General features: G+C 44.6%; 2 protein-coding genes across 2 annotated transcripts; one reads left to right on the forward strand and one right to left on the reverse strand.

Annotated features, from left to right (window-relative positions):
• Positions 1–25,157: 25,157 nt before the first annotated feature.
• Positions 25,158–26,337, reverse strand: LOC103186040 (achaete-scute homolog 1-like). Its single transcript, XM_007904846.2, has 2 exons — positions 25,619–26,337; positions 25,158–25,178 (listed from the first exon to the last, which is right to left on the reverse strand). Exon 1 carries the CDS (start codon positions 26,335–26,337, stop codon positions 25,624–25,626), a length of 714 nt encoding a protein of 237 aa, XP_007903037.2. The 3' UTR covers positions 25,158–25,178; positions 25,619–25,623.
• A 21,921-nt stretch (positions 26,338–48,258) lies between these two features.
• Positions 48,259–54,731, forward strand: LOC103186001 (interferon-induced transmembrane protein 3). Its single transcript, XM_042341556.1, has 2 exons — positions 48,259–48,672; positions 53,041–54,731. The coding sequence occupies exons 1-2, from the start codon at positions 48,259–48,261 to the stop codon at positions 53,182–53,184; spliced, it is 558 nt and encodes a 185-aa protein (XP_042197490.1). The 3' UTR covers positions 53,185–54,731.
• Positions 54,732–72,089: the final 17,358 nt, after the last annotated feature.

Below are 72,089 nucleotides of genomic sequence, written 5' to 3' on the forward strand. Positions count from 1 at the left end.
GCACCAAAGAAACAAACACAGAATCGCGTCTAATATTAATAAAGGTAACAAGGCCACTCGGGTGATAAAAAACGCTAAGACTTTAAGGTGACGTAGGATCTTTTTTTAAAAAAGTTAGCCAGTTATCTGCGGAAACCCATCACCGACGTGTAACCACGCAGAGTTCCACATAGGTGTGCCACCTATCCATTTCCCCACATCTGGAATGGAATGTACACTCTCTTGCCTTGGAGGGCTACACCCTGTTTACCCAATTCCAGAGAGTATTGGGGTGCAGGTTGCTGAGAGCTGAGGTTTGAGTGAACTTCAGAGGGTGAGTTGGAAGTTAACAGCTTGGAGTGGGGCTGAGGAGGTCAACCAGCTAAAAAAAAAGCATAGCTTGTCCATTGAGAGCACTGCGCGTCAAGTTAGGACCACCCTACGCACTCGAATGTCTTAAAACCCTTCCCACGATAGGACTCGACGATCAACTGAGCAACAACTTTAACCACACGTTAGCCTCCAAAGTTTATTCCTCACTCGCATTGCTCAGAACAACAACCCCACCACACGTACACGTACACTATCACGTCAACAGCCAATAGCCCACAACCCCCCCAAAAAAGAGACAATTTTGCAATACAAAAATTCCAGAAGTGAAAGTGTTAAACATGTGTGTGTATGTGGGGTGGGGGGGGGGGGGGGTTGTTGTGGACAAAGGGCAATCAGACATGGAGTGTGGTCAGCACGAGAGGCCGACACACCCAGTTTTTATCACCTGTACAAGATGTTAAGCTCTTGCCTGCGGGCAGAGAAAAACAATACGAAGTATGTAACGCTGCTCCATCTGAAATGCCTGCCTCAAGGCCGTGCTGCGGGGGACTCGGGTTTCAACACCGTGTCGTTTTAGTACATCAACACTAGACACACTGACCAAACTGGCTGCTTGGCTGTGACTGGCAGGTAATCCCAAAGTGACTGACTGCCGGCTCAGGCCATTCTCCTGCTTTCCAGCCTCGCTCCAAACCCGCTGAAGTGCTTTGGGATGTCCAGAAGACGTGGTAACCCGCTATATCAAATGCGAGGATCATCATTATTATTATTAACCAGTCAGTTCTGCTCGTTCGCCCGTCCACTCAGCGATAACGGCATCGCTCGTTATAAATAAAATAAGTAAAAGCAACTTTCCTTACTCCACACGCCTCTGTTTACCTAGCAGTAAGTAGGAACCCGGTTGTTAGTCGATTGGCACTTTCCATTACTGTTTGTGGGACACTGCTGTGCACAAATGGCTGCTGCATTTCACCCACAAAATACACAGTCAATTACATTTACAGTATATTCTCTGAAGCGCTTTGAGGCGTCTCAATGACATGACAAGGCGCTACATCAAATGCAAGGATTATAATAATCCTGTGCATTTGACGTAGCACTTGTTTCCTCAAGAGGACCATCTCGAAGTGTTTCACAAAGTGTAGCGGCTGTGTATTTTGTACGCGAAAGCGGCAGCCAGTTGGCGCACAGCAATGTCCAGCGAACAGCCATAAAGTGAATGACCGAATTTTATTTGGGTGGGGATTGTTGGCTAGGACACCAGGAGAGAGAACCTCCCTTCTCTTTTCAAATAGCCCTGCGGGATCCTTGATGTCCACCTGAACAGGCAAAGACGGGAGGAAAATATTACAAATTTCCCTGCCTCTTATTGTCCCACAGAAAGAGAGAGAGAGAGAGAGAGAGAGAGAGAGAGAGAGCATGAAGCAAAGTGGGACTTGCCTCAATTAGTCATTTTATTAAAAGCTCTTTCTGCCGTTTCTTGCTCAATGCTGTGCGAGGGCAATTATCCCATTAAAAAAAATTATATTATAATACAATAATCCTTGCGCTTGATATAGCTTCCAGACGCTTCGAAGCGCTTCACAGAACATACTGTAAAGTGAATTGAACTGTTACATTTTATGGGCGAATGCTTCATTGAAGTTTACAAAGCGCCACCCCTTCCGACGGTCTCTTGCCCCGCTTTCGCTGTGCGTCAGCCACGTTGTAAAGCGTAAAACTGCGGTGGTGCGGGGTGAGGTGGGGTGGGGGTGAGAGGAGCAGGGACATCACTGCTTGCCGTGGCAACTTAAGGACGATGGAATTTTCTGGAAAATTAATGACACCTTCGAAGCAGGTGCTCCTGTCACAATGTCTTGTCTATTGTTTGCAGAACACTCCTTCTGGATTATCTGTGTTGAAATCTTAAAGTTATGTTAGCATTCTTCGCTAACTATTAGTGCCCTGGGGAGCAAAGGAGATACTGACTGCCACATACAGATAGTATTTTTAAAAAAGAAAAAAAAAACACAACAAGGCTTGAATCGCTTCTAAGTGCAGAGAAACAATTTCCGAGATGAGTGAGTGACAGGGAGATTTCTCAAAGCAGATAGCGTGTTGAAATCGCTGTAAGAATGGACTGTTGGATTGCACCCCTTTTTAGTCCAATTACAGCAGTTTAAGTACTGTCGGGACTGTTGCTCAACTTCTTTGAACCATTTCAACGATGCAGTGATTTCCCTCCGTCCCTCCTTCCCTCGCTCGCTCTGTGGGTGGGTGTCTGGTCCAGGTTAGGACTTTTACTGTAATAAGTGGCTCCAGACAATGACAGCATTCATTACACTATGGAAAGCCCTGGGCTTGTCCAGCAGTAACCTAATACTATTCCCCAGGTCTCTCTCTCTCTCTGCTCCCGGCCACATTTACAATACATACATCTGACACAACGCCTTTCTCAATCAGAAGGATGTCTCAAAGCGCTTTGCAGGAATTACCGTGGTGTGTAAGTGGCTGTGTTTTGTAGGCAAACGTGGCAGACAATTTACACACGACAGTGTCCGGCAAACAGCCCTGAAGTGAATGATCGATTTTATCTCAGGGATTGTTGGCCCAAAACACTGGGAGGAACTATGCCGCACGACATTAACATCTACATGAACAGAGGAGACCTCGGTTTAGAGTCTCACCCGAATGACGGCATTTCTGACAATGCAACCCTCCTCCAGCACTGCGATGGAGGGTCAGGCTAGACTGTGCGAGCTCAAAGTCACAAAGGCATTTGCCCTTTCCAACCCAGAGCCAATAATAGCACCCCCTGCTGTCACCCTAACTCGAACAGGTATCAACTAACTCAGCACAGACCAACATTAGACCTGGGACTTTCCAACAATTGCCTGCACTTAAAGGTTTCAATCCCTTTCCCTTGGCTGAGGCTGCGGATAGTGGTCAAGAATCCCAGCTGACACAATATGTGTTACATCTACGCAAACACAGCTGAACAGCTTGCTTAACAAGTCCTCGGAGAGCACCATAATTACATACACTTCCAGTGTGGTTTTAACCATAATGAAAACCACACGACAGCAGAGCTATTCCACTGAAGTTTTTTTAAACCCAACCAAGGAAATAGCTTTGCTTCCACGGAGTTTCTGCACAGAGAATCCACCGCGTTAACTTGGCACCTAGCGCTTTCGATGTTTATGCTGTGCATTGACTGGGTCTCACGGAAACATGAACCAGAAAGCCACGTGGCGAGAAATCTATGTTAAAATAATTACTTTAAAACACAGCAAAAAGGCAAAAAAGGACTGAAGCCAGAAACGCAGCAAAGCGCCGACACAATGCTATTCCATCCATCGGGTGAGATGTTAAACCCAGGACCCATCTGAGGCAGATAAACAAGATCCAGTGGCAGTACTCTACTCTAAAAGAGAAGGGAATTTCTTCCAGTGTGCTGGTTGGCTGTCAGAATCATTGCTTCTTGGCACTGAGCAGCATTGAAAATAAGGAGGCGTATATAATAATAATAATAATAATAATCCTTGCATTTGATAGAGCACCTATCACATTGTTGACACATCTCAAAGCTCTTCACAGAATATATTGTAAAGTGAATTGACTGTGTACTTTATGGGCGAAACGTGACTGTCAATTGCACACAGCAGTATCCCACAAACACTAATGGAATAAGCAAACACATTTTTCTTTTTTTAATATAAATTTTGAGGGATTATTAGCCCGGGGTGGATCCGCCATTCAACTCACACCCATGTTCCTACTTAGCGTCAGGTAAACAGAATGTTTTGCTACGATCTTCTTTCCTGAACTAGTCATGGGTTACAATGGATTTACAACAGTTGCCGGGCATGAAGAACGCAGAGCATGATGCTCTTTGAGGAAGGATCAACAAATCTTATCGCTTTCCTTTTTGTGAATGACGTCAGACTTTTGATGCTCTTACTTATTCCGAGGTCAAAGCAGCTCACTGCTTTCCTGAAATATTTCTTAGGACCTTTCACCGGTTCAGACGAATCGATCATTTGATTTTGAGCCCTGTTTCTGCTTTTGGAGTTGCGTCTAGAAATATAGAGACCGGAGTAGGCGATTCAGCCCTCGACCCTGTTCCACCATTCTATTCGATCATGGCTGATCTGTACCTCAAGTCCAGTTACCCATTCTTGCCCCATATCCCTTAAAATCCTGACTTAAGAAATATCTATTTACCCCCGTCTTGAAATGTGAACGGATCCAGCATCCGCAGCCTTTTGGGGGAGAGAGTTCCAGATTTCCACAACCCAATGGGTTAAAAACTGCCTTCTAATTTCACTTCTAATGCTTCCTAATTTCACTCCTAATTTCATTTCACCCAGGGAATACTGTACAAAAGAATATTTTAAGACACTCCAAGGGAATCTTAATAGTGGCTGTCTGCTCCAGCAGCTTAGCACCGCTCTGTGATAATACTGCACTCGCAGACCTGTTGTAAGCAAGGCATTGCTCCAGCAGAGGCCAGACCACAGGTCAGCCAACCGGGAGACCCTAGCCTGTTCTTCACCATGTCCAAATGTCCTGCCAATAATTGGATTAAGAAAGTAACCGGGAGGTCACAAGCCAAAGGACTTAAACTCCGAAAATCAATCAAATAAATAAATGCATTATTCCTTCTAAAATAGGCCTGTATTCTCAACTCGCGTTTCCTTCCCTTATTTGTCCGTCCGTCCAAGTTGATTTGACATTGAAACTTTATGAATAAAGTGCTTAATAAAAAATATCAAGGTTTGATATGCACAAAAGACCTTCGACAAGGTGCAATAGTGAAAGGTTAGTGTGCAGCTCAGTGTCTGTGCCAGCAAGTTTTATATATATTTATATATTATTATATATAAAAACTTTATAAAATGTTTCGTCAAAAAATGGCTGGTTTTGTGCATTCACTCCCTTAATCCTTGCCTGAAAGGCTGGCTGGGCAAGCCAGCGCTTGCTAAAGATATAAAAAACATTTCCCTTCCATAGCTGAAGCCTGGCCGTATTTACATAAACTCCAGAGAGACAAAACAGCGCAGCCCGGAGCGATGGGTTCTACCCACTTATTAAATAGGATAACCTGACACATAGCTGAGCACAGCATTCAGTGCACTGGCACTTGAAGTGAAGGAATGCGCCATACAGCCACACCAACCCACAGCCCGAAAGGAAAATAATGGTCTCAGGAATTGTTCAACTGCTTCAAGCCAAAGCAAGCAAGTCTGGGCAGGGATTGTGAAATAACCTGCTACGGTTTAAGTGATCTGATAAGGAGAGGGAGGTGAGGGAGGGGTGGGGGTGGGAGGGGGGAAAGTTAAACCATAACAAAACAATAGTGATTGTAGTTTTTTTTGGGAAAAATACCAGAAAGCAGTCATTGTTTTACATTAGGTGACCGTAAGCACGATCAAAAAGGAAGGTCTTTAGGCGGGATTTGGAAGCGGGGAGGGAGGGGGGCAAGGAGGAGGGATTGAGAGAGGGAGTTCCAGAGCTTCAAGGCGTAGTTCTGGAACCTTTGACTCACTCAGAGGCGAGAGTGTTACCAACTGAGCCACAGACTGGCATGTCTGCATTCTTATAATGTGCTTGGGATCAATAAAGCCAGTCTGTCGATTTAATCTGCATGACGGACTGTGTAAATTATTATTAGGCAATAGTCCCCACTAAATTTAATACCCAACTAATCTTAAAGTGAACATTAAAGAAAAGTAGCCGTCAACAAGCAGAATTTGCATTTATATAGCCCCCTTCACACGGAGTGGCGTCTCAGAATGCCTAACGATGACGTGGTTTGACGCTGGGTTGGGGGAGAGCGGAGGCAACCGTAGGAGTGGTCAAAGAGGAAAGTCTTCAGGTTAGATCTGAAGACAGGCAAAGATGACAGGCGGAGGGACAGGCAAGAGCCATCAAGTACAAATTACGTTGGAATTCCAAAATACCTGTAACTGCAAAGACTTACCGGTTGGCCTCAAGGTTGACATCTCAAGTGCTTAACGATCTTTTAAAGGAAACTGTAGCTTGGCAGCGTCTCAAGGGGCCACACTGGCAATTGTTGCCATCTCAGTTCGGGTGCACGAACGGAAATGCTGGGAGGGTTAGGTCATCTGCTCTTGACATGATATCAAACTGAGGAGGGAATAACAATAGGTCATTCAGCCCATCTGTAATGACTATTCAACTTTCTTTATTAAAGACGCACTGTATCTATAATACAGCCTCGGAATTGGACCAGAACTGTGACTTCTCTTTGAGAAAATACTCAGTCCCTAGTTAATATTGTTAATATTGTCCATGCAGGGATATAATTTGCGACACCATCCAATCCAACTGTTACACAGGCATCATATGATCCTAACCTATTGCAGATTCTACCCAGTGCAGTTAATACCCACAGGGAAAAGCTCCTTGGAGATTCTCTCTGCCCCAAAAGGTCAAATAAAGCAAAAGGTTGGAGTGAGCAGAGGAGTGGGGTACAATCAGATCAGAGAGAGGTGCTGGAGCATGAAGGGATTCATCGGCGAGGGTGAGGATCTTGAAATTGATCTGTTCGGAAATCAGGAGACAAATCCATACAGAGGCCTAAAATTCCACTCAGTCTTAGCTTGCAAGACCATTGTGGAGTGCTGCAACATAGTGGTTAGCGTGCTCGGGTCACATGCAAGAGGACCCGGGTTCGATTCCCGGGCAGGGGAATTCAGGGACTCGGACGTTCAGTGTGCCTTGTGTATGGTTTTGATAACTCTAACTTTCTGGGGAATCTGACATCTTTGGAAAGAGGATGTGTTACTCATTATAATTTCCTAACAGCTATTTCCCAGTTTAAGCCACAACTTAATTTAGAGCAATGGCGGGGCGGGGGGAAAGGAACACTAACCCTATGTTATTGTCAAATTACACGCTGCAAGAAATTAATGCCGGCTCTTTATTTCATTCTCTGTCAAAACTAAATTTAAAAAAGCCCTGTGCCAGATGCACTTTGCAACCTACACAGACTGTCCTACACACTCGAGAAATGGAACTGGTGACAAGATTCTGCATTGCATTAAGAGAATTCCTCACGTCCTTTTGCCCCTCATGGAGCCAAAGTGAAAATAACGTAGAAAATTCGCCATTCACTTTATCCTCTTCCCCCCATCCCAACAATTCTTTTTAAATTGGATGTCAGCTGCTTCCCCCCCCAACCACCCCCACCAACACACACACATACATAAAGTAGACATCTCCATTAAAGCCAATGACAAACTGCTTCTGCATTGCATTGAAACAAAAAGGTGCACTAGCTGCTTTCAGCCTTTTTAAGCTTTGAGTGTTAAATAATGAAAAGCTTTGTAGTGTTAAATGCAGCAAAAAGAGATACACTTCAATGAATAAACCTATTGGAAGACACACTGCCATCTGATTTCTTTTTACAGACACACACACACGCGCAGGGACAAACACACACACAAATAATGCTGGCATCTTTTGCAAGAAACTATAAACTCACACACCTACAAGTAATGATGAACAGTGGACCTCCAGCTAATCTAATCTAAAGAGAGCGCGTGGCAAGCAGGTTTTAGTGCACATGCAATTGCACAGGCATTTTTTTTGGTGACAGGTGCATCCAGGTTTCTGAGAAACGAAATGAGCACAAAGTTAGAACCTCACGATAGTTAATAACTTAGGGTTCTAAGGGAAATTCATTTTTTCCCCTCCCTTTCATCCGAAACGCGTGAAAAAGCACACGCACTCACGCACGTCATCCCACGCAAAGGACCCCTTGTAAGACACGTGTACTTCAACCCAGTACAATGAGTTGTTTCGGCAGCAGCCATAAACCGGGAATGCTTGCCTTTAAACTGCGGAGAGGAGATTAACAAATATCTGAATTAAATCCACGCTCGCGCAACTCATTCTGAATTCTGCCCAAATCGCCCTTTTGTCTATCACAGCCTAAAGTAGTGTCAATCATGCCCCCGCGTTTTTGTTCAGCGGGAGCGTTTGTTATTAATTTGCTCTCTCGTATTATGAGGGGACCACATCTCAATGCTTTTTTTTTAAAAAAAAGGGAATAGAGACTCAAGTTAGCAGTCAGTGAGGATTGCACTCTGGATCAGCATCAAAGTGGTCAAAATGTCCAATCAGATTTGTGTTACTGGCATTACATGATGAATATGGTTCATACGACACACAAAAGGTCTTTGTGTCCCCTTGAGCTGGGACTATTCAAAGACTGCAACAGGCAGCCAGAGTGGAAGTAAATGGAACTGGCCTTGCAATGCATCCAAAATTCTACAGCACAATGGATCATGCAAATGTATTATCCCCCTGCAGTACTGATCTAGTACCCTGTTAGGTCGTCTGAAGTTTAAAGTCTATTCAAGGAAGAAGTGAAGTGTCAGTCAGGAGTGTAGCGCTTGCTGCATTCAGCTTAGAAGCAGTGGGGATTACTTTTTTTTATTATTATTCTGTACTTCTCAGAGAGACATAGAAGACTAACTTCTCTTTGTTACGAAGCACGCCTGCTTTCGGGGGAAAAACTTTCATTCACCCAACGTAACAAAGCTCTCCGCCCTCCCAAAAACATCCCGCAAAGCGTCGCAAGAAACAATAATTTCACACAGTTCAATATAAAGTTTCGTTTTTACTAAAATTTGGCCTTGAAGTATTGAGGCATGAAGAGTATTTTTCCAAGAGGGAAAAAAATCCCCTTTCACTTTTTATTCCACCACACATCTCCGCATTAATTGTGTGAGCATAGTCAGACAAAAAGCTGGGATCTTAACTCTAATGTGTGTAAAAGATGGTTAAAGAGAAAACCAAATCAAAAGCTGATTTTTTTTTCTGGTTGAAAATGGAAAAAATAAATGTTGTTTTAAAAATAAATTCATCAATACCGAATAAAGTTGTTCGAGACATTTACAGTGAATTGATTGACACCGCAAAACCAGCTTAAAAACCCTTAAACAAAGTTAAAACGATGAGCATTGAAAACCCCACAACGTTTCGCAAACTCTTCACAACTTTGAAAAAAGTTCACGAACGTTTTGCTGCTCTCTGTCGAGTATAAAAATGTGTGTGAAGTCAATACTCAAATGCAAAAGAAAAATGCATTAAAGTTCCTATCATTATTATTTTCTTTCCGGTTGCTCAATATTCTTCTCCCCTTCTCTCCTGAAGGTGCCCAAATCTTGCCCAACTCAGGGGATGGTTGAAGGACACACCAACTTTCAGCCTTTTTAATTTCAGTTTTCAGCAGAGAAAAATATCACGACATCGGACTTTACGCAGGTAAAAATCCTCAAGAATGCCTCGTCAGAGATTGAGTGTGTTTAAAAATTGTGGTCCATTTCTTCAGAAGTTTAATTCTTAAATGAAACCGCTGAAGAAATTCCATGCGTCGATGCGACACACTGCGATAATCTCTGAAGCCTAAAACACCAAACAGTGAACTTTCACTTTCCATCTAAATTACCCAAATCGATGGTGAAGAGTGTTCTGTACTGACTTCTAATTCCTTTCAAAAAAATAATATTAGTCACTCAATCCAAGACTGTTTGTGGGACACTGTTGTGTGCAATTGGCTGCCGTGTTTCAGCCACAAAATACAGTCACTGCACTTTACAATATGTTCTGTGAAGCGCTTTGAGACGTCTCAACGATGTGATAAGGCGCTGTATCAAATGCAAGGATTATTATTATACATCTCTCCTTCTAGTTCAGTGCTCCCCGAGCACTGTATTGGAATGTCAGCTAAGGCTGTGAGCATAAAGTCCCAATGTGGAGCTTGAACCCACAATTTTCTGATTCAGTGGCAAGAGAGCGCTATAGACTGAGCCAGGCTGACAGAGGTTTTTAAACACAGCAGGCAATTGGAGAAGCCTTTCAATAAGGCAAGATTTTTCTTGGAATTGATTGGGAAATGTAGCTGCACTGATCAAAAGATCGATTGCCTTCTGTCAAAAAAGGTCTCACGGACCAAAGTCGCTCTGGCAACGTCATTGCAACTGGGTCATAGTCACGGAACTGGGATGAATCTGATCAATAATATAAATCGGACTCACATAAAATGCTCAGAGACAGGTTGATGTTGACTGGCATTTATGATCACGGAGAGTGACATGCATTGCAAACACATTGAAATGTTTACTTATATATATTATATACATACATATATATAAAATATAGAAAAAAGAGCAGCACCCTTTAAACTGCATGACACTTCTGGTGAGAAATTGATGGTGGATCTCACAGACGGCAACATGTCACTTTATTGTAATACAAGGATATACAAGGCCTTTTCATCTGCAAAATGCTCTTACTGGACAGGGGAACAGAAAACTACAGACAGATAGATATACTGTGTATGTGAGAGAGAGAGAGACCAACAGAGAGGTAAATAACTTCATACAAACAGTTCAAAGAAAAGGAGACTAAATTAAACCAGGGAAGTACTGTATGGTGCTTGGGGAAATGCTGATGCCTTATAATAAAAATCTTTACATTTGGTCCAGCACCTTTCAGCATCAGGAAGACATCTCAAAGCGCTTCACAGGGTTTACTGTAAAGTGTAGTGACTGTGTATTCTGCAGGTGAATGCAGTAGCCGTATTCCACACAGCGACGTCCCACAAACAGCTACAAAGTGAATGACTAATTTTATTCAGGGGACCGTTGGCCAGGACACAGTGAGACACTCCCTTGCCTTTTCAAATAGTGCTTTGGCTGAAATTAAATCATTCCTAACAGCTCATCCCTCTAACACTGGGATTCAGCCTCATTGCTCTCTTTGGCACTATCTTTGGCACAATCGCGCTCACTCTCTCTCTCTCTCTCTCTCCTCACCTCCCGCTCCCCCAGCACCACTTTTTGTCTTTGCGAGTGTTTCAATAAAGCAACTTCCATCACCATGGTTACTACCTTCCCTTTGGCATAATTAACGGACGAACATCCGTAGGTTATGCTGCCGTAAGCTCCAAACAGGGTTCCTATACACCTGAGCTTTCTTATTTATGGCAGGAAAACAGATAAGTTTCTATAGTACATCTAAGCCAGCAAAGGATCAAAGTCAAACCTTATCTCCTGGTTTCAGATAAGCGACCCTCAGTATCACTGATTTCAATGTGTCACGCCTTCTCCTCTCCTTCTCCACTTCACAGTCTCTCGTAGCTGTTTGATCTCTCTTAACTTCCGATGTTTTGAAAAAAATAAAAAAGATTTGAACACCTCAGAAATATTCGCAAAAATCGAGATGATTCCTGATGCCGTACATCACAATTATTTTTATTATCACATCAAATCAGTTGGAAAAAATCACATTCGTTCACCCTTTCACTTCACTTGATTCAGCATCTTTCTACAACACTGCTAAACATAATAATATTACATGCAGACAAGATGAAGAAACCCAACACGTGGCTTTTAATAGAGCCTTATCATTCTGAAGTATCTCAAAGAGCCACGTAGCTAATTATCATGAAGTGACTATTTTTATAGGCAAAGTTTAGAGTCATTTTAATTAAACGCAAACTCCCTGAAATAGTTAACAGTTGAACACTTGATTTATCTCGAGGATTGTTAGCCAGGACACCAGGAGAAACTTTCTTCTTTATTCAACTCCAGTTTTGGGATCTTTAATGTCCACCTGAGAACAGGAACCAAAATTGCCTTCAGGAAAGGTGACAAGAGGGGAAAACGAAAGCAAAACAAAAAAAATTGGAGGGGGAAGAAAAAATGAACGGAAGAAAGTATGCACAAAATTAATTCTGAATGCAATTCCTTTTTGGCTGTTTAAGAGCTCTGAGACGCTATCCTGCATGAAGCCCACTATATAAAGTTGTCGTGTTCTTTTTTCTGCGATTTTTTTAAAAAAAAGAATTAATTACTCAGGGTGCTATAGGTCCCAGTGATGATAGGACGCGAGGAAGAATCAGGGAAAAGCCCAGCATCGGATTTCATTTGGGATTGCTACCCCGGTGTGTGTATTTGCAATAGGAAGAGTTTAATTGAACGCGACACAAACAAAATCATCCTTTACTTAACAGCCTCGAGGGTGAAATCTTAGGTAGATGTTCAGACAGTTGTACAGATTAACATCATTTCAGGCAATGCGTAGCCAAACTTCATTCCTTCCAATATTCTTTCCAGATAACTTTCCGGATATTAATCACGTCAAAATACAGCCACTCTGCTTTACAGTATAAATCCTGTGAGCACTTTGAGACATCTTCTCTTTTACAATCCTCTTATTTGTTCCGGTAATTCTTTCACAGACACCTCTGTTGGCTTGTAACATTTTGTCTGCAATGTCTCCAGTTATGGCCCCTCGTTCCGAATACACATCAATCTCCAGCTCGGGCTTACCTACCGTTGCAGGTGCGTGAGATCAATTGCGGACAAATCATCTCCTGCTTCAGTTATAGATCTTAACAGGAGCTCATAAAATGTGCAGCGAAAGAGGGCGCCGAGGTTGTAAAATAGCCATTACAAGGTCTAATTATTAAACTTATCAGTTTGGAGTCTGCACTGAATATGATAGGGACAGGCCAACACTTCATCTCGCCCGTTCTTTGATACACATGAATAGTACTGAGCCGTATCTGGCTTGAAATGGAAACGGCTTCACTCTAGCAGTAATAACAATAATAATAATCCTTGCATTTGATATAGCGCCTCATCACGTGGTTGGGAGCACTTCACAGAATACATTGTAAAGTGATTTGACTGTATATTCACAGTATATACTGTCATTTCACTTTACAGTTAAGTAAAAATGTCTCAACTCACTCTTATGCCCTATCACTCACGCATAACCCTGACTCCAGGAGTTGTCTGCAGCTTTGTTGGTGGATAGCTATGATGATGATGATTAATGGCATACGATCAACGCTGCCCTTTACTCAGAATGGCCTTTTTAATCTGACGGGTGTCGGTAATAATTTAAGCTGTTGTACAGATTCATCATCTCCGTTTCTCTACTCGATTCAGCGACACTTTGTGACACACGTGAATCGTTTCCCAGCCCCCACAGGCGAAGCCTCATTTTTTTTGACTACGCACGAACGGCAATTGCAGATCGCAAGAGGTTAAAGCAGGCCGATTGCTCGGGAGGTGACCCAAGGCTGTCCTTCTATAAAACCGTACTGAGACTGTGGCACGAGACGCTTTCGTTGCATGCACAAAACACACAGAGCGCATAGAAGCAGCTGACAAATCAGTGGTCACCTGAGGATTTTCATTAAATCAAAATGCACCGACGTGTAAACAAATACAGTGCTCTTATTCAAACGATTCTTCTCATTGGCACTTTCTTCCTCAATCCCTCCGTCTTGTCTCCTCCTCCTTCCCTATCTTCAGTTCATACCTTCCTCTTCGTCTGAGCCTACAGTCACCTCCCACCTCTCCCACGCCTTGATGTCAAGCTCCGTCACTGGGATTTTGTGCTGATAAAAAAAACTGAAGCTGTTCAAACGTGCTTCAACATGTCTTGCACAAGAAAATACAGCTTCAGATATTGCCCAAAGAAGCAGGCAAGTGGCTCACCTCGTTCTTATAGGAAATTATATAGTGGGATGTCGTATATAGTTTGGGACATGATATGTGCATGCCACTGCCAGGATCAGGGAAGGCGAACTGAATGGACTTACTTTGATCTTTGTTCGTTTCGCATTTCTTATGTAAAGTGTTATTTCAGTCCGTTTGCTCCCTCCAACGCCAAGCAAGGATTAATAATAATCATAACAATAATAATCCTTGCATTTGACACAGCATCCTATCACATTGTTGAGGCGTCCCAAAATGCTCCACAGAATATACTGCAAAATGTAGTGACTGTATTTTGTGGGCGAAACGTGGCAGCCGATTGCACACAGCAGTGTCCCACAAACTATTGTGGATTGATTAACCAAATGTTTTTTGAAGGGGAGGAATTATTACCCCCAGAAAGCAATCTGCCAATCGGTCAACAATCGGGTTCCAATTTGCTGTTAGGTAAACAGAGGCAGGCGGAGTAAGAAAACTTGCTTAATAATTGATAATTATTGGTTCTATTGCTTGTGAAGCGAGAGCGCTAACCACCATGCTTTGGGATTTCTGCAGTCACGTTGAGTTTAGCTAGCTAGTCCAGAAGGCATCGTTCAACCAGGACAAGTGAAAACTCCTCAACTAAGCCCACCGCAGGATTTGTTGTCTGCCACAATGGATTTTGTAAAACAACAACCCAGACAAGCTGATCACAGCCACACTGATTTCCTGATAATCAAGTCAAACAAATGATAATTTAGTTTGCAAGTGATTAAGTGGTTCAATAGATCAATTACCCACATAAGGCAACAATGGCAATTGGAAGGTAAGAAGACTAATTGAGGGACCAAATGACATCAGTGACTTACAATTGCCATCTGAACCCTGAGATCTGATCAGATCCATCCCCATTATATACAGTAACAAAAGCCTTGGCTCACCACCCTGCCATTAATACTCTCTTTAATTGGATAGAAAGGCAGAACACATCCCTCCAGGGAGAGAGTGCGCATTCCATTCCAAACACAGGGAAATCTCCATGTGTTGGTACATTTCATACATATGTGGAACTCTCAGCCTGGTTTGCACACTTAAGCACGGTGATGGGTTTCTACATGTGTCAGGGAGCTGGCTGACCAAAGACAACTATACATGGCTTGAGTTTGTGCAGTTCTTTTGGCTAGTTGCACCGGTGTAAAGCAGCAATACAAACTCTGATTGTCTGTGTTGCGAAGTGGAAATAAGGGAAGAAGAGCATTCATCACACTGAAATGACTCCATTTCTAAAAAAAAAGCACTTTGAGCGTAGCAATGGGGTTTGACAACAAAATGTAGCCAATTTGCAAACAGCGATGTCCGACAAAACAGCCATGAGACGCATGATTGACTCTGTCTGTGGGAATTGTTGGCTAGATCACCAGGCAAACCTCCTTCTTTTTCCACACAGCATCACAGCAATTTTAATGTCCAACTGAAAAACAGGCAGATAAGCGCTTGGTTTAACACTTCACCCCCAAGGATGGCACCTCCGACAATGCGGTGTTCCCTTCCTTGCCAACACCCGGTCTTTGATGGGTTGTTAGCTCCAGCAGAGGTTACATGAACCAAATCATCAAGAAGAGCTCGGTATAACCACATGTCTATTGAGAAATAATCTATGGCTTCTGGGAAATACCACAGTTATATTATTCAGAAATCCACAATTAATTGACCTTCTTTTCGTGTCCAAACTTGAAAAGTGGGAGATAGATAGTTCCTTATGCAAATGAAATCACACCGAAGTAATGTGGCTTCTGCTATTCTATGCCCTAAGGGCAGGTACTGGCAATTTCCTTCATAAGTACAATGAACCTACAGTCATAATAAAATTAACAAAATAGGGAATGTAATACACACGAACTACTTGGCTCAGCTCAGATTTATGGCTCGCGGAACTTGAATTAGTTTGACTTGAGCTCCCTTCACTGCCTTGGCTTAAAAGAACACAGCCTATCACACCCTCACCTTTCACCTGTCGTAGCAGATGTATTCCAATGTAATAACATTCATTGCTAATGACCTAAGAAAACTGGAAGAGGATCAAAATACATCAAAGTCTTTCTCTTAAACTAGGCGGATGCAAAGAAACAAGGATTACAGCTGATATAGGGAGAGATAGGTGGAAATGCGTTGTGATTTTAAGTACACAAACCATATATATATATATATATAAACACATTTGCCACCTGTTGTTATTTCACTGCGGGTAACCCATTATCAACAAAAAAAAATCAATTCATTTCAATTCAACTTGGGTTCTTAGCTTTGCTTTGAAACCAGCAACTCTGTGGTCATTATGTAAGACACACAACAACAACCATTGCTATTCTGTTGATATTAAGGCACCCCCCCCCCTTTAATTGCAGAAAGCATCTGACATTAAATGTACTTTATTTAGTGTTTGTCAAGAGAACGGAGATTTAGTCTGTCAAAATTTCACGTTATCATCATCAAACTCCAAACTTTGAGAAATGATATAAACAGTCTGTGAAGTTTTTTTTATATACATCACATGTGCAAATACTCTCCCCCCACCCCAATTTCTCCTGAAAGAGCTGAATATTATCCTATAATCCTTGCATTTGATATGGCGCCTTATCACATAATTGAGACGTCTCAAAGCACTTCACAAAATATACTGTAAAGTAAATTGACTGTATATTTTGTAGACAAAACTCAGCAGCCAACTGCGCACAGCAGTGTCCCACAAACAGTCGTGGATTGAGTGACCAAATTATTTTTGTTTATTTTGAAGGAATTATTAACCCAGGAAACCCGCCAATCAACTAACAAACGGGGGATCCTGCTAGGTAAACAGAGACATGTGGAGGAAGAAGGAAAACTGCCCAATGTTTCACCCTGCCTGGGAATCAAACTCAGGTCCTCTCGTTTATGAGGCGAGTGCTCCAACCACCAAACTGCAGCACTCCATGAATATGGGTCCATGGACAAATCGTCCAGGCCTTGATGAAGGTAACCCACACCAGGGTGGAGGGGGGTGGGCGGGGGAAAGAAAGAGAAAGGGAGGGAAAGTGCATCACAGGTGACATTCACGCACACACTTTGTAGGAAAGGTCACTGTGGATAGCAATCAGGAGCAGAAACCCAGGGTGAATTATCTCCTCCCTAGCCCTGGGGTACCGAGGCCCATTGTTATACTCCTATTGTCACCCCAGCTCAGATCAGCTAACTCAACAGCAGAGACTGGAGACAACAGCACCAGGAATCTGATACATACATATATATATATATGTATACATACGCGCGCGCATGCACATAATATATATGGAATATACTGTAAAGTGAATTTACTGTATATTTTGTGAGCGGAAATACATAGATATATATATATATACACACACACCGTGTCTACCTATATATACACACACACATACTTACAAGCGCTCTGAGACACAGCCGTCTGTGAAGAGCGCTATGTAAATGCACTTTGTTGTTGTATATCTTGCATTAACCTACTGTCTATGGCATTGCTGAAATTTTTCAGCTTGATAAGTTTAATGGACAACATTTTGTCTGGTGGTACCATGTGCCTTGTTATGTCTAATCTTTCCTCTCCTCCTGATAGTTATATATGGAATATGCTGTAAAGTGAATTCACCGCACATTTTGTGGGCATATATATATGTATACACACACACATTCACAGTCCACTGAATCTTCTGAGCTGCTGCAAGTTAGCAAACAGGCAAAAAAGCTTGATGAGTAATTTTTTCCCAGATGGGTGTTATGCATGAGTGTAGCTGTATATCATCACGAAGAGCCATGAACTGAATGAAGAACAAGTCACGGAGGGAGCCAGGGAGCCAAATAAATGAGGAAATCATTTACTGAAATCCGAGGTTACCAATATGCCAGTCAAAGAGCAAAACTATGAGATAGCCAGCAGTAGATCTAATAAGAAGTTCAAGAGAAAAACAGTGAGAACGGGGAAGTCACTCGTCAAATGTAATTTGTTATTGCTGTTGAAAGCTGTGGTTGAAGCAAAAAGCACCAATGTGTTTAAGACGAACCTTGATAAATACTTGAAGGAGAAGGGAATAAGGGGAATAGGAGAAGTGTGGGCTTGTGTGGGAGGACAAACACCACCAACAACTTGCATTGATATAGCACCCCTCAAACAGGGTAGAGTCCCCGAGCGCAGACAGTTGGACCAAAAGGCCTGTTTCCGTCCTATATAACTGTCATGCAATTTTACTTTTTTTAAAAAAAATAAGAAACTTTTTTCTCTCAGCATTGCCCATTGACCCTAAGATTATCAATGGGCTTCCAAAAATTTGAAGTAAGCACAAAACATTTCACCTCAAGCAAGACACACCTTCCCTTGAACAAAAAGCAAAACAATGAAATTCTGTCCCTGGCTTTATTGTCATTTCCAGCCACCGTGCCAGTGTGGGTGCCACACGTCTTACTCTAGTTGAAGAGGAGAGAGAGGTTTGTTCTGAAATAAGCACCAAAGATATGAATATGCATTTTCAAACACCACCCCCCTCACAAGAACCCTCCTGAAGATGAACCGAGGTTCCTGCTGAAAATCTGAAGAGCCAAATTACACAGCGTATTCGTATTCTGAAAACCAAGGAATGCTGAACAGCAAAGCCATTGTCAACACAACCACTTAACCCATTTGTCCCTGGCCTATTGGCAAGAGTGGGAGAACCTCCTGTCCGCTCTATAGGGGCTTGTGAACCGACTCCTCAGCTATTTCTGGAGAGTAATGTTGCTCATTCTGATAAAGGAGCACTTATGAGGAGTGCTTATTGTGAGTGTTGTTGAGGGGGGGGGTGCAGGAAGTAGATAGGTAAGTCCAGGCAATGCTGTTTCTCCACTAAGATACTTCACCACTTTTGGTTGGAAATAACACAACAACTTGCATTTATATAACCCCTTTCACGCAGATTAGCGTGCCAGAGCGCTTCATAGTAGCGGAGTCTGTCAACATAATAGGGTGGGGGGGGGAGAGAGTGATCAAAATGTTCTGAATGATTTTTCACCCCATATAATATGCCCCCTCCCCCATAAGAATGTGCACACCCTGATGTGAAATTATTAATCCAAACATGTTATTAATAATAATAATAATAATCCTTGCTTTCGCATGTGTAAAGTGATGTAAAGCAAAACGTGCAAACTTGTTGCCCTGGGAAAGTGATGTTTCGCTATAAGTAAAGTAGAAAATTTAGTAGTAGCTGAAATCCCCCTCACCCCCTCCTCACTGGGGCGGTGTGGGTGGGGGAACAAGATTTCTAATAAATAGGAAATTATTCGATTCCTCAGAGTGTGCCATGGGGTGTCCATGGAAGGGAGATGTGTGCCATTATTAATTATGTAATTAAAGAGAGATTTACATATTTTATCTCCACTAAAAACTCAGGAGAGAGAGAGAGAAAAAAACCAATTCACAACCTGACTCTTAAATCACAGCGCAGAGTCCAGCAGCAACCACTTCATCACTCGTCCTGTTCACCAACACACACAGACACACACGAGCTGCCGACTCCCTCGTCGCCAATTGCTCGCTTCGTTTAACACAGGGCAAACACTTAAGAAAGATAAACTACAACAACGCCGATCTCAGTTTGAGCTGAAATTAAAGCACTTGAACTGGAGGAAATTTTGGTGAGCATTTGGTGAGAAGTAATAGTGGAGTGGGGGTGGGAGTTGCAGGACAGGGAATAACTAAATGCACCATAAAATCCCAATTCAGTCCCCCCCCCCCACTCTCCCCATCCCTGTTATGTACCTTACACACGTGCTAACTATCTAAACATCTCACCAACCGGTTGGAAATATTTGCCCCAAGTTTATGAATGTGTTAAAGGGTAACCTGTTCCACGTGGTGGTGTAAATCACATCAGCTGTTGTGTGGTTTCGAGCAGGAAATTTGAGGGTGTTTTTTTTCTGTTGTGTGTGTGACATATATATATATACATATATATTGCTTAAAAAGCCAGATATTTTTTTTTGGCTGAATCCAATTCCACTCAGAGTTTGAGCTGTTACAGGTGCACATTAACAGTCGGAACGAACTCGGAAATTAAGACTCTTAATTCACTTACAGACTTACTTCTCGTTTATCTCCTCTGGGTCAATATTGCTCAGGATCTCTCTCTCTCTCTCTCTCTCCTCCCAAACACACACAGACTTACACACTTTGAAACAATCTTTTGGGGAACTTTGATGGGATGTGATGGGATGGGGGGAGTTTCATTTTATTTCATGTTGTTTTACAGACTCCCACACCTTCTCAAAGCCACTTTCCCCCAAACAGACACACACACAGACACACACACACACACACACACAGAAGGAGCCTTTTATGAACCCATTTGTGCTCTAATAATTGCTCTGATCTGAGTCCGAAGCCCATTATGAACGCGAATGATTGATCGCCGCGAAGGTTGCGCTGCGGTGCAGAGCGAATGCGAGAGAGAATCGCTTGCAAAAATGCGCCGAAGCCTTTGAGAAACCGAGCAGCTTAGCCCAGCCAAGGGGATGATGGTGGGGGGGGGGGGGGGGGAGAAGGAGAGAGAGAGAGAGAGAGAGAGAGGCAATCGTCCCCCAGTAGATCACAACCGTTTGACCCCCATAAAATTACCCCCAACGCAGAGGAGCGTTTGCACCTTCCCAGTCAGTCGCACAATGGGGCTGAGGGGGAGGACTCCCCAATGACCAGATATCATTGTGCGAAGTGGGGAACTCGAATGAGGAATTCATTCTATTCTTTTGGAGAGCGCTGTGGGATGTCTGTGGAAGGGAAAGCAGCGCAGGGGAAGGAGTGGGGGGGAAGGAGGAGGGGGGGGGAGGGAAGGGAAGGGAAGGGCAGTTATGTCTTTGATGAATAATTGCAGTCATTAATCACAGGTTGAGCCTCTCTTTCTTTTGAATGGGGTGAGGGCTGGGAGCAGGCGTGCGCCCAGTGGCCAATGATTCCACGGCCAACTCCGTGACTGACAGCAAACACGTGGCGCGATCTCCAGCTGTTGCTATTGACACACTGCAGGACACCTGGAGCTAAAGCCACAGCCACTGCCTGGCGTCTCTCCTCCTATTTACATAGATCCGGCGACAGGTGAAATTGAAATCACCCTTTTAGATGCTCGTGTGCGTCTCCCTCCCCTCCCCTCGACCCCTCCACCCCTCCACGTTTATTTGCAATAAACACCGATCATTTTTATTTCCCAACAAAATCCACCTGATAACGCATCAGGTGGATTTGATCCGACCACACAGCCCACGGTTGATTGGCTTTGCGGTGGATCCCGTGAAGCCGTCTCGAAGACGTGATTAAGGCGCTGTTTTCGAACGCGAGGATGGTTGGCAGTTACGGTTGTTCGTGTGACAATCGGGCGAAAAAGGGGGGCTTTTTAATTGCTCGCGAAGCCCGCGAGAAAAACAAGACACCGCGCATTCTGCGAAGGCGCTTTTTGATCAGATCGACCCAGGAACCTGACTGCGGTGGGGGGAGGAGGAGAGTGGGGGGAGGCGGGGGGGGTTGCAATCTATCATCACTCCACCGTGGTTGTTTGAACAGCAACAAAAAAAAATTGCTTAACAATGAAACTGATCTGCGGTGTGTGCATTGCATTGTGAGGCGTGCTTCTTGCCTTAGAGAACTTACTGCTAACTCGCGCACCGTGTATAATGCAAATAGTGGGGGGGGGTCTCCATCAAGAGCCAGAGCACACGCCCTCATTGGCAACTGGTTGCATACAATTTGTAGTTGCGGGGAAAGGAAAGTTTAGCGTTTCTACTAAGGGGAGACAATGGACTGGCTATGGTTTCAATTTGGTGGCTCGAAAAGAAACCCCAGAAATGCCTTTCCAAATGCCCAGTTAATGTGCTCCAAATTACTCAAAACCTTTCCAATAATCCCAAACGCCAGTACACAAAATGTTGTTTATCAGTATTAAACTAGTTACCTGTACCTTGGCTCAGTTGGTAGCACTCTCGCCTCTGAGACAGAAGATTGTGGGTTCGAGACTCAAGTCGGGACAATAAAACTCATATAGTTTTGGATGTCACTGCAGTTCAATGTTGGGGTAACACTGTCAGAAGTGCCTTCCTTCGAATTATACGTTAAAATGAGGCCCCTCTGCCTGTTATAACAGACGTTGTATAGATTCCATGGTGCCATTCAAAAAGAGAAGGAAGTTTCTTCTGGTATCCTGACCAACAAACCTCCACATCAGAATTGGTTGTTCACTACTTGGTTCGTTTGTGGGACATAGCTGTGTGGAAATTGTTTGCAAACACACAGTCACTACACTTTGTACAGTAGTAAATTCTGAAAAGCGCTTTGAGATGTCCTCCTGACGTGAAAGGCATGTTATGAATGTTCAGATTGAAGAAAAGGATATTGCTGCTGATATCTTAAAGCTAAATTTTATACCAATCTTAAGTCCGATGGGTAAAAGCAAAGGACCTCTTGATGTGTATCAACAGTGATTGGATTTGAAGCATTACTAACACACGTTTTGGGTAAATAACTTACTCGCAGGAATTAATCTACATTTTTTTACATTGCTTATAAAATCGAAAACGCTTGATAATTTTGGTGTAGAGACCGTTTTTGGAGATTAAAGTGGCAGCCATTTGACTCACAGCAAACTCCCACAAACAGCCATGAGGCAAATGACCTGATTTAATCTATTGGCCAGGGGGAAACTTGGGGAAACTTTTCAGATAGTACCATGGGATCCTTAACTTCCCTCCTTTCAAGTCTTATCCCGAAGAAGAGTGCAGTATGGCGCTGCCCTGGATTGTCCAGCCTAAGCTCCATGTAGGGCTTGAACCCACAACCTTCTGCCCTAGTGGGAAGAGTGCTACCAACTGAGCCAGCACAATACACAGCCAGATAAGCAACAGAGTAACGTTAAAACAGTTGCTGTCTATATGAATCCTTTGCCTTGCCATTTTGAATTAAAATCCACGTCTGTACGTTTTGGGATTCACTATACAAAATCCTAATCTCAGGAACAAGAAACATGGACTGCGCTAAAACTGAGTCCTGACTAAATTAATAATACCAGTTAGCAAGAAATGGTAACAAAATCACTTGCATATGATTCAATGATAACAGGGAACACTACACTATCTGGCAGTTTGGGTACACACCACTCTTCAACATTTTGACTATAACAGCAAGGTTGCTTATGTCTGTTAATAAATAATAATCCTTACATTTGATATAGTGCCTTATCACATCTTCGAGACGTGTCAAAGCGCTTCGCAGAACATACTGTAAAGTGTAGTGACTGTATATTTTGTGGGCAAAACACAGCAGCCAATTGCACACAGTAGTGTCCCACAAACAGTCGTGGATTGAAGTGACCCTTTTTTTCCTGAGGAATTATTACCTCTGGAAATAATATTGGAAAAACTTAAAAGTGGCAGCAATCTTCACATCTTAAGGTTGCCACAAATGTATTTAAACCATATGGCGCTTTGTCAGATCTGGGGGTGGACAGACCACTCAATTATTTCCAAATTTATGCCCACGTCACTTAGTTCCACATCTTCCTCAGAGACTGAGGCATCTTTTAATCTCCCTCTACCACAACCAATTCAGATTTCACTCACACCGAATAAAGTATTATCTTCTCCCATCTCACTCAGTGTATACAAAACAAATCCTTAATTATCCTATATAACAATAGTTGATTTTGATATAGCACCTTATCAAGTCATTGAGACGTCTCAAAATGTTTCACAGAATATACCGTAAATTGAATTGACTGTATTTTGTGGCCGAAACTCAGCAGCCAATTGCGCCCACAAACATGAGTGACCAAATTATTCATTTATTTTATATTTTGAAATAAATATTAGATGCATGCTTGTTGAAGAGAGATATCAAATGATGTGGGTAGTAATTAGAAGTATGGGATTAGATTCAGTGACTCATTTGAAGAAAAACGTCAGCACAGACTGAATGGGCCAAATGGCCGTTTTCCGCACTGTGAACGCTAATGCTGTTTACCACCTTCGGTTAGGAGACTGGCACCTCTTTGACACAATGAGAAGCGAGAAGAAAAGGAGTTATAAATAGAAAAATCTTTATTTGTAGACTATTTTACATAAAATATACTTCTTTTAAAAAAAATTGCTATTTACAATTTTAGTAAAAAGAGTCAAGTTATCCACAGCAAGTGCACATACAGTGTTTCCCACGTATAATAAAAAAACCTTCAATCAGACCGGAAAGGAATTTTTTTTGAGGGGGGGGGGTGGGGGGTCAGAGCTACACAGTTAAGTTCCACAACTGAAATTCAAGGCACGCCATAGATATCTGACAGCAGGAGAAAGGCTTAATAAAGGAAACGCATCGTTTCACACTTGCCAACCGTGACACTGAGTTTGCGGCAATGACAGGGTTAAGTCACGTCACCCAGTTTTTGTTGTTGTTGTTGTTGTAGTAACACATGTGTTATGATCCACGTACAAAAATAAGTCTTCATATTGTCCTTGTGGTAAGAATACATACAAAATAGAATTTGATATCAACGCAATTATTTTTTAAAAAAAACTTGGTGTATAAAGTACGGAAGCATTAAGATTTCTCCCCCTTCACCCCCCCCGCCATTCATTCTAAAGACCCAATTGGCCTTTTAACCCCTCAAAAAAATATATTTTTAAAAAATCCCACATCGATTAATTGACACTCTCCCCCCCACCCCCTCCCAATAAAAACATAAACACTAAAGGGTACATTAAGTCCAGAAGGGATGGCACTGAAACACTCCCTTTAAAGACACCGCCACCCCGTAAGAGCCAGTATTAGCTGTACAGAAATTGCTTGAAGATACCTCCTCGCCCGGTCAACAACAACTTGCATTTATACAGCGCCCTTCACGCTGGGCAGAGTACTGGGGGTCAAACACCAAAAGTTGAGTAAACCCTGTCTTTCTGTGGCCTCTTTCCCCCCATTCCCCCCCCAACACCCACTATATTTTCCAGGTAGAGAGAGAGAGAGAGGAGAGGAAGAGGGGGTGGGGGTTATTTACATAATTGCACTTGGTAAATTGTTCAGAAGTTGGTAGTGAAAGCAGTCCAGAGAACATCTTCTCGGGCAGTTGAGTCCATCCATCCATTGGCAGTGAGGAGAGCTGTCAGTAAACAGGGAAGATGCACTTTCGTCTCTCTCCCTTTTTTTGTGTGTGTTGTGTGTGTGTCTTTCTCTCCCCTTTTCCTCCTAAATCAAGACAGCGACGCTGAGGTGAGATGTGGATGGATGGATGGGATGGGATGGATGGAGTTTATTTTCTTTCCCCCTCCCCCATCCCCTTCCTCCCCCGTAACGATCTGCAACAAGAGACAAGACAAGGAAGAGAGGATCAGTCAGTACAGCGACAGCGACAGCGAGAGATGCGCCACTTGTTACTGAGACAATGGCTCACAGCGTAATAATACCAACAACAACAACAACAACAAGAAGTAATAAGTAATAATTACGCAAAACAGTACAGTGGACAGCGAGAACGGTGGAGGCATTTCTCTGGGTATTGACTCGATAGAAAGATGGGGAGAGAGAGTGAGAGAGAGGAGAGGAGAGAGAGAGAGGAGAGGAGAGAGAGGAGAGGCACAAAAGTAGAGAAAAGAGGATGAGAAGGAGGAACATCATTGATTATTAATTTTAAAACAAAAACACACACTCTCTCTCTCTCTCTCTCCCCCCTCCCTCCCCCCCTCTCCCCCCCCCCCCCCCCCCTCCCCCCCTCTCTCCCCTCTCCCCTCTCTCTCACCCGCTTCAGTATCTGTCAAACCAGCTGGTGAAGTCGAGCAGCTCTTGTTCCTCGGGGCTCAGCGCCTCGTAGCTGCCTTCCTCGGACGAGTAGGTGGAGAGCGGGGAGGCCGGGATGGAGTTCAGGTCGGTGGCGGAGTAGGCGGGGGACAGGGTGGGCGAGGGCACCCCGCCCGGGAAGGCGGCCGACACCGCGTCGTGCTCGTCCAGCAGCTGCTGGAGGGCTCGGATGTACTCCACCGCCGACCGCAGCGTCTCCACTTTGCTCATCTTCTTGTTGGCCGCCCCGTTCGGCACGTGTTGCCTCAGCGTCTGGAAGCCCATGTTCACCAACTTGACCCGGTTCCTCTCCCGCTCGTTGCGTCGGGCCACCGCCGCCGGTTGCTGCTGAGGCAACGAGTAGCCCAAACCCGTGAAGCTGAGCCGCCTCTTGCACCTCAGCAGCTCCGGGGAGCTCGACCTCTGGCGCTTGACCGGCTTCCCCTTGGCGTGGGCGGCGGCGATGGCGGCGGCGGCGGCGTTGGCGCCGCTGTTGATGATGATGTCGCCGAGGTCGCGGTCGCTGTCCGGCGAGGACGCGGGGGACCCGTCGCTGTAGCACTGGGACCCGACGTGAGCCACGGCCGCCGCCACGTTGGCGGCCACGGTCACCGCCGGCCGACTGTCCAGGAGCAGCTGGTACGAGGCGTGCATGAGCTGGTTGGCTGATGCGCGGTCCATGTTTGGTGATGGAGAGAGAGAGAGAGAGAGAGTAGGGAGGGAGAGGAGAGAGAGAGAGTTGGCAGCGGGTTATACTCGTGCCTTACGCGTGAGGCGCGCGTTGGGCGGGTTTGCACCGCAAGCTGTAGATCTTGACCCGCGCCACTCGCAGGAGCCGCTGTGTCTGAACCAATCTCCCCAAAACACTCGCCTTTTTCAACACGCGCCTGGCTGCCTCCCTCCCCCCTTCTCCCCCCCTCCCCACTCTCTCTCCCTCCTTCCCTCCCCCCCTCCCTCCCTCCCCTCTTCTTCCTTCCCTCCCTCCTTCTCTCTCTCTCTCTCTCTTCCCTCCCTCCCTCCAGATACATGCTTCAGATAAGACCTGCCCACTTTTTTTTTAATATCCCCCCCTCCCTCCCTCCCTCTCTCTCTCTCTCTCTCTCTCTCCCCCCCTCCCTCCCTCTCCCTTGTCATTCCTATTGACATTCCACGCGTGTCGCCCTCATTCGTGCGGCTGACACGTGCCGCGCTCTCCTCTAAACAAACAAGTCTCCTCTATTCACTCGCAACCGACCGTCCGCCCGTCCCGGGAGCACGCGCTGCAGCCAATTAACATAGCAATGCGCCTCCCTCCCTCCCTCCCTCTCCCTCTCTCTCTCTCTCTTTCTTTCTCTCTCTCTCTCTCTCTCTCTATTCTTTCTTTCACTCTCCCTCTCTCTTCTTTTTCTCTCTCTCCTTTCCCTGTCTCTCTCCCTCCCTCGCTCCCTCCCTCCCTCTCCCCTTTTACTCCCTCTCTATCTCTCTCTCTCTCCCCCTCTCTCTCTCTTCTTTTTCTCTCTCTCCTTTCCCTGTCTCTCTCCCTCCCTCGCTCCCTCCCTCCCTCTCCCCTTTTACTCCCTCTCTATCTCTCTCTCTCTCTCCCCCTCTCTCTCTCCCCTGGTCCCTGACTTTCTCCCTCTTTCTCTTCCCCATTTCTCTCTCTCTCCCTCTCTCTCTGATTTCCCTGTCTCTCCCTCTCTCGTTTCCCTGTCTCCCCCCCCCTCCTCTCTCTCTCTCTCTCCCCTTTCCCCCCCCTCTATCTCTCTCGCTCCCCTTTCCCCCCCTCTATCTCTCTCTCTCTCCTGCCCTGTCCCTGACTTTCTCCCTCTTTCTCTTCCCCATTTCCCTCTCTCTCCCTCTCTCTCTGATTTCCCTGTCTCTCCCTCTCTCATTTCCCTGTCTCCCCCCCCTCTCCCTTTCCCCTTTCCCCCCCTTTATATCTCTCTCTCCCTCTCCCCTTGTCCCCAAATCTCTCCCTCTCTCAATTTCTCCCCCCACTAACTTTTATGCCATTGAACTCGAAAACCATCCGCGTTCCTCCCACTCCGGCAGTCGTGCTCTGTTTGACGATTGCCATCCACATAAATACACACAATAAATACAGATATATTTTCAAAATCTTATCCAGTTTTGAGGGTTTTTTAAAAAAAAACCTTAGATCTGCTTAGGATTTCCTTGAATTTTGCAAATGTTGAGGACGGTATATATTTTTTTAATGCAACATTGCTTTTTAAGTTGAATTAAAAAAGTCGCCCCCAAAAAGGCGATCTGAACGCCAACTGCGCCTTGAGTTGTTTCATTAACTTCACCAAACTTTTTATAACACGATGTCGTACATTATTATTATGAGTAGTAGTATTTTGCAATAGAAAGAAGTGATCTTACGCAGAATAACGCACGAATATTACGCACGTGTTTGTATCAGTGCTACTCCCCCACCCCTTTAATCTATATATTTCTGCTCCACCAGGAAACCCCCCCCCCAAACCCTCTGATCCATTTGAAACCCTCACCTTTCAAAAGCTTCCATTTAAAAGACTTTTACACCTGTTGTGAATAGAATTCGAGGCGGGGTGACATAGTTGGGAGTGATTTATGAAATTGGGATATGAAATTTCATCTTGTTTTTGCTAAGGAGTTTACCCTGAGCTCTTAAGAACATCACCACTGTGGGTCAGGGCAAAAACAATAATCATACGAGAAGTGAGGAGGGTGTGTGTGTGTGTGTGTGTTAGTCTGTGTTAGTTAAGGCAAATGGAGAGATCCAAACCGTGACTCAGATGGCTTTGCAAGTGGGGCTGGAGCTGTTCTTGGACTCAATGAGCCACAGTGTGTGCCTCAGAATTCTGGTGGAAAAACACTCGATTTCCTCGCTTCGCACCCCAAACGGCGACCAAACCCAACCTGAAGCCCAGAAAGGACTTTTGTTGTTGTTGTTTCAACACTTGAAACGCTCAAGCGGACAATTTCACTGTGAAGCTGAACTAAATAAGTGTTTAGGGCTGGGGGGGGGGGGGGGGGGGGGGAGAAAAAGAGAGAGAGAGAGAGGGGGTTGATTTTAACCCTGGAGCCCAAACTTGGAGTGAAACTAACAGATTGATTTTATTATAATAATAATAATAATAAACGGAGAATTCCATGCATCCCAAATAGCCTCTGGATTTCCATGTGTAAGTGAGACTCTATTCTCAATTCTTGAGCTTGGTGATGGGTTTCTGCACGTGTCAGACACCCTGCTGACCCCTAACAAATCTATGCATCTGATACAAGACCAAAACGGCTCTAAACGCTCAGAGTCTGTGTCAAGTGTAGTGACTGTGTGTTTGTAGGTAATGTCGCTTGTACAGCGACTTCTTGCAGGTGTGAGCCTTGGCGCTGTGGGCTGGAGCGGTGTGTTAGTTAGACCCGCTTTGTGAATTGACTTGAGGTTCCATCCAGTGGAGGAGCTTCAACACTGCAAGTCATTTAATTTTTCATATCAATTTCCCCGTCGCCTGCCTGTGAGATGGTGGATGTTTATGCTGTCAATGTGTCCTTCACATTGAGAGCAAATGCGAGAGAGCCATCGCTCATCGAACCAACTCCCTGACACCTGATGGCAAAACAGCATCCAAATACTCGCCCCATTTATGAATCCCACTTCCCTTTCCCTTCCACACCTTTTACCCCTCGCTCTTGTTTCTGGGGTAAATCAAAACACTTTTGTACTGTATTCCAGAAAACGCCAGATTCTTGTGAACAAGAAAAGCCACTTATGTATTGATTAATTTATTTATGTTTTGCAATCGATTTGACAGGATTCTGAAATGTGTGGCTCTCTCCCCACCCCAACCCCCCATCTCCCTAGACAATATATTATAAACAATGAATAATTTTAATTTGGGGGGGAAACTAATAAGAATATAATAAAATAATAAAAACTAATAATATATCATTTCATTTAGCGCAAAATTGACAAAGACCCACCTGTGGACTGTCTGCAGATGTGCTTTATATGCGTGTCCAACGCTTATAGATATTGTTTAGAACTCTTTCTACAACAACAAGATTACATTTGTGTAGCTACTTGTTTTTCTTTGATAAACTCAAATTGCACAATACTATTTTCTTAAAAATGGCAATTTCCTTACAAGTTGAGAAGAATCAGGGCGATTTAAACACTGGGCGAGATTCTTTTTGCAGAGAGTAAGGGGTGAGAATCATTTTATTGCACTGACCTTTACAGGGGGTTGTTAGAGGCTTATAATTCATTGTTTTATGACGATTCCTCTTAACGCAACCAGTTGCAATTTTAGAGTTTGATATCAGCGTTTGCATTGAGTGAAGTTGAGTAAAGTGAGACAAAGTCCAGCAAAGAGAGAGGCAGAGAGAGAGACAGAGAGGGACAATTTCTGACAGACATAGTGTGCTCACCTTCTGAGGAATGCACACAACTGTATTACTGTCGAGAGAGAGAGAGAGAAAAACCTTTATAGTTAACAAAACGCCAGACTCTTGTGAGCAAGACCAGCCACTTGTTTATTGATTGATTTATTTTTTTTGCAATCGATTTGAAATGATTCAGAAATTTGTGGCTTTAAATTAATCTGAATTAAACAATAATCATAATACACTGGACATCAATAAGCATACGTCACCTGGTGGGATGAAGTAGAAGTGCACCATGCGATCAAACCTAAACTGGACCCTGGTATTCAAAAGGCAAAATACTGCAGATGCTGGAAATCTGACATAAAAACAGAACTCACTCGGGTTCTGACGAAAGGTTATCGATCTCAAACGTTAACTCACTTTCCTCTCTCTCCATAGATGCTGACTGACCTGCTGTGTGTTCCCAAACATTTGCAAATCTGTCGCAATTTAATACACGAGCAAAAAATGCGCAGGTATTAAAAAAGAACCTCGACAATAAAACAACGATGGCCTTTAACTTAATCTCGTATTGTCAGACCACAAAAGTGATTTTTACAAGTCTTGGGTGTAATTGACCACCGGTCGAGTGATGTGCAAAGACAAAAGTGTTTGCATTCCAACATTTGTGGAGTCCTGGAGCTCAGTGGTCAGAGCACTCGCCTTGCAAGTGAGAGACCTGGGTTCGATTTCTGGCAGGGCGAAACCTTGGGCAAGTTTCCTTACTCCACCTGCCTGACATTAATCCCTCAAAAAAAAATTAATAATTTGGTCACTTCAGTCCATGACTGTTTGTGGGACGCCGCTATGCGCAATTGGCTGCCGCGTTTCGCCCACAAATATACAGTCAATTCACTTTACACCATATTCTGTAAAGTACTTTGAGACGTCTAGAAGACGTGAAAAGCGCTATATCAAATGCAAGGATTATTATTATTGTTATTTGCATCAAAGTCCGTGTGCCGGAGGCTGAGGCACGGATCATTTCACGTCTCCCGGGCTTTGCACCGAACATAAGGACATAAATGAAGAACACTACCCCATATGATGGATACTATATAAATATAAGTTGTTGTAAGAATTGCTGGACGAAAGGAGACCAAGGTCCATCCAATTTGCCTTCCACCATCCTGATAGTCGCATACACCTGTCATCATGTCTCCCAAGATATTATTTCCTAAATTAATCTAATTTACTTTCGAAAGAACCAACACTTTCTGCTTCCACCATCTCCCCTAGGGAGCCTACACCACACATTTACTACTCGCTCACTGAAATAGTGTTTTGAATTCACCCCCACTGTGATCACCAGCCATGTCCTCTGGTTCTACTGTTCTGTTTCTGTCCTCTGCTTCTACTGTTTTATTTTGTGACAAGATAAAACAGCTTATCATGATCTAGAATCTCAGTTAAACTCAGTAGTGGTAACTGCCAAGATAGTTACCAGAGCAGTGTGGTTTCATTGAGTGCTGCCCATTCTGTCAAATGAAGACTTTGTGTAAACAGACTTTGTGTAAAATTGTGTGTGGGTGCGTTATTTTAAGAACTCTTCTCAAACATGCTGTTTTTAATGTGATGTAACAGCTCCGCAGGGAATGTGCGGTAGTATGAGGTTATTACAGTGTTTGTGTCATTATTATTGATTTGCTGCCCCCTCATGTTATCAGGAGGGATTGAAGATGGAATCCCTTAAAAATATAATGTCTTGGATTTGTGAGCGAAATACATAGCATCAGTTGCAACACTTTTGAACCGTTTATATCAATGTTCGGATGAGACGTTAAAAACCGAGGTGGATGTTTTGGAAGTGAACGTTTGGAAGTTTCTCCCGGTGTCCTGGCCAATAATCTCCCGAAATAAAATTGGTCACTGACTCCATGGCTGTTTGTGGGACGTGGCTGTGTGCAACTGGTTGCTGCATTTCACCCACAAAATATATAGACAATCTACCTTACAGTATATCCTGTGAAGTGCTTTGAGATGTCTCAAAGGCATGATAAGGTGCTATATCAAATGCAAGGATTAATATTATTATTGTTTATAAAGACCGTACAGCACTGAAACAGGCCTTTCAGCCCAACCAGTCTGTGCTGGTGTTTGTGCTCCCACCAATCCTTACTCCATCCCATACACTTCTATTCCCTTCTCCTTTGTGTGTGTATATCTTAAATGTAACTATTCTGCACTATCTGATTTAACTACCGCTTTGGGCATTGTGTTCCACATTTATATCTTAAATCCACTCTGAGTTCTATGTCCTATACGCTCCCACCTCTCCGCCACCCCGCTCCCCCCCCCCCCACCCCACACACAAAGATAATGCCCTCAAATTCTACGTAGAGAGAGGAACCCCAGTGGAATTTCTCCCTTCTCCCTTTTACATACACTCACTAACCTCTTCTCACACTCCCAGCACACTCACCTCATAACACCAACGGGTTTTAATAACAACAACAACAAAATTACACTTGTAAAATGCCTTACACATCAGGAGGACGTCCCAAGGCGCTGGACAGACAGAGTTACAGACCCGAGCTGGGGGTCAACATTTACAACATTTACATTTTTTAAATGCTAAACGGGACTTGGTGTTGCTAATGCTCAGTTACTAAAATACACTATCTGCCAGTGTTGCTCTCACAACTACTAAAAGACAACTCTAGCCTTTTTTACATAGTAAATAACAAAGATTTACAAAGAATGTATAGCACGGAAACAGGCCACTCAGCCCAACCAGTCAGTGCCAGTGTTTATATTCCACTTGAGTTTTCACCCATTTCTTTACTTCCTCCCACACCCTTCTCTCTGTTGTGAAGAATAACAGACACTGTGCTGGTCATTCCATCTGTTGTTATTTTCCTTGATCCTTTCTACATAAAACAGACACTTTGCTTGAAATCGTGTATTTCTCTCTTGCTTTCCTTTTAATTTCTTGCAGCGATAAAGGGAACAGCTATCTGAGAGTTTGTGTTAAAGTGATCTAATGTGAAGTGAGAAAATGCAGACAATTCAGCTTTCGGTTATGAAGCACACTGTCTGCTACAGGCTTAGTAAATGCACATTTCTCAAAGATATCACCCCTCAAAACCCCTCTTTCAAAATATCTAAATTCTGACCTAATTTTAAATCCGATTTCCTTTTTACATTCATGCGCAACATGTAATTGCAGGGTGTAAATAACCAGGGGTAAGGGATTGGATAAACCTTTTATCCACTTTATGATAAATTACTTCCAAAACCGTTCAGTAAAAGAGGCAAGGATCAAGGGAATGGATTCATGAAGATGCTTTAACCATCCATCAGGTGGCATTCTTGTCCTAGAATTGTGAGTGAGGCTTGAACCAAGAGCTCAAAAGTTAACATGTGATCTCATCCTTCCAGAATACGCACCTCTATCCTCCCCGGAGGGTGGGCGGTGTGGGGGAGAGGGAAGTAAACAGGGTCTCCTTGGAGCTGAACTGGCTCCAAGGTTCTGGCTTGGCAGCCGAATGTCGGAATCGAGCCAGCCCTTTGTGGCAGTCTCCAGTCAGGTCTGCAGTATTCCAGAGCTCTGTGGTGACAGCACAGCCTGGCTCATCAGCAGGACCTGGAAGGGCAGACCTGTCACTAGGGGGCAGGGAATCATCCCTCTTAGCTCCGCTTAACCCTGCAAGCCCAAACCCTAACGGGTTGGGTGGTGCTGGCTGGACAAGCAACGGGAAAGCTTGCCAGACAGCAATATCAATGGCAATTTATGCGGTTTTAGCTGGTTAGACTCCGGCAGTTACCCCAACCCACACTCTGGGGGTCCACAAGCTTTGGCTCTTGCCAACCTGCGCCTAATACTCTGCGGAATTAGGTAAGCAAGATGCATCCCTCCAGGGAGAGAGAGAGCATTCATTCCAATAATCTATCTCTGGAATTCCAATGTGTAGGTGGGGGTATGCCTGGAATTCTGAGTTTGTTTTGGATACTCCTGGATACAAAAAAAGAAGCTTTTGATACACGGAAACACAGCTCTCTCCATTGAGCCCATTCCTTTCGATGCGGAATCTGGGCCATTGTGGGCAGTTAATCCACCAAAGTACTGACTGTTTGAGATGGTATCTCTCCCTGTTAACTCTCCTTTTGATTTGTAGGTCTAACATTCTCTCGGTTGCAGTCTTCGTGGCAGATCTTGCATGACCTTGTGTGTAATTTGGGCAAGACACAGTGGGTGGGTGGATGAATATATATCTTCCATCTCTTCTAGAAATAGACTCCTTTCTGTATTCCGCCCCTACGATGTGTGTACTTTCTTCTCCTCCCCTCACCGCCATCTACGCCACCTCACAAGCTCTGTTTGCTCCAGGTACTTGAAAAATAAAAGAATACCAAGGAATCAGAGCAATGACCTCAGTTTCTGAAAGTACCACACAATGAATGCAATTTTACATTTACACAACGTCTTTCACTTCTATAGGAAGTCTATAAATGTTTGACAATGGCAACAATCGCCACCAATAAATTTCTGTCAGCTTGTGGTTAACCAATCGCAAAAGAGAAGTGATTTTCTCTCGTCTATTATCCTGGCCCAAAAAAATTCCCTAAATAATAAAAGTGGCTACTCCCTCTCTGGCTGTTTGTGCAATCTAGCCGACGCATTTTGACCACATTTTTTCCCTCGCTTTTATTGCAGTGGTTAAATTGCCCAAGAAACGCAAGATTAAAATCTCTTCTGCTTCTCTTGGTCCGCCCAAACCCCCGGCGCTCAACCCTGTCTAAAATTAGCAGAAAAGCATCTTTTCGTACAGTCATAGCAATTATTGAATAATTGACACCAGATAAGCTTCCACATGTATGCGGATGACACAACAATCTACTTTGCCTCCTCCAGTCCAGGTCCGCTGATTACCTTGTTTGGCAAACATCAGGGCCTGGATGAGTGTAAACTTCCTGCAGCTGAATGTCGACAAGACAGAAGCCATACTCCTTGGTCCCAACGTCTTCACTCCTGCAGAGCTAAACTCCTCAACCTCCCTGGGCTCTCCCTCAGACTCACCGAACCAGTGCGCAAACTAGGCATCCGGTTTGACCCCGATCTGCCCTTCCTTCCCCACATCCGGTCTCTGACCAGGACCACCTTCTTCCACCTCCGCCACATTGCCCATCTCCGACTGTACCTCACCCCGAATGCAACCTAAACCCTCATGCATGTCCCGCCTGGATTACTCAAACGCACTCCTCGCCGGTCTCCCCAGCTCCACTATTCAAAAGATCCAGCTCATTCAAAACTCTGCCGCCCACATACTGACCTGGACCAAACTCCGTACCCACATCTCACCAGTTCTGGCCCAGGCTCCACTGGCTCCCCAACACCGAACCGATCGACTTCAAGATCCTCACTCTCGTGTTCAAATCCCTTCACTCACTGACACCTCCCGATCTCTCCGACCTCCTCACACACACGGCGCCTCCACTCGACTGGCACCGGCCTCCAGCTAGTCCCTCGCACCCTCCGCCCCACCATCGGTCACGCTTTCAGCCACTACTCCCCGAAACTCTCGAACACTCTCCCTCAATCCCTCCGCCTTGCCACTCTCCCCTTTTTCAAGTCCCGCCTGAAAACCTTCCTCGTTGACCGTGCTTACGGCCATCTCCGCCCGACCCTCTACTGTCTCGGTCAGGCTCCAAGGAGGGCGTTATATAAGTGCAAGTTGCTGTTGTTATTGTTGACTTTAGCCACCTATAGATGCACAACAAACATAGCTTAACATTTTCAATATAGAACACTGCCGCACAACCAAACGTTAACTCATTGTTGTGTTGAGTTATTTTTTTCCCGTTTTTCTGATGCCTCTTTTCAAGCGCTCCCGGATGCTATCCTACGTGGAGGACGCTATATAAATGCAAGTTGTTGTTATGGGCAGTATATTTCTTTACAATGTTACATATACAAACCTTTTTCGTCCCCCCCTACCTCTCCCCCCCCCCCCCCCCCCACCCACGCACACACAACTTCTTGGCCTTATATTCGACTGGAAAAAAAGAGAAGGAGCCCCAGCCATTCAATGTGTACCGCTGCACTATAATTACAAGCCACATCAACAACAGGTTAGTTATATGCCAAATGTCAAGCTATTAATTTTGTGGCATTTGTTCCATTTACTTCAGTTTCTGCGTCAGCGTCGCTACATGGCTGTAATCACTGTGTGCATGTTACGGCCTTTGGTGTGGTTACGGCTAATGGCATAGCTGGAGATCCGGCTAGAAGCCTGTCAGATGAAACTCCTTTTATTAGTCAAGCAGGACTGGTACCACCAAGAGGATTTTGAGACACAGGGACTGTCTAATGGCTCCAAGGGGAAAGATCCTTTGAAATCTTTAGTGGATTACATCCTGCACTCGATTACAGAGAGAGGGAGAAATTCTTAAAATTCACTAATATTTAGCTCTTGTGATGTTAAAAACTTGCTATTAAAAATATTATTTTCAGCTACTTCCTCTATGTTTGATGGTACATTGCTCTGATCTTTGACCCATCTCTTTCTACAGCTTGCAAAGGTGAGTCCTCAATGCCCAAATCCTCCACATTAGCTGTTCATTCATCTCATGGCTTCTTGGACCACCTTACTGTGTGCAAATGGCTCGTTTGCTTGTGAGTACACAGTGCAAGTCCTCTTGTCTTTTCGCTCTCTCTGACCTACAATTGCGTGTAGTAGAAATGAGGGGAATCAGTTTGCGGATTGTGCTGCTGCTGTACAGGATACGTGAGGTAGTTTTACAGACATCTTCCAAGAATTGAAACGTGCCTGGAAACACCACAAAATAAGCAATGGTGCCTCTTAACCAAACTTTAGCTCATTATTGTGTTGATGCTCAGTTTCTTTGATGTCTTTTCTCATTATGGGCACGAACAGTATAATTCTTTATCATGTAACACACACAAACCTTTCTTGTTTCACCCACAAAATATACAATCAATTCAAAATAACAAAATTACACTTGTAGAGCGCCTTTCAAGTCGGGAGAATCTCCCAAGGCTTTGCACAGTCAGTGTTTCTGACCCGAGCTGGGGGTCGGGATTGGGGAGGGTGGAGAGCAGGGAGGGAAGCAGGATGATCGAAAGGCCGGTCAAAGAGGAAGGTCTTGAGATGGGTCTTGAAGGAGGCAAGGCAGAGGGCCAAGCAGAGGGACTGTGGGATGGAGTTCCAGAGGGTGAGGGCAGAGCGGCAGAATGTAAAGTGTAATTCATTTTACAGTATATTCCATGAAACCTTTTGAGATGTATCAAATGCAAGAATTATTATCATTATTTCCCCCTCACCTCTTAGCCTTTAAGTTTTAGGCAATGTTGTCTGTCCTTTGTCAGGTTTGCCACGGTGAAGGTTATCATTTTATTTATATTGAGTTATCGTTCATTTCTCAAACGTTTCGATTGGAACAACAGCAACAACTTACAATGTCCTCCACGCAGGGTAGCATCCCAGAGCACTTAACTGTGGCAGAGCGTGACTCCAAGCCGGGGGTGGGGGTGTGGGGGGGAGGTGGTCGTAAGCACGGTAGAAAAGGAAGGTTTTCAGACGGGACTAGAAAAAGGGGAGGGGGGCAAGGCGGAGGGATTCAGGGAAGGTCTTCCAGAGTTTCAGGGTGTAGTGGCTCGATGGATAAAAGGCAAAGTATAATGGTTTATGGATGACTTTACACCCACACATCACAATATTTATTGGTTTTCATCCCATGCACATATGCAGGCATTTCAATAATAATAATAATCCTTGCATTTGATATAGCGCCTTATCACATTTTCTAAATGTCTCAAATCGCTTTATAGGATAAACTGTAAAGTGAATTGACTGTATATTTTGTGGGCAGAATGATGGACACGGAGATCCAACCATTCATCATACACACATGGGCAACAATTCAGGCTCTTATATCTCATTACAATAAGAGATGGTTTGTGCCCTGCAGTTTTTGCTTCTACTGATCCCCGGCAAAATATTCCTTTAAGCATTTCCCAGCCATCGAATAAGCCACACTGATGTTATACATAATAATCATAGCATAATATATCTCATTGCATAATACCTTATTATAACATATATACAGTAAACTTCACGTTAGTCGTACCAGTTGGAACCATACATTTAATAATGACGTATGCAAAGTATGAGTTATGTCAAATGTGCATAGAATATAAACTCTTGATCAGGACTTGGGCAGATAATGCAACAACAACTTGCATTTATATAGCTCATTATTGTGCTTGGGACGCTACCCCACGTATTATAAATAATAATCCTTGCATGAGTACGATTTAGGTGATTATACGATTTATACAGATTGGACTTATGCAAGTTCGACTGTATATCCTACTGCATTCGGGACAATAACCGCCGGCAAATGGGCAATAATCGCACCAGTGCCTGAGCAGATAACTCTTTTGACAAACAGGGTGATAACTGCGCTGGCACATGGGGTGCCAAATCCAATCTGCACATCACCAAAAATTACAACTCAGTTGTAACTTGAATTCTCAGCCTCCCATCCAGCATTCCCTTTCATACCAACCTATATATATATATCTACATACACACACCACAGTGCCGATCAGTACTGAAAGGGGGTAATCCAGAGATGTTCTAATTAAAGCTAACTATACGTTTGTTCATCTGTTTCCTTTTACAGGGGGATCAAATCATGCTCGGCCGACCCTCTAGGGTTGACCACGAGTTTCTAGTGGCTGAGGCACTGGACCACAGAGCCCCTCCTCGAGGTTCCCATCTCACATAAAAGACGCACTCCAAACCAAGCTTCCATTCTCACTTTACAGCTGGAGATCGGAACAGAGTCCGTGCAAACTCAAATCATCATAAATGGAGAAAGTGGAGATAGACCTGCACTCCAACCTGGAGGAGCCTGAGGAACCCAACAAGCAAGACGAATCCAAATCCAAAGTCGTTAAGTTAAGAAACCTCTACAAGCCTGTGAGGGATTACTTCCTCTGGTCATTATTCAACACAATCTACATGAATGCTTGCTGCCTTGGGTTCCTTGGTCTTATCTTTGCAATGAAAGTAAGTTAGCCTTTTTGTTGTTCTGGTTCTATCCTTGAATGGTCCAGGTCTTATGTCTCACACCGCCTCCAATTGTCTCCGCCAATGGTTTCTCTTCCAGCCCCCGCACAGTTTTGTGTGGTGTTCCTCAGGGCTCTGTTTTCTGTCCCCTCCTCTTCAATCTGTACATGTTTCCCCTAGGTGGCATCATCCGCAGACATGGGGTCAACTTCCACATGTATGCAGATGACACCAAACTCTATCTCTCTGCCTCCACCCATGATTCCAGGACAACTGACTGTCCTGGATGAGAGCCAACTTTCTGTAGCTGAATGTCAGCAAGACTGAGGCCCTCCTGATTGGCTCGCACCAGCGCCTCAGCATCTCAGGCCCTGGCAGCATCAGCATCCACGGGTAGCAAACTCGACCTCACCAAGCCAGTTAGGAACCTGGGCGTCTTGTTCAACCCTCAACTGTCCTTTCTCCCCCATATCCATGCCATGACCCACTCTACCTTCCCCCATTGCTCAATTCCACCACTTCCTCACCCCTCATGAAACCCTCGTATGCGCATTCGTCACCTCAAGGCTCAACTACGGAAACTTCCTCGTTGGCCTTCCCAATTCTTCCCTCCACAAGCTGCAGATCATCCAGACCTCTGCAGCTCGTGTCCTCTCCAGCACCAGGCTCCTTGATCCCATCACCCCCACCCTCACCCGGCTCCACTGGCTCCCCATCCCTCAGAGGATAGAACTCAAAATCCTCATGTTCACTTTCAAAACCCTCCATGGTCTTGCCCCCACCTACATCTCTGACCTGCTGTGCCCCCTTAGCAACCTGTCAGCTCCCTCTGTTCAGCAGGCTCTGGCCTGCTCCAGGTCTCCCGCCCTACCATGAGCGGCCGGGTTTTCAGACTTTCTGCCCCCACTCTTTGGAACTCCATCCCACAATCCCTTCACCATGCTCCCTCTCTTGGCTCCTTCAAGGCACGACTCAAGGCCCTCCTTTTTGACCGTGCCTTCAGCCGCCCTCCTACAACCTCCGACCTCCCTCATCCCAATTCTGCCCCCCACACTCGGGTCCTGATCCCTGACTGTCCAGCCCCTTGGGACATCCTCCAAATGTGAAAGGTGCTTTACAAATGTAATTTTGTTGTTTTGTTAAAAAGAAATCGGATTCATTCCTCCTCATCTCCTGCCACCCCTACACCACCACCCCCACACTCCCCACCAACACGTGCACACACATCTTCTACCTTGCTCCCCTATCAAGGGAATCATCTGGGTATCAAGTAGTGCTGGAGTCTAACCAACTAAAACTGAATAGCTTGACAAGAGCCAAGGCTAGGCTTGGGGACTTCAGAGTGGATCTCAGAGTGCTGGAGTCTAACCAAGTAACACAGCATAAGAATGGGCCACAAGTATAAAAAAGGGGTAAAGTTAATTTGACAGCTGTCTGTCAGAGCAGGTTTGTTGTTGATGCCTTCTGTCCAAGTGGGGCTCACTCAATGGCAGAGTTTTAAATCTTGATGTCTCAGTAACACTGACAAAATGGTCACGGGCACTTGCCCAACCTGGATTATTGAGCACTTTAACCAATGTGACTAGAAGTCTAATGCAAGTGTTTACACGCTGGAGGTATGCACATAGACTTAATTAAGACAGGAGAGTCTATCTGTTCTTAGGTAAGCAACAGATGATGAATGGGACTAAAGGTTATAACCTTAAATATTGAGATCAAATTTAGATTACCAGTGCATGAGAACTCAGAAGTGTTATATTGCTGTTTTGTTACAAGTCTTTGATGTCAAATCTTATCTTGCAAGTTTCACTTATGGTGAGTCACTTTCCAGCTGTGGGATATTCATTTATTTTTGGTCACGGGTGTCTGACATGTTTAGAAGCCAATCGCTGCACTTATGAGTATTGAAAACAGACTAAGAGTTTCACATATGTTTGCCACCAACACATGGAAATTTTGTGTGTCTTGAATGAAATGTGCCCTCTCTCCCTGCACACCTAAATCCAGAGAGTATTAGGCGCAGGTTAATGTTATAATAATAATAATAATCCTTGCATTTTATATAGCGCCTTATCACGTCCTCGTGAAGTCTCAAAAATACACAGAATATACTGTAAAGTGTGTTTTGTGGGCGAAACACAGTAGCCAATTGCGCACAGCAGTGTTCCACAAACAGTCGTGGATTGAGCGATCCCATTTTTTTTAAGGGATTACTCCCCCTGGAAAAGCAATCCGCCAATCGAACAACAACCAGGTTCCTACTTACTGCTAGGTAAAGAGAAGCGGGTGGAGTAAGGAAACTTGCCCAATGTTTCGCCCTGCCCTGGAATCAAACCCAGGTCCTCTCGCGAGTGAGGCGAGTGCTCTAACCACTGAGCCAAGTCTTGGGGACCTCAGAGTGTGGCGTCAGGGCACATCCGGCATTTAACCAGCGAAACTACATAGCTTGCCATTGAGAACTTTGAAAGCACTATCTTGTAGACTTCTTGCTGCTGGGACCACCCTACCCATTAGAGCTTTTAGGGTTGACAGGAGATTAAATGCACTGAGTACAGTCCATGAATATCCGTCCTGAAATTGCCCTTTACAACCTTAAACCTGTGGCCTCTTCTGCAGTCTAGCCACATTCAAATGTATTGCTCTTGGTTTTAAAATTGCATATAGCTCTGAGACATCCCCCTTTAAAGACTGGAGAGCCCTAGCTTGTCTAGTTGGGTTAGATCTTAATAGGTTATTCCTCTAACACCAGGGATCATCCATGTTTTACTCCCCTGCATTGCCTTTAGGTATGGGCAGCCCCCTTATGGCACAGTGACCAGAACATTACGCAGTACTTATTATGCCCACAAAACATGGTCAATTCATTTTATAGTATATTCTTTGAAGTGCTTTGAGACGTCTAGAAGACGTGATAAGGTGCTATATCAAATGCAAGGATTATTTTTATTAATATTATAGTACTCTTGAGTGTGAACTGACCAGAGCTCTCAACAGCCTGAGTGTGACTTCTGGGGATCTGAGCTCAATTGATGGATGCTTTAACTTGTGGAACTCTCTAACCTTCCCCAGTTTCAGGCTTTTCTTCCTCCTGCAGTTTGCCTTGTTGGTAGCTGGTAAATATTCTGGTATATGGAAAGGTCAGGTCACCCGATCCAAGTTGTTAAAAGAAACAGAGGGGAGGTGAGGAGAAATATTTTCACACAGCAAGTTGTTCAGATCTGGAACACATTGCCTGAAAGGGTGGTGGACTTCGATTTGATCACAACTTTTAAGAGAGAAGCAGATAATTACTTGGGGGGGACAAGTTTGCAGGGCTATGGGGAGAGAGTGGGAGAGTGGGATTGATTTGGATAGCTCTTGTCAATTAGCCGGCACAGACGCGATGGGCCGAATGGCCTCCTTCTGTGCTGTGTAATTCTATGATTTGATAATTATTGCTGTGGCGGTTGCTACAGACCAGCATACTGATCTCCTCATTTATTACCTGGTTTGAACTGGCCCAAGCCAACCATGGTTTCTTTCTACTGTCCCCGCCCCACCCCCACTCCGCACCCCTGACCCGCAGTGTTTTAGATGGTTTTAGAGAACACACGGATATACTTTATGGATCTTACATCTTCAATTACACTACATTTTTGCGGTCAGTGGTGCCTTTTGATTTCCCTTACGTTGGCACCATGACTGCATATTGCACGGCCAATGCATATTGTCTGACCTCAACTATGCTGACTGTTAGTCACTGACTGACCAAATGTTTTGGGTGTTTTCGTTTTACCACGTACGTACAACATAAATATAGTATCACTGGGAAAATCCTATGTGCGTTGGCTGTCAGCTCATTAACCCTGCACTCCCTTCTGTGTGGCTTTACGTCACACATACACTCCAAACCCTCATCTGGTCTCAGAATAAGAACCTTTTCTGTTGTTAACAATAACATCAACTTGCATTCATATACAGTATTTGTTATGTGTTAGTCATATAAAATCCGATTTATGCATAACTCTACATAAGTTCTAAATGATATGAGTTTTGCAGGTTTGCCATAACTCATACTTTGCATAAGTCATAATAAATGTTATGTTCCCAAATGATATGACTTATGTGAGTTTTGCCTAAGCATTATTCACAATGGGCGCTGTAACTTGTGGCACTCTCTAACCTTCCACAATCTGAGTCTTCACTTCCTCTTGCAGTCTACTTTGTTGGTTGCTGGTAAATACTCTGGTATATGGAAAGGTCAGGTTACCCAATCCAAGTTCGTGAAATAAATCATCTGTTCATGTTAATTGTGGGCTAACGCTGGGGATCAGCTGTGCAAATAAGGTTCCTGAGTGGCACTGCTTACAAATGTTCACATGATGCTTCACTTCATTATGAAAACAGCACAGTACAGCAATTACAAAGACAAGCAAAATAGTACGATTTTCAAGTAGATCTCATTGTGGAACATATAAGTCAAAGGTCGGGGTGGGGACACCCTATAAAGCATTAGAGAAAACAAGTAGGGGTGAAATTTGCGGCAGTTCATAACATGTTCAATGTGATTGAATGCATTATTACAAAAACTGCCACCCACCCCATAGGGGAAGTCAACACAGTTCAGAAGAATGCCACGAGGATGTTTGAATGGTTCAGTTAATGAGGAAACCCATTTGTTTCACATTATTTTTTTTCATAGATTCATAGAATGTTACGGCACAGAAGGAGGCCATTCGGCCCATCGAGTCTGTGCCGGCTCTTTGACAGAGCAAGTCACTTTCACTAACCCCAATCACCAGCTTTCTCCCCATAACCCTGGAAACCTGCCTTCCCCACATACCTATCCAGTTCTCTCTTAAAAGCTGTTATCGAATCGGACTTCACTCCCTTTTCAAGCAGATCATTCCAAATTCAAACAACTCGCTGAGTGAAAACATTTCTTCTAACCTCCTCTCTGCTTCTTTTGGTAGATATGTTAAGACTGTGACCACGGGTCACAGACACACCTACCAGCGGAAACAGCTTTTCCTTATCTCATCTGTCGAAACCTTTCATGATCTTGAAGACCTCTATCAGGTCCCCACGTAACCTTCTCTGCTTTAATGGGAAAACTCCTAACTTCTCCAGCCTGTCCCCATAGCTAAGGTTCCCCATTCCTGGTATCATTCTCGTGAATCATGGCATTGAAATCCAACCAGTCCTGTCGACTGATTTCAATATGTTAGAACAGATCGCAGAACCTGAAAGGTAACATTTAACCAACTTTCTCCAAATAAAAATAAGGCTAAAAAATGATCCAGCGCTTAAATGTTTGTTTACCTGTTCTTTTCTAGACAAGAGACCAGAACCACTTAAACAACGTCCGAGGAGCAAAGAAATTTGCCAAAGCTGCCAAAGGTCTGAATATTTCAGCCACTATCCTGTCCATGCTCTTTATAATGTGCTGCGTTGCATACTACGTGTACATTACTGTGCTGCACATCTGACAGTGACCAGAAGAGGCTTTCAACGACACCTGAGAGAAAGCTTTTGGAGTTCGACACCAAAATTATTTTGCTTGAAGCAGACAACATACAAGGATCAAACACAAGGATTATTATTATTATTATTATTGTTACGTTACAGTTTAAATCACTGTATTTAAGTAGAAGTAATTTCTAAAAAAAAATTCAGTGATGGTCAGCCAGACCAATAACACTGCCACATGAGTACTTTTCTTAATATATTTGAGCTTCCTAAATTAGCTACTTTGGGCAGGAGGTTGATATTTTGCTCACGAGGTATTTTGTCAAACCATTTTTGAATTGTCTGGTGCCAGTTGCACCAACAATTATAGGAACTATCTTTGTTCATTGGTCATTGCCACAGACTTCCACATTCAATTTGTCGATTAACAAATTTCCTGATTTTCTCGAGTTCCTTTTTATTATTATTATCTTATTATTATTTATGCATGCCTTGTGTTTGTGCGGATTGCAAATGATTCTGATTGCAAATCTGTGGCCCAATGACAGAACGAGGAGTGATGCATTGTTGTTCAGTGCTTTTCTGTGTCCTTCATCTCGCTTCTGTTCTCCTTACACTGGACAATCTCCTGAAAGAGATTATTCTTGTACTTCCCCTTTGCACTTGGTGTTAGATATATCAACGACAGGAAAATAATGTTAGAAATGTAATGCATTTTTGAAACATGTTATCATCTCTGCAACTGGCCAACCTCAGTCACTACGCATCATATCTACATTTGTGTATATGAATCTCACAATGCTTTCACCTCCATTGCCTCCTTCAAGCCCCGTCACAAGACTCTCCTCTTTGACAGTGCATTCGGTCACTCTTCTACCCCCACCCTCCCTGCCCTCCACCCTTCCTGGTCCCATTCTCTGCATCAGTAAACGAATCATCATTATTGTGCAATGCTAATGGGATGACATGTCTGGCACACAAACAGCAGAGGTTGATAAAGTCACTAAGTGAAGAATAACCCCATTTCTGTTCAGATGTGTTCAGACGTTACCAGATTTTGGGACACTTCTAGCACAATGATTGATGCTTTTCATTTGTTTTCTTTGAAATTCCCTGCATTCCATTGATCGGAGTTTTCAAATATTTGCATCTCTAAAAACGCAGAGGGTTGTGAATTTGTTCCATTGTGCCGGGATCTGTATAAATCTTTGCATTGGTGAGCCCACTTGTTATGGGTTTGACTGGAACTCCGAGTTGCATAATCTCTATGTGGGAAACTCAAGGGAATAAATTTGAATTGATGAACTTGGTGTGTTGTCTTCGCTTCCTATCCACTCTCTCTGCTCAACGGGCTTCGGCCTGTTCCATGTCCCCTGCCCGGCCCGCCATACCATTGACAGTCGGGTCTTCAGTCTCTCTGCCCTTTAGAACTCCATCCCACAATCCCTTCACCTCACTCTCCCTCTTGGCTCCTTCAAGGACCATCTCAAGACCTTCCTCTTCTACCGCACCTTCAGTCACCCTCCTACAACCACCCTCCCAGGCCTCCACCTCTCCTGATCCCAATCCCCAGCTCGGGTCCAAATCTCTGAGTATCCAGCAATCGTGGGACGTCCTCCCAACGTGAAAGGCGCTGTACAAATGTAATTTTTGTCTTGTTGTTGTTTTGTGCACATCATTCAATTCATAGCCTCAAGTCATTGAGAAAGACTCAAAATGTGAATCAAATGTCCTGACGTTGGTAATAGGAATCAACAACAACGATCTGACTTTATATTAGCGGAATCAATAGCATTGGGCATTTATGAGTGCTGTTTCTTGGGCCCATTGGCCCGTTTCTGTGCTATAACATTCATACTATTGGGTTAATCTGTGGTCTATTTAATTGAATTGGACCTGTAAATTCAGAACTGCTGTAAATTCACCAGTGCAAGATCCAGGTCAAGCACTCTGAGAAGTCCTCCTGACAGGACAAGCGCTAAAGACATTGCTCTTGGGAAAAACCTCTGGAACAGTTGAGTTTTCAGGTTATCAGGGAAAGTGGGGCCGGGGTTGGGGAGAGGAAGAAGCATCTTTCTACTTTTTAACTCACAAAACAAACTGTTTTGAATCCTCCCTCCAACAAACCAGAGGCACAGCACAGCATCCAGACCAGACCACAAGCTCCTCACCCAATGTGATAAGGCGCTATATCAAATGCAAGGATTATTATTATTAATTTGGGGCATCTAAAGGTCAGTCCCACAGTCAAGTGAGCTGACACCTAAGCCATACAGACAACGACATTAATAAAACACTGTTCATATCGGGAGGACATCTCAAAGAGCTTCACAGCTGACTGCGAATCCAAGCCGGGGGGGAAGGGTGCGGGAGCAGAGGACGGTTGGGGGAGGGGGTGTTGGATTGCAAGGAACGGAGACCAAAAGTTACAAACCCGTTGAATCAATAGGACTTAAGGCGGACTTTAAAGGGGGAAAGAGGTCGAGAGGATGGGGCCAGAAAGGCCGTAAACTTGTCCAACATTCATAGGGCGGACCAACAGGAAAAACAATTTGCATTTCCCACAAGCATTTACATGTGTTTACGCATCCCGTTTCCTCTTTAATACATTGCTGCTTTTTGTTTCAGGGCTTTGGGACGTCCTCCCGAAGTGAAGGGCGCAATATAAAAGCAATTTGCTGCTGTTGTTGTTGTTTCAAATGCTCCGAGACGTCACCTCGCGTGAGAGGTGCTGTTTCCAAATGCGAGTTGTTGTTACAATCTCAGGGCTTGGCATCGAGTTCCACATCCGTTGCCAACTTCTGCACAAGCAAGTTCCTCCTAAATTTCCCCGGACTCGCCAACTGTCATATCGGTTCGGATCTGATTTAACATCCACCGCCACCTTAAACCCCATTTATCGGCGCTCCTGCTCCCCGATCCCTTCCCGACCCTGGAAAGGAAACCTCTCGTTTGTCCCATTTGGTTAAAACATCCTTGTGAGTCACGTCGCTCTCTCTCTCTCTTTCTCTCTCTCTCTCTTTCTCTCTTTCTTTCTTCCTTCCTTTCTTTCTTCCTCTCCCTTCCCCGCAAATGGGGCAACATCTTTTCCAGCAAACACGAAACTGTTTACCCTTTAAGAACATAGGATATTAGCAGTTACCAGATGTGGATGGACCAAAAAAAAAAAGCACTCCAATTATATTAATAGCCAACATCCAGCTGTCCTGACTGGGGGAGGGGGTGAGTGAGGGGGTGGAGGGGGAGAGAGGGAGGGCTCAACTTGTTGTTGACTGCCAAAACCAGGTCAGAGAGAGAGAGAAAATACGCACACACAGAGCTTCCCTTGGCTTCTCCTCAACTCAGCTCTCCTTCCTCAGTGAGTGAGTGAGTGAGTACCACAACCCCCATTGCATCTCTCCCTCTCTCTCTCTCTCCCTCTGTGTGTTGTGTTGTGTGTGTCTCTCTCTCTCTCTCCCTCTGTGTGTTGTGTTGTGTGTCTCTCTCTCTCTCTCCCTCTGTGTGTTGTGTTGTCTCTCTCTCTCTCTCTCTCCCTCTGTGTGTTGTGTCTCTCTCTCCCTCCCTCTCGCCTTCCAGCTGAGGACTGACACAAGAATAAAAAGGAAGGAGGCGTCACGTCCCTCCCTCTCCCTCTCTCCCCCTCTCCCCCCCCTCTCTGCCCCCCGACCCCACACCCACCCCCCAAAAACAAAGCCCACAACCCAAACTCCCTGAGATCGCCGGAGCAATGGAAGGCAAACAGCAGACCCTGTACCCCAACCCCGGCCAACAGCAGGTGCCACCGCCCCAGTACTGCGAGGGCAAAGGTGTCGCCCCCTACACCCACCCCCACCCCTACCCTTACCCTTACCCTTACCCCGGGGGGGACCAGCAGCAGCTATATGGCCCCCAGTACCCCCTCTTGGACGGGGCTCGGTACCCCGGCGCCTCCCAGCCGATGCAGCCGCCCCTGTACCCGCATGCGGATGGGCGGCAGGCGGTGTGCAGCCCCGGCGCCGCCCAACCCGCGGCAGTGCCCCGGGTCCCCGCGGGCGTCGGTGACCCTCCGCCGCTCCGCGATCACGTCCTCTGGTCCGTGTTCAACACCGTCTATCTGGACTGTTGCCTCCTTGGATTCATCGCCCTGGTCTACTCCGTCAAGGTGAGCGCTGCTTTTTTTTGGGGGGTGGGGGGGCCATGTGGGGGGGGGGGTTGGGGGGGTGTTGATGGGTGGGGTCCATGGGTGGGGGGGTGGGGGGTGTTGGTGGGTGGGGCCATGGGTGGGGGGGTGTTGGTGGTGGGGGGGGGTGTTGGTGGGTGGGGGGGGGTGTTGGTGGGTGGGGGGGGTGTTGGTGGGTGGGGGGGGGGTGTTGGTGGGTGGGGGGGGGTGTTGGTGGGTGGGGGGGGGGTGTTGGTGGGTGGGGGGGGGTGTTGGTGGGTGGGGGGGTGTTGGTGGGTGGGGGGGGTGTTGGTGGGTGGGGGGGGTGTTGGTGGGTGGGGGGGTGTTGGTGGGTGAGGGGGGTGTTGGTGGGTGGGGGGGTGTTGGTGGGGGGTGGGGTGGGGGGGGTTGGTGGGGTGTTGGTGGGGGTGGGGAGTGTGTTGGGGGGGTGGGGGGTGTTGGTGGGGCTGTTGGTGGGGCTGGGGGTGGGGGGGGGTGTTGGTGGGGGTGGGGGTGGGGAGTGTGTTGGGGGGGTGGGGGGTGTTGGTGGGTGGGGTGGGGGGTGTGTTGGTGGGGGTGGGGGGATGTTGGTGGGGGTTGTTGGTGGGGGTGTAGGGTGTTGGTTGGTTGGTTGGGGAAACTTTTTTATAAAGTTTTTCATATGTCATAATGTTGCATTAAAACCATATATTTGCAAAAGTTTTTATTATTATTATATAATATATATTAAAAAAGTTTAATCAGAAGCCTGAAAGCCAATCGACTTGTTTTTTTTTTACACATCCCCCCCCTCCACACACACACACACAAAAAAACAAGTCAACAAGAAAGGGCGAGAGCTAACCTTGAACTTGAGACGTATTTTCTTTTTAAATTAAAAAAAAGTTTGTTTCTTCACTGGCATGAGTGAGGCTCATGACTCTTGACTTCAGGTATGTATGTGTGTGTCTGTATGTATATACCTGAACCTTTTACCCATAGAGCAGTATCAACAACAGCAACTTGCACTTATATAACGCCCTCCACACAGGGCAGCGTCTCAGAGCGCTTAACAGTGGCGGAGCCTGACTCCGAGCCGGTGGAGGGGGGGGGGAGGTGGCTGTAAGCACGGTCGAAGTGGAAAGGTTTCAGGCGGGACTTGAAAAAGGGCAGAGAAGGGGCAAGGGCGGAGGGATTGAGGGAGTTGTGTTCGAGAGTTTCGGGGCGTAGTGGCTGAAAGCGCGACCTCTGATGGTGGGGCGGAGGGTCGAGCAGGAGGGCCGGTGCCAGTCGAGTGGAGGCGCCGGATGGTGGATTGGGGAGTGAGGACGTCGGAGAGGTCGGGAGGTGTCAGGGAGTGAAGGGATTTGAACACGAGAGTGAGTTTCTTGAAGTCGATCGGTTCGGTGATGGGGAACCAGTGGAGCCTGGGCCAGAGATGTGGGTACGGAGTTTGGTCCGGGTCAGTAAGCGGGCGGCAGAGTTCTGAATGAGCTGGAGCTTGTGAATGGTGGAGCTGGGGAGACCGGCGAGGAGTGTGTTGGAGTAATCCAGGTCGGAGGTGACAAACACATGCACCAGGGTTTAGGCTGCATTTGGGGTGAGGTAAGGTCGGAGGCGGGCAATGTGCTGGAGGTGGAAGAAGACGGTCCTGGTCAGGGACCGGACGCCAAGATTCTACACTGGTTCGGTGACTCTGAGGGAGAGCCCAGGGAGGTTGAGGAGTTTAGATTCGCAGGAGTGAAGACGTTGGGACCAAGGAGTATGGCTTCTGTCCGGTCGAAATTCAGCTGTAGGAGGTTTGCACTAATCCAGGCCCTGATGTCTGCCAAACAAGGTGATAGAACATCGGTGGACCTGGAGTTGGTACTGGAGGAAGCAAAGTAGATTTGTGTGTCATCCGCATACATGTGGAAGTTTACCGGGTGTCTGCGGATGACATTACCCAGAGGGAGCATATAGATAAGGAAAAGAAGAGAGTCAAGGATGGAGTCCAAGGGTCCCCCGCAGGTGACCGGGCGGGGGCGTGAGTAGAAACCATTTGCTGAGATGAAATGTAGGCGATTGGTTAAGTAGGACTCACTAAGGAAGATGAGGGAGGAGAGGCAGTGGAGGAGGATGGCGTGGTCAACTGTGTCGAACGCGGCAGCGATCCAGGAGGACGAAGAGGCAGAGGGAGCCCTGGTCACAGATAGAGAGGATGTCGTTTGTGACTTTGACAAAAACCAGACTGCAGGGGCTCAAGAGGGGAGTGGAAGGAGAGGCGTGACCGAAATTGACTTGCAGCAATGCCTCCCAGGACTTTGGCAAGGAATGGTCGGTCGGAGCAGTGATACAGGGAAAAAGAACATTGATCACCTGCATCTCAGGCGTCAGCCTGACTCAGTCTGTAGCGCCATCACCACTGAATCAGAATGTTGTGCATTCGAACAAATAAATAAAGAGTCGGGGGAATGGGAAGCCACGAGGTACCCGGGGAAGATACCAGGATTTTCTCGGGGTGGGGACGGGGTGGAGGTAGCAGGTGGTGAACTTCATGTGGGTGATTGTGAGCTTGAGAGGGAGGAGGGAGAAATGGGAGCAAAGGAGTGTAATGAGTGGGGAATAGCCGGAGCCGTAGAGGATGGAGAAGGCAGTGTGGATGGTGGAAAGGGACATTTGGGGGGTGGATGATGCAGCCAAGCAGATGTTTTTAATCTTTGAGGCGAAGAAGTCTACAACCTCTCTCAGGGTGCAGGCTGATATTAATACTCTGTGATGAACTATTACTATTACAGTCCTGGTTCTATTAGTGCACTTTCACAAAATATCTTTTTATTCTGTACAGCGTTTTTTTGGGGGGAGTCAGCCGGGTATCTTGACTCACGCGGAAACCCATCACTGGGTTTAAGAGTATCGAAAGCAAACTGAGAATTCCATGCATCCCACCATGGAAATTGCTGGAATGGAATCGCACTCTCTCCCTGGAGAGATGAATCCTGCTTACTTAAATCCGGATAGTAATAGGTGCAGGTTGGCAAGTACTGCTGGAGTCTAACCGGCTAAAATGGCATAGCTTGCCATTGATATGGCTGTCTGACAAGCTTTCCCGTTGCTTGTACCACTAGGCTTTTGCTTGCAGGGTTAACGGGGGCGGTGGCTAGCTGGGTGTCAGGCTCCGTGAATGTTAAACGCTCTGAGACACTATCCTGCGTGCAGGTGCTGTATAAGTGCAAGTTGTTGTTGTTGTTGTTGCAACAGGAGTTGAGTGGGAGGATTCCATGATCCCCAGGGACTGGTCTGCCCTTCCACGTCCAGCCGATGAGCCAGTTTGTTTTTCCTAGTATTCTGCTCCCCATTTCACTTCACTTTGCTTAACTTTGCTTTTACATGTGAGTGAGTTTCTCCCTCCTTAGGCTGTAGATCATCGAGAACTCTGCAGCTGGTATCCTCTTCCGCACCAGGCTCCGCGACCCTATCACCCCCGCATCCTCGCCTGACTCCACCGGCTTCCCATCACACAGAGGAGACAGTTCAAGATCTTGGTCCTCACCTTCAAAGCTCTCCATGGCCTCGCTCCCTCCACTCAGCAGGCTCCGGCCTGCTTCACGACCCCCACCTCACAAGGCCCACCATTGGCGGGCGGGCCTTCTGCCACCCTGCCCCCTCCCTCTGGAACTCCATCCTGCAGTCCCTCTGCCTCGCCCCCTCCCTTGCCTCCTTCAAAACCCATCTCAAGACCCTCTACTTCCACCGTGCCTTCGATCATCCTCCTTCCCACCCTCCCCGATCCCACCCCTCTGGCCCAGGTCCGAAACACTGATTGTCCAGCGCCTTGGGACATTCTCCCAGCGTGAAAGGCACTATACAAATATAATTTTTTGTTGCATCTCACTATACTATACAGGGTCCTTTTTTGGGATTTTTTCTGACTCATGCAGAAACCCGTAACTGGGTTTAAGAGTATCCAAACCAAACTGAGAATTCCATGCATCTCACCATGGAAAGTTTTGGAATGGATATTGTGACATGTCCACAAAAAAAATTAATAATAAATTGGGTACTCGATCCACGAGTGTTCGTGGGACAATGCTGTGCGCAATTGGTTGCCGCGTTTCGCCCACAAAATATACAGTCAATTCGCTTTACAGTATATTCTGTGAAGCGCTTTGAGGCGTCTTGAAGATGTGATAAGGCGCTATATCGAATACAAGGATTATTAGTATTATGTTAGTGACATGGTTTGCTACAGCACAGAGCAGCACCAAATGGAGAAGTAGAGCCAGTCAGTTTAAGGCCCCAAAAAAAGTGCTTTGTAGCAAATTGTGCTCTGCAGCCCCACCCAGCTTATTCAAGGCTGAAGGAAATGGATGAGAAGGAATGGATGAAATAAACATTTTCTGTTTTCTTTAGGCAAGAGATCGAATTGTGATCCGTGACACAGAGGGAGCTAGAAGTTACTCCACTATTGCCAAGCGCCTGAATATCGCAGCCACCGTCCTAACATTAGTGTTCTATGTAATTATAATTATTTGGACCATAAGAAACAGATATTAGCACCAAAGAGCAGGAGAAGAATCCAAAGAAAATTGCACCATGTAATCTGCCAACGTATACCAGGTGTATTTACACAACACCGATTCCAGTAGATCTACTTCAAAGCTTTTTGTTGCACTTGCTGACTTGATTGTGTGTCTGCTTCATGACAATAATATGTTTTATTCCGCACGAGGACACCTGATAGTAGGTTCCATCAGAATAGGTTAAAAACCTGCAAATATATTTTTATGTCGATCTTTCAATGCGCATATTTTACATTCTATATATATATTATATAGATGGGGGTCTAACTTGTGGTATTTCCTAATAGGATTCTTTAATTAAGAGTCAAAACGATGGATACTCTCTCCTCCCTCCCAACATGATCCATTTTCCACAGCAGCGGATTCCTTAGATTCCTTATTAAGAAATTCCTAGAGTTTGACCTCACCCACATATACTCTGGAATGCTGAATAATTTGAGCTGAGTATTATTAAATGCAAGTTTTTTTTATATTCCAATCTCAGCATTTATCATGGTGCTCCGTGTGTTTTAGAGAACGGTATTTTGTATTTCTCACACAACAACAGATCTATTCCTGACTGAATTATCTCCATTATATTATATACCCGTTCTATATAAAAGTGCCTTTCACATCCCGACAATCTCATGTAAAGTGGATTCTTTATATATTCACTCTTTCGTCTCAGAAAAAACAACATATTGTGTAGACATAGTATTTTGTATTAACAACACCACCAACAACAAATTACACTTGTATAGCACCCTTCATGTCAGAAAGACATCCCAGGGTGCTTGACAATCAGGGGTTTTGGACTTGAGCTGGGAGTTGGGGTCAGGAGGGGTGTAGGGAGAGTGGCGGAGGAAGGGTGGGTGAAGGCATTAATAATACGTGACATTTTACTTTTATTTGGGGATTTGAAGTCTCAAGTCTAAATGTTCCAATGTGTGGAGATGATCCATGAGCAGGGGTGACATGGCTATATGGGAAATGGGGATATCTCCTGAGTGCCCCAGGGAATGGTTCCCAAGGTTTCCAAATACTGGCTCCTGGTACCTTCCACCCCAGAGCCCAACATCCAGTTGAGATACAGCTTTGATCTGCCAATCATTGCCCAAAGCCAACTCTCCCTGATGAGTGATAGCCGCAATAGCCGATCGTCTCCTATCCCGCCCACTTGTTTAAGTACTGACAAAGTTATCAAGCGCTTGGATATCCTGAATCAGCGTCCTTGAAAATCCCAGCCATAAGCCAAACTCGTGTCCTTCCATTGCTCAGAATCATAACTACCCCAGACTGTGAACTGCACGTAACTGAGGCTTATATCTGCTCATCGTATAGACAACCACGCCTACAATATTCATAGATAAGACAAAAGCAGTGTGATTAGTACTTTATTTCTGATTTTGCAAATTTGCCTAAGGTGTGTACATCGCACCAGAACTTCTTTTGACTAGTGTTTCCTAAATGGAATGGCTTTAACGCTTTCTGTCCAGTGTTGCGAACCAAAAGTGATTAAAGATTGATTTTGCTTTTGAGGAAGAACGGTTTCTTTATTGTCTCTGAAACATGACATCCTTCGACAAGTGTTTATACACATGAAAATCATGCATGGTGGTCTGATTTACTACTACAATAAACTATATTTGTAAAGCGCCTTTCATGTTGGGAGGATGTCCCAAGGTGCTGGACAGTCAGGGATTTGGACCCAAGCTCGTGGTTGAGATCAGGAGGGGTGGAGGGTAGGGGTGGTGCTGGTAAGAGGGTGACCAAAGGCACAGTTGAAGAGGTGGGTCTCGAGGCAGGCCTTGAAGGAGGTGAAGGGACTGTGGGATGGAGTGGGCAAGAAAGACTGAAGCCCCAACCACCAATGGTAGGGCAGGTAGGGCAGGGGACATGGAGCAAGCCGGAGCCCGTTGAGCGGAGGGGGCGGGCAGGTTGATACGGAATATGGACATATAAATGTAACATTGCTTCCCTAATTTTATACTCCTCCTTTGTACTTAAACCAAGGGATCTATATAAAAATACAAGTCGCTAGGAACACTCAGCAGACAGCATCTATGGAGAAAGGAAGGAGTCAACATTTCGGGTCCACTCCTTTCGTCAGAACTGGGCCATTTTGGGAGGGGGAGTTTTTTAAGGGCTAACAGAGAGGGAGGCAGCGCAAGGAAGACAAAGAAGAAAATGGGGTAGAGGACAGGGAATGATGGGTTAAAGAGGTGTAAATGATGCAGTATTTCGCGTTCATTTATTCTTTATGGCCTTGACCACTTGTGCTGATACTTTTAGTGAACCTGAATCCCTCGATCCCTTTGTTTCTCTAAAAGGCCTTAGATTTGTTAATCACAAATGAATACAGTCAAGAAAGATGCATTAGTTGATACACTTGGCACCCTCGCCATTAGAGGTGTCTTTTAATAATAATAATTATTGCATTTGATATAGTGCCTTTCACGTCAGGAGAACATGTCAAAGCACTTCACAGGATTTACTGTAAAATGTAGTAACTGCGTGTTTGTGTAGGTGGCAGCCAATTTGCCGGCAGCAATATCCCACAAGCAGTCAGAATTTCGCAAACTTGTCCAACGAGCAAAAGAGAACAAAGGAACTTCAACACAAACCTGTTTTAAAATGGCTAAAACAAATATTCTCTAAAGCTTCACATAAATCTTGAAACCTATCTCCCAAATCCCACCCACCCCCAACACACACATACTCCTCTCTAAAATGGCTCTTTTTGCTCAGGATACCACACTTTGCAATTGACGTACTTTTCCTGTAAGTTCTACAAAACTGCAAATTTGGGCAGCCTGAGGGTAGGTGACAGAGGCAAACAATGTTGCAGAGGTAGGGGAAGGCAGAGCATGTCATGGCGTGAATTTGGGTTTCAAAAGACAGTTGGAAGTTAAACTAAGACACCAAGGTTTAGCTGTAGAGTGCATCCATGATTAGTCATGCTGTAAGCACCTGCGGTGAAGAGGCGCTGATGGGAGCCAAGCAGGAAGGTCTTGGTCTTGTCGGCATTCCTGGAGAAATATTGGCTCTCATCCAGGACTTGATGTCCGTCAGGATAGCAGTGGTACTGGATTCGAAGGTGGAGGCCGAGTGATAGAGTTGGGTATTATCCGCATACATATGGAAGTTAACCCCATGCGCATGATATCAACGAATGGAAACGTGTAAATATTAAAAAGGTTTACAATGTTGCTCTTGAATGCACAGGATTTTTTTAGTGACTATTTTTCATGACGTCTGTGCACATCAAGAAGAGAGATATCCGTGTAGGGAAAAACACACACTCAATCTTTGGCTACCTGATGTCACACGTACAACACTTGGGACAACATTTGTTCTGCTTGCTCTCAACCTCAGAAAGATACGTCACACAACAACAACAAGATTCCATTTATAGAGCGCCTTTCACGTCGGGAGGACGTCCCAAGGCGCTGTACAGTTGGGTCAGGACTCGAGCAGGGGGGAAATGGTCAGGGTGAGGGGAGGGAAGGGAGGGAGCGAGGAGGGGGTAGAGAGTCAAGAGGGGAGCTGAAGGCACGGTCAAAGAGAAAGGTCTTGGAGACCCCCCACACTGCACAAAACCTAGACTTTTCATTTCCACACTTTGCACTGGCTGCCTACCCCAGAGAGGATCGACTTCAAGATCCTCACCCTCGTATTCAAGTCCCTGCACTCCTCTGCACCCCCGAGTCCTCCGCTCCACCCTCGGCGGCCACGCTTTTGGTGATCCTCCCACCATTTACCCCCACTTGCCCTTCACCATTTTGGACTCCAGCCTGCAGTTTGGGTGCAAACCCTTCACTGTCCAGCGCCTTGGGACATCCTCTTGATGTGAAAGGCGCTGTGTAAATGAGATGCCGTCGGGCGTGGAGGGCGCTATATAAATCCAAGTTGTTTTTGTTGCTGTTGTTAGTGCTCGAGCTTGCTTTGGAGCCATGCTCCAGATTTTCAACCTGCACCCCCACACCCCCACCCCACTCTCTCCCCATCTCAAACCCTTTCCCAGCCTCTGGATTACCTTATTACCTACATCATTCTAACTTAGTGCCCACACACACAGAGCCATAGTGTGACACACTGATTATAATCTCTTTAGGTCTGTGTGACTCGATGCCAAGGAGGAGAAGGAGGAGTGATTGCCTCGGGCGATATGCTTTTAAGGATTTAAATTTGTTTGGGACTCAGCAACATATGCCCTGTGCTCTTGTACATCCCGCCTCCGCTGTGGCCTTTGAGCCAAAAAGCATTGAGAAACAATAAGAATTGGCAGAATGAGAGCATAAACAGGATGTTGATGAAACCGACCTAAGCACCAGAGACCTTCAAATCACTTTAAAAACATAAATAAAAAACACAGGCATGCTAGCAACATTTAGTGAGCTCCAGTGGATTCTTTCAAGTTGAACCGTGAAACTCTATAAGCTGTAGTGTACCCTGTATTTGCAGCTTGACCGAACAATTCCTCTAATTGATTTCCTGGTCAAACAACACAAGGGTTAAAAGTTTTATTCAGCTCAGATAACACAGATTTCTGTGACTTGTCTGTTTGGAGCTTTAAGGACAACGGCAGAAAATAAATGTTTCAGGCATGTTATTGGCGGTGAATCCAGAAATATGCAATCGAGAGAAAACTGGAAACACAACATTGATTTAAAACAGACTCAGCTAGACTAGCGTGAGGGGTCACTGTGGGTCACATCCGGCTTAATCACCACTGTTTAGATACATCTTTGGAAACAAATATCTCTTTATTTCTCTCCTGAAAGTGCCTTCAGTGTCCTGGCCTTCCAACCCCAATTCCAGTTGTCAATTCCCCTCTGGGTAAGGATAAACGTCCTGGTGTCTGTCCTGAAATTTCCCTTTGCAACTCTTGGTGCATCCTAAAGCATTGTTCTTGGTTTTTCAGATGTTTTGTGGCTCTATAAGGCCCCCTTTGAAGACTGAAGAGGCCTCATCTTATCTAATCATTGCGCGTAGCTCATTCCTCTAACACTCTCCGCTACACTGCTTTTTGAGTTTGTTGTGGTCTGTAAAGGGCTCCAAGACCCTATGTTATGTGAAAAGGATTTTTGTTTGTTTGATGAAGCTAAAAAAAGAGCACAGGACGTGCATCTGATTTGCTTTTCCTGTAAGGCAATGGATGTTACTTCAACTGGAAAAGCCAGCGAGTTACAGGAAAGCCAAATCAAATTCTGAGATACTGTACACATCCAGTGCCCATATTTGTAAGAACAAAAATCAGTTATTCACTTCATGGCTGTTTTGTGGAACGAACATTGCTGGGCACAAAGCCCCAGCATGAAACTAGTGGATGGCTGACTGCTACGAATACCTAAGTTAACCTGTTCCCACGTTTGAGGAAATCATCACAGTTATAGTGCCCTCTGGTGCATCAAGATAAACCATTTTCACATAATTCAACTCACACCATTGTCAGGATTTAAGGGTACTTCAGGACCACACTCCCCATATCTAATGCCCCTCTCAGTTTCAACAATGACGGCTTTATGCTGCTTACAAGATTTTCCGAATGGGAAAAGTGGTTTCCCTAACTCACCCACCCTACCCACCCCCGCCCCCACCCCATGCCACCCCATCGGATTGAACCTGGTCCTCCACAGGGCTTTCCCCTCCTAGCTCCCCTTTAAAGAGGTAACTGTAGGTACATTGGGGGGGGGGGCGTCCACTTTAGCCCTTAGCCACCTATGTGCCGCCTATGTGTAGCAGATATACTATGTGCGAAATTATACATATTGTTAACCTGTTGAACATAAAATTCAAGCAACTTTGGGACGTCCTCCCGACGTGAAAAGCGCTATATCAAATGCAAGGATTATTATTATTATTATTATTATTTGGTTCCTCTGTTGATGGGTTCCGTATTTAGAATTTCAGCTAAACAGAATAAGCTGGTGCTTTCTGGCCACGAGTTTTGTCCCAGATTTCATCATACTGGCTGTATCTGCCAACTCAACAAAGTGAATCAAGAGCAAGTTTCAACAGTAAATCAGACCGTGAAAGACCACGCCAAAGCCTCTTTTCATTCTCATCTGGCATTCACACATACAACTTTTCAGCCGGAAGCACTTTGGTTGACTTAGATCAACTATGGTTCCACAACACGCCATGCATTTCATATAGCTCAGTGTTGGAGCACTCATCTCTCAAGCGAGAGACCTGGGTTCAATTCTCAGCAGGGCAAAACCGTGGGCAAGTTTTCTTACTCCCTACGCCTAACAGTAATCCCTCAAGAAAAAGGAGGAAGAAGCGAAGCTGAGAAGCAACAAATTGTTCCAGGACCTTGGAGAGGAAGGGGAGGTTGGAGATGGGGTGGTAGTTAGGGAATAGAGAAGGGTCCAGAAAGGGTTTTTTAAGGAAAGGAGTGATGACAGCGTTTTTTAAAGGAAACGTTGAAAACTTGATAATGCAACAATTATTATAAGGATTATTATTATAATTCCAGAGTTTGTGGAGTAAAGGCCATCCATCATTCCATTTCCCGCATCAGATAGATGTGTCAGCATGGCTCAGTCAGAAGGTTGTAGGTTCAAGGCCCATGTTTGGACTTGAAACTCATATCGTCCAGGCTGACACTCCAATGCAGTCCTGGAGGCGTTTTTGACGTTTCCTTTAAAAAACAGAATGTCTGTCAGACATCAAGTCCTGGATGAGAGCTAACTTTCTTCAGTTGAATATCAACAAGACCGAGACTCTCCTGATTTGCTCCCGTCAGCGCCTCCTGATCTCAGGCGCTGACAGCATCACCACCCAAGGATGCATACTCCACCTTACTAAACCAGTCCAGAACCTTGGCATCTTGTTTGACCCTCAACTATACTTTCTACCCCACATCTGTGCCATGACCCACTCTGCCTTCCCCCACTTGTGCAACATCGCCCGGCTCCGCCACAGTCTTAAACCGCAGGCCACCAAAATCCTCATACACACATTCATAACATCTAGGCTTCATTATGCAAACTCCCTGCTTGCCGGCCTCCCCAACTCCTCCCTCCATAGGCTGCAGATCATCTGGATCTCTGCAGCCCATGTCCTCTCCTGCACCAGGCTCCGTGACCTTATCACCCCCATCCTCACCCAACTCCACTGGATTCCTATCACACAGAGGATACAGTTTAAGATCCTTTTCCTCAGCTTCAAGAAATTTAAGCGGGGCAGGTAGATAAGGCAGTAAAAAAGGCATTTGGTGTACTGAGCTTTATTAGTAGGGGCATAGATAAGAGTAGGGAGGTTATGGTTAACCTATACAAAACACTGGTTAGGCCTCAGCTGGAGTACTGCGTCCAGTTCTTGGCACCTTACTTCAGGAAGGACATTAAGGCACTGGAAAGGGTGCAGAGGAAATTCACGAGAATGATACCAGGAATGGGGAACCTTAGCTATGAGGACAGGCTGGAGAAGTTAGGAGTTTTCCCATTAGAGCAGAGAAGGTTACGTGGGGACCTGATAGAGATCTTGAACGGTTTCGACAAGCGAGATAGGGACAAGCTGGTTCCGCTGGTAGATGTGTCTGTGACTCATGGTCACAGTCTTAATATATCTACCAATAGAAGCAGAGGGGAGGTTAGAAGAATTTTTTTCACTCAGCGAGTTGTTAGAATTTGGAATGATCTGCCTGAAAGGGTAGTGAAGTCCGATTCGATAACAGCTTTTAAGAGAGAACTGGATAGGTATCTGGGGAAGACGGGTTTGCAGGGTTATGGGGAGAAAGCTGGTGGTTGGGGTTAGTGAAAGTGACTTGCTCTGTCAAAGAGCCGGCACAGACTCGATGGGCCGAATGGCCTCCTTCTGTGCCGTAACATTCTATGAATCAAAATAAGATGACCATCCAGATCACAGGTTTTAAGGTTTTGATAGGATAGACATAGGGAAGATGTTTCCACTTGTGTGGGAAGCCAAAACCAGGGGCCATCAATATAAAATAGTCACAAATAGATCAAATAGGGGAGTTAAAGAAATTTCTTCACACGTAGTGGCAATGTGGAACATCCTGAACCACAAGGAGTTGTTGAGGTAAATAGCATAGCTGTATTTAAGGGAAAGCTAGATGGGTACATGAGGGAGAAAGGAATAGAAGGTTATGCTTGAAGGCTTAGTTGAGGAAGGGCAGGAGTAGGCTCATGTGGGGCATAAACGCCGGCATAGGAAACTTGCAAACTTGTTTATTGACAACATTAAACATCAAAACATATAGAAGCGTCAGACACAAGAGAGGCAGAGAAAAAAAGATCCCGAGAACAGACAAATAATTTTCTTTCGACAAGCAACTACATCATAAAGCCAGAAGACATTTAAAAAAAAACAAAGCACTTTAGAAGGAAGAACAAAAGCAAAGAGTTCAAAAGTATCCTGGCAAAACCAGTGATGGAATGGACTGCCAACACTCTGCTGCTCACTTTCCATAACTGTGGAAACGCTGTTACATTTGGGAAATTTGGAATATTCCAACCACGAGAAGTATAATGATGATCGCAAAGATAAGTAGAGTCAGCGTGGTGGCGATTATATTGAGCACTTTGGCTGGCGTAATGCTGGGCGCCTGCTGCATCTCCCACAACTATACGATCTCTGGACTGGAAGCAAAGCAAAATCAAACCAAGATGTAAATTCAAATCTTAAAAAAAATCGTAATTTCAATTTCCACATCAATAATAATAATCCTTGCATTTGATGTAGCACCTCAGCATGTTGTTGAGACGTTTCTAAGCGCTTCACAGGATATACTGTGAAGTGAATTGGAGTTAGAGGTACAATCGGGGGTAATTGGAGTTGCAGTGCAGGACAGCCATGATCAAAAAGAATGGTGGAACAGGTTCAAGATGCTGAATGGCCTCCTGCTGTTCCTATGTTCCTAATTGATTGTATATTTTGTGAACAAAATAATGTAATGGAAGTCTCCGGGCTTCTCTGTACATTCATTTTTTTTAATATAAAAAGACATCCCTTGCCAGATCTGCCCTTCGAATCCACAATTGGTATATTAAATCGATTGGGTCAACAGCTGCTGGAAAGCATTAACTGGAGTCTGAGTTTGTGAGTATGCAATCATACATCCAGTGCTTGGAATCCACCAGGATTGGTTTGCAGAGAGGTAAGAAACTGCTGCTCCAGCACTGCAATGCCATCTGGTGAAACAGTCGCTCAATGGGACGGGATACGTTTCCATGTTGTGGGCAGGAATCATGCTGAGCTGTGTCGCCCACCGAGAAAGTTCAGTGGGAGTTCCTGGTACCTGCCATCCATCTTGTGAGGGCTTAAACCTTCCAGCGCCTTGGGACATCCTCCCGACGTGAAAGGCGCTATACAAATGTAATCTTGTTGTTGTTGTTCATGGAGTCCTGTAGCTCAGTGGTTAGAGCACACGCTTTGCATGCGAGAGGCCTGGGCTCGATTCCCAGCAGAGCGAAACCTTGGGCAAGTTACCTTACTCCACACGCCTAATAATAATCCCTCAAAAAAACAATAATAAATTGATCACTTCAAACTACGACTGTTTGTGGGATGCTGCTGTGCGCAATTGGCTGCCGTATTTCACCAAGAAAAATACAGTCGATTCACTTTTCAGTCTATTCTCTAAAGCTCTTTGAGATGTCGAGAAGATGTGAAAAGCGCTATATCAAATGCAAGGATTATTATTAAACCTGTGCTTTTCCAATGACAAATGGCCAACTTCGGGTGGAAACATTCTTCCCTCTCAGCTCCCATTAACACTGCAAGCCAAAGTCCTTACTTTGGTGCTAGCTGGACAAGCAGCAGGAAGCTTTCTCGACTGTGTCTTCATTTGCAAGATATATGCAACCTGTGCCTAATACTCTCTGAAGCAGGATATCCCTCTGTGGCGGGGGGGAGGGGGGTTGGAAGAGAGTGCATATTCCATTAAATATCACAGGATCTTTCCATGTGTAAGAGATGCATTGAACTCTGCTTGGTTTGTATACTGTTAAAATTGGTGAAGGGGTACCGCATGTGTCAAAAGCAACAACAACTTGCATTTATATAGCGCCTCTCACGCAAGGTAGTGCTCCAGAGCACTGACACCAGGTGCGTCTAACAAAAAAACTCAGCTTCAATGGGTAACGGAGCAATGGGTTACAAAGCACTGGCCAAACTGTTGAGAAGTAGCTTCCTGAATATTTGCACATGTCTAGAAAAGTTTGTGTCACTCATGAGTGTGTCTTCAGTTTTTCCTTGAATGAATATTTCTTGATTTGCATCGTAACTCAAAAACTGTTCAATCAAAACATGTTTTATTGCGTTGGCCGACCATAAAGAGCGGCCACGATTGGGTTAGTCAGTACCTCAAAAGAATAATTATAAGAATAAACCTTGCATTTGATATAGTGCCTTATCATATCGCTGAGACGTGCTCAAAGCGCTTCACAGGATATACTGTAAAGTTGAGCGACTGTGTAATTTATGGGCAAAACGCGGCAGCCAATTGCACACAGCAGTGTCCCACAAACAGTCATGGATTGAGTGACAATTTTTTTTTAACTTGGCCAATTCAGTGCATCCAAGGATTTTATTATTATTGTTGTTGTCATCCAACCCACCTTCTATCACTGAGCTCCCACCAAGCACAAGGCAGAGACTGAGCAAGTTGGTATTTGGGGTAAATTGGTGGAGTCTTGTTAGCGGTTAGAGTACTCGCCTCACAACCTGGGTTAATAATAATTTGGTCACTCAAATTCACTACTGTTTGTGGGTCGCTGCTGTGCGCAATTGGCTTCTGCGTTTCGCCCACAAAATGCACAGCCACTCTACTTTACAATATATTTTGTGAAGCGCTTTGAGACGTCTCAAGGAGTTATATCAAATGCAAGTATTATTATTATTATTATTGGGCAAGAGGAAGAAATCAGCAGTGATGATGGTTGAGAAGGAAGAAAGAAATAAGGTGGAAAGAAAAAAAAGGATCGACTGAGGGTTAAATCCTTGTGAGGAAAGGGGAAGGGACAGAAAAGACTCAGACACGTGTTGATAAAAAGTTTAAGAGTACATTTCAACTTGAAACGTAAACAGCAAACGGGGAATTATTTTGAACCAAGTGAGTCAAAGAGGAAGAACCCAACACGAACTAACTTTCACCACCCACTTTATTCATTAACTTTTAATGCACTATATTTATATATATATCAATACAATAAAAATAGATGCCTTCATCAATTCGCTGTGAACCAGCGCTTTACGAAAGTGGTTCGCGTTTTTGCACAGGAGAAACCGATTCGCAACAAGCCCCTCCACAGCTTGTTAAAGTGACGCCACTTCCACATCAAAAAGTGTTGCAATGTTCAAAGAACCCTTGCAAGATACATATTATAAACACAGATACATATAAACATCTTACTAGGACCATTCTTTGGATGGCAAGGACCTTTATTGGGTGGTGGGGGGGGGCGGGCAACACACTGGGGGCGATGCTGATCACTGTCTGAGGAACAGCCACAGCTTGACCATCAGTCTTGAAGCCATCGTAGTTGTAACTCCAAGGGTTCATGGGCACCTCATCATGTCTGGGATCCATCTGTGTCTTTCTTTCCTTCCTCGCAGATAAGTCAACAAGAACTGAGTCTGAGTCTGCGTTACTCTCTGGGTCTTTATAGACCCTATTGGTCGAGTAGGCGGAGTTCAATTCAGTTCTCTCACAGTTTGAATCGCACGCACTCACATACTGACTCACTGACTCACTGACTCACTCCTACACTCGCTCTTTACTAGATTTATGGTTTAAGTTTAAAGAGAGACTGTGAAGATTTTTTAAAATTATCTGATTCTTTCTTTTTTTGTGTGGGGGAGTGCGGGGGGTGGTCAGCCGGAGCCGGGTGTCTTGACGCATTGTGGAACCATCCCATCGGCCGTCTTATGGGCTGAGAAACTGAACCAAACTGAGAATTGCATGCATATATATAGAAATATATATAATGATAATCCTTGCATTTGATGCAGCGCCTCATCACATCGTTGAGACGTCTCAAAGTGTCTACACGGGTGTCCTGCCTACACGCGTGTCCTGCCTACACATGGAGAGTCCAGGGATGTTTAACGGAATGGAACATGCACTTTTGCTCTCTCTGGAGGCACGTATCTGCTTACATTTGATACAGTGCCTTATCGTATCTTCGAGACGTCTCAAAGCGCTTCACAGAATATACTGTCAAGTGAATTGACTGTATATTTTGTGGGTGAAATGCGCAAGTGAATTGTGCACAGCAGCGTCCCACAAACAGTCGTGGATTGAGTGACATTTAAAAAAAAGTAACTTTTTTTAAGGAATTATTACCCCCGAAAAGTAATCTGGCAATCGACTGACAACCGGGCTCTTACTTACCAGTAGGTAAACAGATGTGTGTGGAGTAAGAGAACTTGCCCAACATTTTGTCCCGCCTGGGGATCGAACCCCGGTCCTCTCGTTTACGAAGCGAATGCTCCAACTGCAACACTACAGAATCCCACCACTAGTTGGTCATTTGACATCTGACACCATTGGTCTGATCCTCTACTGGATGGATGGTACATACCAGGAACTAGATAAAATGATCAATCAGTGTGTGGGTGTAGGAATTGTTACCTTCCGGTCCACAGAACAATGGGGCACAGGATTACAGAAGGAAAGGACGTGGGACTTTTATAAGAAACAATTGGATGCTATGATGGGAGGACGCTAGAGTGGGGACTTTGAAGAAGATGAGATCAAGTGGACCGAAGGGCCTTCATCATTCGAACTTTTCGTGTGATCTTGGGAAATGCTGCCCACAATTAGAGTTGCTCAGACAGTCTGTCATTTTGTAAAAACATTACAGCCAGGGTTAATGACATCGAAGCAATAACCTTTGCATTTGTTATACCAGCTTTCACGTCAGGAGGACGTGTCAAAGCACGAGGATAATTGAAAGGCTTTACTGGGGATTGTGCATTTTGTAAGCCAATGTGGCAGCCAATTTGCATGCACAAACAACTGTAAAGCAAATAACCAATTTTATCTGTGGAATTGTTTTGTTGCCAGGACACCGGGAGAGAGAAACTCCCTTCTCTTTGTGGTAATGATAAGTGATGACTTGGGATCTTTAACTTCTGCTGGAACAGGCAGATGGGACTCCTGTTAAATGTCTCTTCTGAGAAAAGTCACAACAATGCTGTGGGCCCTCGCCCTACGGTTTTGAAACTGCCTTCCGAGGGTTTTAAAACTGGCTTGCATTATAAACAGATATCTTAATCTGTGAGTGCTTAATGGTGTCTCGCTCCCCTCTCCCCTCGCAGGCCCATCTTCGCAGTCCAGCAACAAAAGCCTGAAAAACTATTTGTAAACCCTCTCACATTGCTTTAAAAAATTGCTAAAAAATAAACCCTGAAAATCAGAAGCGCTACATATGCCTTTACACCAGCCACAGAACACTAGAGATACAGTTGCTTGAGAGTGCTTGTCATTCTGGGTCTGTTCTATAATAATAATTTTCCTTGACCTCAGTTTCTTAAGTTTCATTTTGACAACAAACGGCAATTCATAGGAAATGGAAACTTAATCTGAATAGTATTGCATCACATTTCAAGCATGAACAATTAATCAATCCACACCTTGGTGCCACTCCCAAGGTCCTTTTAGACATCTTGTCTTCTTCTGATTCTTACTAATCCTTGCATTTGATATAACATCTTATCACTTTGTTGAGACGTTTCAAAGCGCTTCACAAAATATACTGTAGAGTGAGTTGACTGTATATTTTGTGAGCCAAACCTGACTTCAATTCTAACCACAAAGCCATCCTTCAATTCTAACCACAAAACCATCTGTTTTGCTTCTCAGATGCCACTTTCTTGCTTTACTTTTCACATAATGAAGACCATCTCTGTATTAATTTGCACATTCCTTTTCCTGTATTACGGCACTAGCAAAAGCAAGGTTATTAGAAAAGAAAAAGACAGCCCACATTAATCAGGTCCAGCAATATTACAAAGGTTATCAGCACAATTTACAGCAGCAAAGGTTAACTTCTGTTAATGGTTAACCTAAAGTTTCATCAATCTACACAAGGTTTTCTATGCTTGGTATGAAGGCATGGGTATAAATTTGACATTTCCTGTTCCAATGAAAGTGTTTCCAATAACAGAAGTGCTGAACATGTTGCAGGTTTCACTAACTGTTTTGCACCACAAAGCTCCACCAGCTTAGTATCAGAGACTTTGATTGTCATACAGAATCAGAATCCGTGCAATTGATGTAGCACTTCATACCTTTGAAGATATCGCCCCTGAACAAAAAGTGCTGCAGTGTATAAATGTGGATTGTATTATTGTATATTGCCTTTGTGATGTCTGAAATTGCTTCACGTGATTTACTGTTAAGTGCAGTGACTGTATTTTATGGATGAAACCTACAGCCAATTGTACACAGCAATGTCCCACAAACAGCCATGTGAACAAGCAATTTAATTAATTAATAGGATTGTTGGCAAGGATACTGGGAAAACTCCCTTTTCTTCTCAGGTAATACCTGTTGAACCTGTACAAGCAAGCAGGACCTCGGTTTAATGTCTCATCCCTTGACGTAACTTTCTTAAGTTTGATTAATGAACAGGTTTCTGAAAAGGGTATATTTCAAGATGCATACAATGTGCTATACCTTGTGTGAGACGTTAGATCATCTTCCTCTTTTCAAAGAAAGTGTTTTACCATCAGACTGTTGATACAGAAATAGAATTAACATGGCCAACCTCTCAGTTTATTCTGTCCATTCAAGTGAATGTTTACATTTAAAAACAGTGCCTTGTATTTTCAGGTTTTAATGTTATTGGAAAACCTACATTTGTAGCTCTACATGCATATTAAAACTGAATTTATTTTCTGTATTTGCACGTGAACAGAGATATCTTACTTGGACTAAACCCCTGGCAACAACAATTCAAAACAGATGTTGAGAAAAAAAATCTGGTATTTTATCGTGCCTTATGCCACAACTTCTTGAAGCCTTTTTTTTGGCCATGACTGTCATTACTGCCAAGTGTAGCAGCTTTTTGTGAAACCAAACCTAGCATATGTTGTTATAATTGTGGTCTTTCATCTCTGGGTCTCACTGATAACAGGGACCACGTTGAATAAATATCACATTTTACACCAATGAACTTATTCCTGCCATTTGAACACCTTTCAAACTTTTTTTCAGCATCGAAAGTTATCAACTGAAAACCCCAAAAAAAACCTGACCAGTGCACAGAGATGGATTTTGCTGTATCAATCAGCTGTCTGTGACCAAGTACAGTGTATTATATGAACACCAAAAGGCCATTTGTCCATTCTATTAGTTTGTGGCCATTCTTTCTAATCCCATTTAGCTGTCTTTTTTTCCCCCATGTTTCTTAATACCCCTCAATTTTTTATCTCAAATATTTCAATTGTCTCTGTATTCTGAGGCAGCGCATACCATATATTATCGCAACCCTCTGTGGCTTAAATAATTTGGCAGACAATGCTGTACGGAACGTCACATCATATCTTGAGAGAAGGAAGTGGCTAAATGTGAATCCAGAATCATGAATTGTTAATGGAGAAGCTGCTAAATGGGAACCACAGCTGAGGGAGTTAGACTAGTCATCTGAATTCTGCGATTGTATTGCATCTTTTTAATCCTTATTTGCATACATGTCTTTAGTTTATACCTCCTTATACAGATAATCTTTTGTGAGATATGCATTGTTTAATGAGTATATTGTAGAGCTAACTAGTCATTACCACATATATAAAAATATACATTTTCTGCTATGAAAGTAACAGTAATGGATGTGCAATAATCGGAGTCCTGTAGCTCAATGGTTAGAGCACTCGCTTTGTAAGCGAGAGACCTGAGTTCAATTTCAGGCAGAGGGCGAAACCTTGGGCAAGTTTCCTTACTCCACACAGAGCCTAATAATAATCCTCCAAAACCAAAAACAATAATAAATTGGTCATTTCAATCTACGACTGTTTGTGGGACATTGCTGTGCGCAATTGGCTGCCGCGTTCGCCCACAAATATACAGTCAATTCACTTTACAGTGTGTTCTGTGAAGCGCTTTGGGACGTCCTCCCGACGTGAAAAGCGCTATATCAAAATACAAGGATTATTATTATTAGTAGTAGTTGTATTTTGCCCACAACCTGCAATTCAAAGGAATTGAAAACTGAAGCTGAATAGGGTTGGGTGATATTTCAACAATGAACAAAAAGAACAGCAGTAGAAGGTGAAACAGTTGTCTTAAATAACTGTACACTAAACTAAAGCTTTCCTGCTGTAATGATACTGGTCATTATACTTTCTTTTTCTACACCTTGGTGCCAGTTCCAAGGTCCTTTTATACACCTTGTCTTCTTCTGATTGGCGTTTTCTTACTAATACTTGCATTTGATATAGCGCCTTATCATTTTGTTGAGACGTCTCAAAGCGCTTGACAGAATATACCATAAAATGCAAGAATTATTATTATTATAATAATAACTTTCTTCAGTTGAACATCAACAAGACCGAGATTCTCCTGACATCTCAACAAAGTGATAAGGTGTTATATCAAACGCAAGAATAAGTAAGAATCACAAGAAGATAAGATGTATAAAAGGACCTTGGCAGTGGCACCAAGGTGTGGATTGATTGATTGTTCATGCTTGAAATGTGATGCAATACTATTCAGCTTAAGTTTCCATTTCCTGTGAATTGCAGGTTGTTGTCAAAATTAAACTTAATTAAACTGATTTAATTAATTAAACGGAGGTCAAGGAATTATTATTATAAATGTAACCCGGGTAGCTAGCTGTTGCTTGTTTGAACAGACCCAGAATGACAAGCACTCTCAAGCAACTGTATCTCTAGTGTTCTGTGGCTGGTGTAAAGGCATATGTAGCGCTTCTGATTTTCAGGGTTTATTTTTTAGCAATTTTTTAAAGCAATGTTACAAATAGTTTTTTCAGGCTTTTGTTGCTGGACTGCGAAGATGGGCCTGCGAGGGGAGAGGGGAGCGAGACACCATTAAGCACTCACAGATTAAGATATCTGTTTATAATGCAAGCCAGTTTTAAAACCCTCGGCAGGCAGTCTCAAAACCGTAGGGCGAGGGCCCACAGCATTGTTGTGACTTTCCTCAGAAGAGACATTTAACAGGAGTCCCATCTGCCTGTTCCGGCAGAAGTTAAAGATCCCAAGTCATCATTTATCATTACCACAAAGAGAAGGGAGTTTCTCTCTCCCGGTGTCCTGCCAACAAAACAATTCCACAGATAAAATTGGTTATTTGCTTTACGGTTGTTTGTGCATGCAAATTGGCTGCCACATTGGCTTACAAAATGCACAATCCCTGCACTTTACAGTAAATCCTTTCAATCATCCTCGTGCTTTGATTCGTCCTCCTGACATGAAAGCTGCTATAACAAATCCAAAGGTTATTGCTTCGATGACATTAACCCTGGCTGTAATGTTTTTACAAAATGACAGATGTCTGAGGCAACTCTAATTGTGGGCAGCATTTCCCAAGATCACACGAGAAGTTCGAATGAAGAAGGCCCTGCGGTCCATTTGATCTTCTCTTCTCCCAAAATCCCCACCCTAGCGTCCTCCCATCATAGTATCCAACTGTTTCTTATATAAGTTCCACGTCCTTTCCTCGACTACCCTTCTGTAATCCTGTGCCCCATTGTTCTGTGGACCAGAAGGTAACGATTCCTATACACGAGAAGTTCGAATGAAGAAGGCCCTTCGGTCCTCTTGATCTCATCTTCTTCAAAGTCCCCACTCTAGCGTCCTCCCATCATAGCATCCAATTGTTTCTTATAAAAGTCCCACGTCCTTTCCTTCTGTAATCCTGTGCCCCATTGTTCTGTGGGCTGGAAGGTAATAATTCCTACACCCACACACTGATTGATCATTTTATTTAGTTCCTGGTATGTATCATCCATCCCGTAGAGGATCAGACCAATGGTGTCAGATGTCAAATGACCAACTAGTGGTGGGATCCTTCTCAGGGTTGGGGGGGGGGGGGGAGAAGAGGGGAGGGGGGAGGAGGGTAAGCAGGGTCCAAGGTACATGTTTGGCAAAGGAATGTCAAAGTTGACAGAATCGTGGAGTTCTGTAGTGTTGCAGTTGGAGCATTCGCTTCGTAAACGAGAGGACCGGGGTTCGATCCCCAGGCGGGACGACATGTTGGGCAAGTTCTCTTACCCAACACACCTCTGTTTACCCACTAGTAAGTAAGAGCCCGGTTGTCAGTCGATTGGCGGATTGTTTTTCGGGGGTAATAATTCCTTAAAAAAGTTTTAAAAATTTTAAATGTCACTCAATCCACGACTGTTTGTGGGACGCTGCTGTGCACAATTCGCTTGCGCATTTCACCCACAAAACATAGTCAATTCACTTGACAGTGTATTCTGTGAAGCGCTTTGAGATGTTTCGAAGATACGATAAGGCACTGTATCAAATGTAAGCAGATGTGTGCCTCCAGAGAGAGCAAAAGTGCATGTTCCATTCCGCTAAATAATAATAATAATCCTTGCATTTGATATAGCGCTTTTCACGTCGGGAGGACGTCCCAAAGCGCTTCACAGAATACACTGTAAAGTGAATTGACTGTATATTTGTGGGCGAATGCGGCAGCCAATTGCGCACAGCAATGTCCCACAAACAGTCGTAGATTGAAAATGATCAATTTATTATTGTTTTGGTTTTTGGAGGGATTATTATTAGGCTCTGTGTGGAGTAAGGAAACTTGCCCAAGGTTTCGCCCTCTGCCTGGAATTGAACTCATGTCTCTCGCTTGTAAACATTCCTGGACTCTCCATGTGTAGGCAGGACACGCGTGTAGGAGGGACACGCGTGTAGACGCTTTGAGACGTCTCAACAATGTGGTGAGGC

The sequence above is a fragment of the Callorhinchus milii genome, unplaced genomic scaffold, assembly GCF_018977255.1.
Source record: "Callorhinchus milii isolate IMCB2004 unplaced genomic scaffold, IMCB_Cmil_1.0 Scaffold17, whole genome shotgun sequence".
Classification (NCBI taxonomy): Eukaryota; Metazoa; Chordata; class Chondrichthyes; order Chimaeriformes; family Callorhinchidae; genus Callorhinchus; species Callorhinchus milii.

What these genes read in the sequence shown, in the direction of transcription:
- LOC103186040 (XM_007904846.2), bottom strand. Translation starts at nt 26,337, where the DNA reads ATGGACCGCGCATCAGCCAACCAGCTCATGCACGCCTCGTACCAGCTG.
- LOC103186001 (XM_042341556.1), top strand. Translation starts at nt 48,259, where the DNA reads ATGGAAGGCAAACAGCAGACCCTGTACCCCAACCCCGGCCAACAGCAG. An exon ending in CCCTGGTCTACTCCGTCAAG is followed by an intron (nt 48,673 to 53,040) that starts GTGAGCGCTGCT and finishes TGTTTTCTTTAG; the next exon opens with GCAAGAGATCGAATTGTGAT.